The sequence below is a fragment of the Dendrobates tinctorius genome, unplaced genomic scaffold (assembly GCF_039654945.1).
Source record: "Dendrobates tinctorius isolate UK_male_01 unplaced genomic scaffold, ASM3965494v1 ptg000022l, whole genome shotgun sequence".
NCBI lineage: Eukaryota > Metazoa > Chordata > Amphibia > Anura > Dendrobatidae > Dendrobates > Dendrobates tinctorius.
Genome location: NW_027361690.1, coordinates 14,070,411 through 14,142,499, shown reverse-complemented (window position 1 = coordinate 14,142,499; position 72,089 = coordinate 14,070,411). Strand labels below are relative to the sequence as shown.

Genomic DNA, 72,089 nt, shown 5'->3' with positions numbered 1-72,089 from the left:
TTTTTTTTAGTAAAATCAAACGGGGCATGGCAGAACACCTTAGTCCTGAGCAACAGCTGAGTGTGTTGCAGGCCTGCAACACTGCTTACTTACAGGCTATGCAGCAGAATCAGTACATGCAGCAGTCAGTGGTGTCATTCCCACCTGTGCCACCGCTGACTCGCTTCACCACAGTACCGACTTCTGCTGCATGCCACTGCATGGCCACCTCTATGCAAAGCCTTGATAGCCACCATTACAGCACCACAAGTCTGAGTGTTGCTGGTCACTTCACGGCCACCACCATGGCAAGCGCTGCTCCTGTTTGGAGCACCGCCACCAGCCACACGCCTGCTTGGAACACTGGTACTGTGTCCACTACTCCGAAGTGGAACAGTCCTGCCGCCAACACTCCGACATGTTGTAGCCCTGCCTCCACCACCCCACAAGCATGGACAAGCACTGCCACCACCAGTCCTCTTGTAAGGATGAGCACTGCCACCGCCACCACTGAGCAGCTTCCGCCTCAGCAGCAGCACCCACAACAGCAGCCGCAGCAGCAGCAGTCACAGCCACGGCAACAGCATCAAAAACAGCCGCAGCAACAGCAGACACAACTGCAGCAAACGGGGGACCCCATTCAATATTTTCTCCAACTTTGATGCCTGCACAGGACTCATGTCGGGCATTGGGCACAAGGAGGGTTAGGCAGTCCAAGAGACCAAAAAAAGATCCAAAAACTGTCAGTGTTCTGCCCCCCTCTCCTCATAGTTTGTCTACCTCATAAGTGACTTCCCTTCCCCCACCACTTTTGTAGCCCCTTCACCGACAACACCTGCGTCCACTGTCAGTTTGTCGTTGGTACAAGCGTGATACCTAGTTCCCCCAAACGAGGGAAAAAAATAATTGTTTTAATTTGTTTTTTTTCTCTTTAAAATAAAAGTTAAAATATGATTTACCATAATAATGTTTCATTAATGTCTTTATCACCGACTACACACTGGGCCGTACACACACAGCACCATACACTTTGTTTCTTTGGCCACTCATATCTCCACTACACATGTTTCTTGTGTGGTTCAAGGACATATGTGTTGTCAACAAAACAAATATGACTTGTATGTTCACCACCATTCTCTGCAGTTTGACAAACTTGCACAGACTAAATAGAGGATGGTGTTGAGTGCAAGGCATATCTATTGTTACCTTGGCAGGTATGATAAAAAATGACTTGATGATGGTCTGTTCTTCCATCCTCCTTTTTGTGATACCAGCCCAGAAATTTGTAGATATACCTTGTCATTAACTACACCCTCTATTCAGTGTGTGTTGAATAAACTGAGGAAATGATGGGTAAAATACATGTCAAATGTACAATACCCAGGCCTAGTATAATCAATATATATCAAAACTGAGCTGCTGAATACACATATGATTTGTAACCTGCAGCATCGCTTCAGTGTGAATATATTTCATGCAGACTGTAGCAATGATGCAGTTTAAAACTCATATATGTATTTACCTTGCCAGATGTGATAACATTCACAAGTCAGAATGCTTGTTTTTAGGCATCCTCACTTCACCACGACACTAGGTCTGGGGATTGTAGAAGTTGTATAAACGCTATTATCTGTACAGTCTCAGTTGGAACTCAAGCCACAGTGCTGATACTACAAATAATATTTATATTCACATGGTCAGGCGTCCCATAAAAGATTTTGTATGCTATTGAATAGCCAACTCACAATTTTTAACTTCAGTTCATGGGACCCAAATATTATTTGTATTATACACTGTCGCTACAAATGAACACACACTTTTTGACTTGATAAAGGACATACAAACAGGGTGAGTTTAGTCACCTACTCAGGAGTTATAGTAAATTCATGATGCACAAAACACAGCATCATGAATTCACAAGAATACTTGTGAACAGTTGTATATTGTATTGCAGTGTAAAAAGAACTAGTGCACTTGGTACAGGTATCAATCAAGACAGGTTTATTTACAGCAAACACAATAAAAGTTTTTTACACCATTTGCTCTTGCCATTCCACTCGGCAAACATCTGAGATGAAGTAGGCCGCAAATTAGTCCCTCATTTGGCCAACTTCGGCGGATGACCTGAGAGGGTGTTGAGTGAATTCAGGCAATGGGCTTGAAGCTGGTTCATCTAGTTCAAAGTTAGTGTTCTCTTTAGACATCACAAAATTGTGGAGAACCACACAGGCCTTCACCACCTCATCAACAGTTTCCAGTTTAAGATTAATGGCTGTGGCGAGAATGCGCCATCTGGAGACAAGTATACCAAAGGCACACTCTACAGTTCTTCAGGCCCTGGTCAGCCTGTAATTAAATATTTTTTTGGCGTGGTCCAAGTCCCGGCTGGAGTAGGGTTTCAGCAGGTTTTGGCACATCTGGAATGCTCATCCCCAACCATTACAAAGGGCTGTGGTGGAGCTTCGCTGTGGGGAAGAGGATGTGGCATGGGGAAATTAAATCGGTTTCCATACAACCTGCAGCCCATGTCCGAGTTCTTAAAAGCCTGGGAGTCATTCCCACAGCCAAATGCACCAATGTCCACTGCTACAAACTTACTGTTTGCATCAGAAATGGCCATGAGTACTGTAGATAAGTACTTTTTGCAATTATAGTACTCCAAGCCTGTTCTTTTGGGTGTGATAATACGGATGTGTTTCCCATCAACAGCTCCCAAACAGTTGGAGAAATTGCAGACTGTCCAGAATTTCTCAGCAATTTCTATCCACTTTTCCACAGTGGAAAGGGTCATATATTCTGGACAAAGAACATTCCACATAGCCCGGCAGGTGTCCAAAACAATTCCCGACAATATGGAGATTCCAATCCGGAACTGAAAGTGTAGTGAAGATAGGGTCTCTCCAGTTGCAAGGAATCTGATAAACAGACAAATAAACATAATTATATTAATGGTGTAAATGGTTATTTTAAACCATAAAAGAAAACAATTATTACATTGCTGACCCAGAAATATGCATGCTATGGAATATTACATGGCAGAACAAAAAAAATTATGCAGGCATTGTTTTGTAAATATCATTACATACCGTAAAGTCACCAGGAGCCATTCCTCAGGAGAAATCGCATGACGGAGCTGTGTGTCCTGTCTCCGGATGGCATCTTGGACATGACCAAGCAAATACGTGAAGGTTTTTTGGGACATCCGTGTATAGTCCATAAATTTCTCCGGGTTTGCCTTGAGCTCGCTGTAGAGGGTGTGGTACGCTCCACGGCTCTCACCGAGTTCAACAATTGGATGTATCCACAAACGCCGCCGCTGCTGTCTTCTCTGTCTCTCTCTCTCCCTTTGTTCATGGCAAGCTACTGCAGAAGCTTGGGCCATCCTGATGTCCAGATCCAAGTTGAAGTAAAAACTCTTCCAGCGCAGATCCATGTCGTCAAGATAAAAGCAAGCTATGTTAATACTTTAGCTGTAAACAGGGTCTATATAAAGAATTCCCATAACACACGCCCACGCAGCGCAGAAAAACGCTGGTGTGAAACTAGCCTCAGTGTGCACAGAGCACAAAGTACTAAGCTCTGTTATACAGTTGTGGCCAAAAGTATTGACACCCCTGCAATTCTGTCAGATAATACTCAGTTTCTTCCTGAAAATGATTGCAAACACAAATTCTTTGGTATTATTATCTTCATTTAATTTGTCTTAAATTAAAAAACACAAAAAGAATTGTCCTAAAGCCAAATTGGATATAATTCCACCCCAAACATAAAAAAGAGGGTGGACAAAAGTATTGGCACTGTTCGAAAAATAATGTGATGCTTCTCTAATTTGTGTAATTAACAGCACCTGTAACTTACCTGTGGCACCTAACAGGTGATGGCAATAACTAAATCACACTTGCAGCCAGTTGACTTGCCAGTTCATTTTCAGGTCTCTCCAGAGACGCTCAATTGTGTTTAGGTAAGGCCTTTAGTTGGGCCTGTCAAGAATAGTCACCAGGTCATGGTCCTCTCATCCGCGTACACTGGCTTTGAACACCTGCATTGCCAAACTGATCTCTTTAGACATGATGCCCTTCCGTTTGGTTGAAAGCGCAGCGCTCCGAGAGCTCATGGCCTATGCTGTCCCACACTGTGACCTACCCAGTCGGCACTTCTTTTCTAGAAAAGCCATTCGTGCCCTCCACCTGCATGTGAAAGACCGCATTGTCCATGCACTCAAACAATCAGTGAGTGGAAAGGTGCACCTCACAACAGATGCATGGGCCAGTTGCATAGCCAGGGCCGTTACGTGTCCACCACTGCGCACTGGGTTAATGTGGTGGATGCAGGCTCCACAGGGAACAGCGGCAGTGGGACAGTGCTGCCTAGCCCACGGTATAGGAAACAGTTAGCTGTAGGCGTTCGACCCTCCTCCTCCTCCAGAAGTGAAAGCTCGTCGACAGAGTGCAGTCGCACGAGCACTCCATCCGCAGCTGCCAGTGTTGCACACGAGGTGCAACACATGGTTGAGAGGCTGTGCGAACAGAGGCAGGCTGTAATGCATTTGTGGGAGGATACATGGGCAGGCAGTTTGAGGGCAGACATGGAGTTGTCAGGTATGCAGTTGTCAAAGCTGAAAGACCTCTGTAAAGTCCTTCAGTGCTTTGAGGAATGCACATGGCTGGTAAGCGCAGACGACACCATCATAAGCATGAGCATCCAACTTATGTGTCTGCTCATGCAAACTTTGACGCACATTAAGGATTAGGCATTTGCAGCAGAGGAGGAAGAGGAGGAGGAGGGAAGCCTTGATGACAGTCAGCCATTGTCTGCTCAGGGAACTGTTCTGGACGAGGTGGAGGAAGAAGAGGAAGAGGATGAGGAGGAGGATACGGGGGATGATTATTTTGGGGAGGAGGATGCTTCTCGGGGGGCAAAAGAAAATGCTGGCTTGCAGGTACAGGGTTTGTGCGGGACTGGAGGGATGTGGACTTGGCAGAAAGTGCTCCTCCACCCACCACTGTCAGTGCATCATTGACACCTGGAACATTGGCCCACATTTGTGATTATCTCTTGCAGATCCTAAAAAGGGACCCCCGCATTGTCAGAATTATGAAGGATGACGGCTACTGGTTGGCCAGCATTCTCGATCCACGATATAAAGGCAAATTACAGAACATCATGCCACAAGAGAACCTAGAGCTAATATTGGCGAACAAACAAGCAACTCTGGTAAACCGTTTGTTAGAGGCATTCCCCGCACACAGCAGCGGTGCAGGTTCTACCACGAGCCGTACTGGGCCAAATGGAAGAGGTGTTCGTGGTGCACACAGCCGAACAGGCGTTGGAGACAGGGCTTTCATGACCATGTTGTGGACTGATTTCTTGAGGACCACGCGCATGACTGAATCGATTGCAACAGATAGGAGACAGCAGTTGTCAACTATGGTTCAAAATTACCTCTCCTACCCTATCGATGTTCTCCCTCACAGTTCATTCCCCTTTTTCTACTGGGCCTGTAAACTGGACACCTGGCCTGAATTGGCACAATATGCCTTACAGGAGCTCACTTGCCCTGATGGTAGTGTGCTATCAGAAATAGTCTTCAGTGCTGCTGGATCAATCCTGACAGAAAGAAGGACCCGGCTGTCGACCGAAACTGTTGATGAACTCACCTTCATTAAAATGAACCATGCATGGGTTTCAAAGAATTTTGTCCCACCTTCCCCTGATGACACATAGGTTGCCAGCAAAATGGCTCGCTTTGTCCTCCTCTTACTCCGACTTCTCCAATTCCTCCATTTGCATCTGCTGAATGCCCAGACTACACCTCAACATATTCCAGTTTTTCCACCTCCCTACCTTGGCTGTCCCTCCCACCCCAGGGCCGGCGTCAGCACCTGGCACACCTGGGTAAGTGGCGGTGCCCTGAGCAGATGGGGGGCCCACTCGTGGGCGATGGCACTGGCACAGGGTCCCTCACAGTAGGACAGTGTCTCTGACGGTGGGGAGCCCACTCGCCATTACAGACACTGTTGTACTATGAGGGGCCCTGTGACTGTGCCGTCACCCACAAGTGGGCCCCCCTGCTTGCTCAGGGGCACCAGCATTTGCAATACTTACCTCTCCCTGCTCCACCGCTGTGACCTCTTCCAAGTTTCCTGACAGTGACATTCAGATCAGAGAGCGTGATGATGTCATGTCTGTACGCCCTCTGCCTGAACAGTCCAAGTGCACAGAGCTGGAAGATGGCGATGCTGAGGAGTCTAAAGTAGAGCAGTGCCCAGTGAGGAGAGGTATTTCATTTTTCTTAATGTTTGGAGAAATATATGGGGAGCATTATACACTGGAGAATTATATATAGTGTCCATCATACACTTGAGCATCATAGATAGGGCCCATTATACACTGGAGCATCATATGTGGCCCATTACATTTGGAGCATTATATTGTCCCATCATACACTGGAGCATCATCCATGGGGCCCATCATACACTGGAGCATCATATACAGGGCCCATTATACACTTGAGCATTATAAATGGGGCCCATTATATATGGAGCATTATACACTGTTTGCATAATTATTATTAGGCAAGTTGTATTTGAGAGGATTCTTTTTATTATTGAACAACAACTATGTTGTCAATCAACCGAAAAGACTCATAAATATCAAAGCTTAATATTTTTGGAAGTTGGAGTGGGTTTTTTTTAAGATTTGGCTATCTTTGGAGGATATCTGTTTGTGCAGGTAACTATCACTATGCATAATTATTAGGCAACTTAATAAAAAGCAAATATATACCCATCTCACTTGTTTTTTTTCACCAGGTAAACCAATATAACAACACAAAATTTAGAAATAAACATTTCTAACATTCAAAACCAAAAAAAAGGACCAACATAGCCAGCTTTCTTTACGATGACACTCAAAAGCCTTCCATCCATAGATTCTGTCAGTTGCTTGATCTGTTTACGATCAGCATTACGTGCAGCAGCCACCAAAGCCTCCCTGACACTGTTCTGAGAGGTGTTATGTTTTCACTCCCTGTATATCTCACGTTTTATGAGGTACCACAGGTTCTCTATGGGGTTCAGATCAGGTGAACAAGGGGGCCATGTCATTATTTTTTCTTCTTTTAGACCTTTACTGGCCAGCCACGCTGTGGAGTATTTGGATGCATGTGATGGAGCATTGTCCTGCATGAAAATCATATTTTCCTTGAACGATAACGACTTCTTCCTGTACCACTGCTTGAAGAAGGTATCTTCCAGAAACTGGCAGTAGGTCTGGCAGTTGAGCTTCACTCCATCCTCAACCCGAAAAGGTCCCACAAGTTCATCTTTGCTGATATCAGCCCATACCAGTACCCCACCTCCACCTTGCTGGCGTCTGAGTCAGAGTGGAGCTCTCTGGCCTTTACTGATCCAGCCTCGGGCCCATCCATCTGGCCCATCAAGAGTCACTCTCATTTCATCAGTCTATAAAACCTTACAAAAATCTGTCTTAACAATTTTTCTTGGCCCAGTCTTGACATTTTATCGTATGTTTCTTGTTCAAAGGTGGTCGTTTTCCAGCCTTCCTTACCTTGACCATGTCCCTGAGTACGGCACACCTTGTGCTTTTTGATACTCAAGTAACATTGCAGCTCTGAAATATGGCAAAACTGGCGTCAAATGGCATCTTGGCTGCTTCACGCTTGATTTTCCTCAATTCATGGACAGCTATTTTGAGCCTTTTTTTTTCAACATGCTTCTTGCGACCCTGTTGGCTATTTGCCATGAAACGCTTGATTATTCAGTGATCATGTTTCAAAAGTTTGGCAATTTCAAGACTGCTGCATCCCTCTGCAAGACATCTCACAATTTTTGACTTTTCAGAGTCCATCAAATCTCTCTTCTGACCCATTTTGCCAAAGGAAGGGAAGTTACCTAATAATTAAGCACACCTTATATAGGATGTTGATGTCATTAGACCACACCCCTCCTCATTACAGAGATGCAAATAACCTGATTTACATAGTTGGCAGTTGGTTCTCAAGCCTTTACAGCTTGGAGTAGGACAACATGTATAAAAAGGATGATGTGATCAAAATACTCATTTGCCTTATAATTCTGCACACAGTGTATAGGCCCATCATACACTGGAGCATCTTCCATGGGGCCCATCATATACTGCAGCATCATATGGGGCACATTATATATGGAGCATTATATAGGCCCATCATACAATGGAACATCATCCATGGGGCCCATCATATACTGGAGCATCATATGGGGCCCATTATATATGGAGCATTATATAGGCCCATCATACGACGGAGCATCATCCATGGGGCCCATCACTTACTGGAGCATCATATGGGGTTCATTATTTATGGGGCATCATATAGGGTGTGGAGCATTATATGGAGCACATATGGGGCCTATTCGGTATGGAGCAATATATGGAGCCCATTCTGTATGGAGCAATATATGGGGCCCATCATATACTGTATGGAGCTTTATATGTGACTCATTATACTGTATGGAGCAATATGTGTGCCTCATTCTACTCTATGGAGACGGTCCTATACTGTATGGCACATTATATGGGGACCATCATATACTGTAGCATTATGAGGAGCTCATCATATACTGTATGGAACATTATATGGGACCAATTATTCTGTATGGAGCAATATATGGGGCTCATTATTCTGTATGACGCACTATGTGGTGGCCATAATACTGTATGGAGGAATATTCTGTCCGGTTTTTGAGCTATTGTAGAATTTAAAATAGATATCAGTCATGTAATGTAAGAAGTGAAGTATTTGTCATTGCACTATACCAATATTTCTCTGCCGTATCGGAGCATCATGAATTGTGGTATGTGTTAAAGGGGCCCACTGACACTCTTTCGCCCGGGGCACACGAAAACTTGGAGCCAGCCCTACCCCCCACAACTTTAGCCAATAACCCCCAGTTTTCAATGCGTAACTAATATTGTAAAGTAAATTAAAGCTGACAAGCTTAAGTAATAAGAATTGATGTCGTTGGCATTGAAATGAGCACTGTAGGTGTGTTTACTGTCCTCCACTCCCTGCTGACTTTGCTTTCTCATTGACTTGCATTCGGTTTCGTGTTTCAGTCGGACCTCCGACTTTTCCCGATAGTCGTCCGATTTCGTTTGACTCGACTTTTGAGAAAGTCGGGTTTCATGAAACCCGACTCGACCCTAAAAAAGGCAAAGTCGCTCATTCCTAATGGTAAGTATTGACAGTTTTGTTTCAACTGCTGACTTGTAAAGCTATGCGTAATGTGTTTGTGATATATAAATAAAGTTTATTATTAGTAGATTGAAGATGGTGAAATTCAAACTGTTTACTGTGCCATGTGTAGGAGTGAATAATATTTTATGTGAGCACAACTGCACAAACGTGAGTTTGCTGCTGTGCCGACACAGGGTGGAGTAGGGTGAACATGACAAGCTGCTGGACTGTGAGGTGCAGGTGGGGATGTTACTGTGAATTGAGAAAGATGGGGTGTGTTAGGCATGTAAGATCAGTTAAAAACAGCAGACATATCAAATTCCATATCATCTGACAGTCTATCAATCACCCCAACAGTAGGAGGTAAACAAGTGGAGGTTCTTCGGCCAGAGACCAGTGTGACAACACTTGCCATGGTGAGGGAGGAGGAAGAATCAGGAAATGCGATTGATGGGGTGGATGGTGCTTGGCGAGAGCCGTTAGTCTGCATTTTAGCACAATGACATTCACAGATTAATACATGTTGAACACGCATGTGGCAGGTCATGCATGTAGTACTGAAATGATTTCATTTTTTTACTCTACTAGGTTTTTAAAAAGTTAACAGATAACATGATTTTTTAGATTTTTGTAGTATGAAAAAAAGACCCAAGCTAGGCAACTGCAGAACCACGAACGCTGCTGTCCACTGCCAGAGATGTGCCTCAGAATGCATTGGTTGTCATAGTTGCATAACTTTGCCTTTACGTAACCTCCTCATCGTCTTAATCTTCCTCTGCTGAGCTACTCAGCAGCATGCCTCTGGGTTTACACCAAGTGTGGTGTTCTACCTCATTGTCATCCTCTCAGTTCTCCCACTCCTAAAAAGGGACCCCCGCATTGTCAGAAGTTTTTTCTAATATCTAATCTGTGTCTCCTCCCATTCAGTTTCATCCCATTGCTTCTAGTCTTTCCTTGTGCAAATGAGAATAAAGATGATCGTTCTGCAATGTGACAGCTCTTGAGATATTTGTAGACAGTTATTAAGTCTCCTCTCAGTCTTCTCTTTTGCAAGCTAAACATTCCCAAATCCTGCAACCTTTGCTCATAAGACAGGGTTTGCAGACCGGTCACAATTCTGGTCGCTCATTTCTGAACTTGCTCCAGTTTGTTGATGCCTTTTTTAAAATGTGGCACCCAAAACTGGACACAGTATTCCAGATGAGGTCTGACCAGAGAGGAGTAGAGGGCAATAATGACTTCACGTGATCTAGACTGTATGCTTCTGTTAGTACATGCTAGAATTGCATTTGCCTTTTTTTGCTGTTGCATCACACTGTTCACTCAAATTCAGTCTGTGATCTATTAGTATACCCAAGTCTTTTTCACATGTGCTGTTGTTTAGCCCTATTCCTCCCAATCTGTATATACTTTTTTCATTTTTATTGCCCAGATGTAGTACTTTGCATTTTTCCCTGTTAAAAACCATTCTGTTAGTTGCTGCCCACTGCTCCAGTTTATTTATATCTTTTTGAATCTTCTCTCTCTCTTCTCTAGTTTTAGCTATCCCTCCTAGCTTTGTGTCATCAGCAAATTTAATCAGTTTACCCTCAATTCCTTCATCTAAATCGTTGATAAAGATGTTGAACAATACAGGGCCCAGGACAGAGCCCTGTGGTACCCCACTTGAGACATTCTTCCAACTGGATGTGCAGCCATTTACGACAACTTTTTGAGTCCGATCACTAAGCCAGTTATGAATCCACCTAACAGTTGCCTTGTCCATTTCATACTTAGTCATTTTTTCAATAAGGATTGTGTGAGATACTTTGTCAAATGCTTTGCTGAAGTCAAGATATACTATATCTACAGCATTTCCCTGATCCAACCAATCAGTGATTCTGTCATAGAAGGAAATTAAGTTAGTCTGACATGACTTATTAGCAACAAACCCATGCTGACTCTATTTAATCATTCTTATCCAGGTACTGACGTACATTATTAAACAGCATGTATGTCAGTACCTGGATAAGAATGAAGTGACACAGGTCTGCAACTAAAAAGCTGTTTGATTATTTTCATCTAATTTCCATGTATTTTGGTGTGCTGAAAATGGAAAAATTATTGGGCCCAATACCATTATAATGTATGTCAGTACCTGGATAAGAATGAAGTATTGTTAGTTTACCTTGCATGCTGGCTAGTTATCAGATTCCCCACATCCGTCTGTCTCCTTGTCTACCCTGTACCCGTCTGCTCTTACCTGTCTGTGCCCATCTGCTTGTATCTGTCTGCACTCTTCTATCCAGCAGCCGGTACAAATCACACCTGCCAGCACCCATCTGTCTAACACCCGGTCCAGCTCGCACCTGCCAGTGCTTTTCTGTTCCTCAGGTAGTCCCATCTGCATGCGTGGTTCCAAAGACCCTACAGCGCCTGCCTGTATTTTTCATCCCTTCTTTGGGCCTTAGCAGTTTGCCCACTATAGGGGGTCAGCTGCCACATTCTGTAAGTCAGCCATGGAGTAGCACCTGGTGCCACCTCTTTATACCTCCTTGTTTCGCAGTTTTCACCAGCTGCCACTTGTCTGAGCAGGGATTTGGTTGGCCACCCAGTTACCCCTTTCCAGGTTTTCAGAGGGATACGGAACAGTGATTCAACCACCTTGCCCATCACAGTCTCCATCTGCTGGGTTGGCTGTAGTAGAAGAGGTGTCGGTCCTCGAAATACTAATTCTACTTTATTGCAATTGATGCCACTTTGTTAATGTCTGCCATTAATTTTTACAAATGTGTAGCCTCCTGGTTGGGACTCCTTCATGCATGGTGCTTGTAGCAGTAGGCCTCCGAGAACATCAGGCCTCCACTTCCTTGGACTCAACTACTCGTGTTACTATCCTTAAATTGTTCTGACAATGGTTGTCTAGAAAACTGATATTTGTGCCACCTGAGTATGGCTCAGCATGAAAGCAGGTAGAGGTGCATGTGGTATCAGGGCTCCCTGCAAAGGGACCCTACATCGATCCCTCACCTACCTGGTCTTACTCTGATGTTCAATTGAAAGCTGTAAATGCTGTCCCAGAGTCCAATACCTCTTTCCTGGCTTATTGCTTCAGTGCCATGCTAAAATCTGTACTATGGGTGAATTGAGGCCACTTTCCTGTTGTCTGTCCCTCACTTGATGTGTTTTGGCAGTATTTGGGGCCATTCTAAGGTGTTGTGCATGCTTTGTTTTTGCAAATTCTGCAAATGTAATTCGAACCGAACACTGAAATATTCGCTCATCTCTAATTATAAGAAATATACTGTATATATATAAAAAAAATCATAATTTTCTATTAGCTTAATAAATAGCATATCTTTATATAGCAGTTGTGCGACAGGTGCCAAGCCTGCAGAGATATGCAAACATGACTATTTACCTGTATGCAATCGATAGGGAGTACAAGTTTCACCATTGCACAATGTGCCGAGTTTTCACAAAGTGCAAAACATTAGCCACATGTGGTATACATATATGACCACTAAGTACTTGTTGCAGAAGCAGGATAAGGAGGAGGTAATTTCTTTAACAAAGTGGGTTTGGATGGCAAGGGATGGATGTTAAGACGATTTCCCAAAAAAAACCATTTGGACTGCTCTTACATTACATTGCTGTCATCCATAGGGCTTACATAGTTGGAGGAAATCCAGCTCTTGTTCAATTTTAGAAGATTCAGCCTGTCTGCATTTTCCATTGACAGGCACAAGTGCCTGTCCATTGTGATTGCACCAGCCGAACTAAAAACCCACTCAGACAGCACACTTGCGGCAGGGCATGGCAGCACCTCAAAGGCATACAAGGAGAGGTTGGGCCAAATGTAGAGCTTGGACAACTAATATTTAAAGGGCACTAAAGAATCATGAAGGATGCTGGTATGGTCACTTAAGTAGTTCTTCACCATCTTGGTCAAAGTCTTACTCCTCATCATAGTTACACCCACAGATAGCCCTTGCTGATGTGACAGTCTCTTAAAATGACTCAGTTGGTGGACACTCCCCTCTTCTTGAGTTGTACCTGGTGTGCATGGCCCTCCCCTATAATTCTTGTGAGTGAAAAGAGCTGGTACCTCTGCCAGCAATGCTGTCTGAGAATTATCTTTTTAGCAAGTTTTACACAATGGCCCTCTGGCATGTATTCACTGAAAATGACTTGTCTGCCTCAGACATGAAAGAAAGAAATTTATCATTGTACCATGGGTCAAGAAATGTGCATAGCCAGTATTTCAAGTTGGACAAAATGTATTTCACATGAGGGTCTTGGGAAATGCATCTGGACATGAAATCTGCCATGTATGGCAGACTACAAAGAGTCAAACGTTCAGTGTTCTCACAAGGAAGAACACTTACCATCCTCTCTTCCTCACATCGCTTAGCCTTCTCCTCCTCTTCAGGTCATCCATGTGGGAAAGGCATGAAGCTTGGATTGAGAGTCTCCTTTGTAGTGCAGACCAAAAACTCCTGTTCCTCCTCCTCCTGTTCTTTATCATCACCCAATGTAGCTTCAGAATATTGTGTAAGGCTGGGCTGTGTAGTATCAGTCTCTGTAAAATCTTGCTCCATAGCCACCTGCTCGGCATTCAGAGCTTCCTCTTTGAGTTTCTACAGCAAATGTTTTAATAGACAGAGCAGTGGGATGGTTACACTGACAATAGCATCATCAGCGTTCACCATCTTGGTGAAGTACTCAAAGTTTTGAAGAACCTCGCATATGTCATAGATCCACACCCACTCAGCACTTGTTATGTGTGGGGGCTGAGTGTTACTCTGATGTGTATTGAGCAGCTGGAATTCAGACACTGCTCTCTGCTGCTCACTAAGCCTTGGCAACATAAGAACTGCCTACCGCCTCAACAGATATGTCTAACTATCCCTGTGTTGCCCATTTACATTTTTCTTCATAACCAGGATCCTTGTATCATATTCTCACATACTTTATGCATTTAATAGCTTTCTGTGTCTATACCTTTACACACACTGGTTGGTAACTGGTTCATGCAGCATTTCATGAATACCTGATTTATTACACTATGGCTGGTCAAAACAATGAAAGCAAATGTTACTATCCATCTTTCATGTCTACCCTATTTCCTCATAGATTGTAGGCTTGCGAGCAGGTCCCTCATTCCTCTTGGTATCTGTTGTTTATGTGAATATTGTTATTCTGTAATGTCTTTTATTGTTTGTACAAGTCCTGTTTAAAATGTAAAGTGCTGCGGAATATTTTGGCGCATTAAAAATAAAATTATTATTATTTATTATTAATATGCATGGTCAAATTACAGCGTGTGGGCAGGTCACAAATCAATCTGTGACAAGACAAATTAAAGCGATGCTGCAGCAAAGCTAGTCTGGCGAAAACTGAGATGACTTTTGGAAATGTGCACTGACACACCGTACCTTGGCAATTATGTCTGGCAAGTCAGGGTATGTTTTAAAAAATCCTGCACAACTAAGTTCAGCATATGGGTCACGCATGGAACCTGTTTACCAGCTTACGAGCTTTAAAGCCAGCAGCAAGTTACACCCATTGTCGCACACGACCAGACCAGGTTGGAGTTTCAGCGTGGAGAGCCACTGATCGGTCTTTTTTTATCCCCTTCAACAGCTTGTGAGCTTTATCACCTAAACAGATGAGCTTCAGCAGAGCATGCTGCTGCTTTGACAAGGCAGTGCTGCAGACCTCCCAGCTGGGGAATGATGGGGAGGCTAGTTTCGGTGAGGAGGAGGAGAGACAGGGACTGTAATACGAGGAGACTGAAACCATGATGGAAGTTGGGACCGCTCTTCTTGGTGTGGGTAAGATGTGTGATGTCCCAGCCTCTGATTCTGTCCCAGACTCCATCAGGTTCAGCCAATGTGCCATAAGGGAAATGTAGAGTCCCTATCTACAAGAAATTGTACACGTGTCTGTGGTAAAGTAGCCTTTCACTGTGGCTGCGTTGGCTAGAGCAAGCCTGACATTGTGTAACACGTGCTTATGTAACTCATTGACGACATATCAGGAAAAATAGTGTCGGATGGAAATCGAGTCATGTGGGGCTGCCATCTCCAAAAGGTTGCTGAAAGACAGTTCCCAAAAGCTGAAACTGCAACATTTCCAGGGCTATCAATCTGGCAACATGTGTGTTTAGCATTTTGGCCTGTGGGTGGATATTTCTGCTTTCTGTTAAACATTTGGTGCAGGGACAAGTGAGCGCTGCGCTGGAACAACAAACTGGGCGTGGTTGCTGACTGTTGTGTCTGTGCAACGGCAGTTTGTGGGCAGGATGCATCAGCACCTGCTTCTTCGACAGCATATTGGGAAGGGGCAGAGGAAGGGGCAGTGGTTTCACCATCAGACAAAGATTTTGTTCCCAGGCATTCTGCCAAACCTACTGGGGTGCTTGGCTGCCATGTGCTTTTGCATGCTGATGGTGCTCAAGTTGGTAGTGTTCTTGCCTATTTTTAGCTTGGTTTGACAGATGATGCAAATTACAGTTGTTTTGTCTGAAGGAATTTCAGAAAAAAACTGCCATACTGGGGAACAGCACCCTCTTGGCCTGTTATCTAACTGAGTTAGGAGGCTCTGTGGAACAGTTGACCGAGCTCTCCCCCTGGTCAAACCACTATCTCTTCCTACCTATTTTTGTGATACAGATTCATCCCTGTCGGCACTGCTGTGCTTGCTAAGCGTGCCACCATGCCAGGTTAGATCAGTGGCCTCATCATTGACCACGTCATCTTCCAATTTCTCAATCTGATCCTCCTTCTGCGTTGCTATTTTAGGCTGACATGATGTCAACTGTACAGCATGATTATCCTCCACCTCTTCAGACATTAATTGACCTTCCCTAACTTGGCTTTCTCCTGACCGTGGGGGCTCAAATGTTTGGGCATCACTGCACTCCATCTCCTCATGTCCCTCTTTTATGGTGCACGTTAAGAGGCCTGACAAATTTCAAGGGAACGTAAACAGTTCGTCAGAGTGGCCAGCACTGGGGTCATATGTCTCCTGGGACTCTTGATGGGAGGAAGGAGGGCCAGATTGAGGATTCAGAGGTCCAGCCTCTTGGCTGCTAAGACTGGACCGTGTGGAAGACTTTGTGGTGCTGCTTGTCAACACACTGGAGCCTTTGTCTGCCATTCAACCTACAACATCCTCACACTTGACTGGGTTCATCAGTGGTGTAGAGTACTAACTACATTTTGACAGGAAGCTAGAAGGAGATCCAGTCACCTTCTGATCTGCAACACTGCCTTGGCAGACACCAACACATCCATGTCCCTTAAAGTCACCCTTTCTCATAATAAATGCTTTGTGCTTATGAAAAAAAATTCCTGTCTTTATTTTTGACAAGTACCCTCACAGTGTTAGGGCTGGAGGAACTCATTACTGAGCAAAGGGTCTGAATACTTATGACCATGTGATATTTTAGTTTATCTTTAAAAAAATTAATTGCAAAAATTTCTACATTTCTGTTTTTTTCTATCAAGATGGGGTGCAGAGTGTACATTAATGAGAAAAAAATGAACTTTTTTGAATTTACCAAATGGCTGCAATGAAGCAAAGAGTGAAAAATTTAAAGAAGGTCAGAATACTTTCTATAACCACTGTATGCTATTTTTAAACCAATAGAAAATTATCTTTTTCAGATTGCCTTGCTGACACACTCCAAATGTGGAGTAATGAAAATTATTGCCACTGCTAAATTGTGACGTAAGGTTATCTCTACCCGGATTGTGCCAGTCACTCAACTGCTAGATAAAGAAACACTATCGTTTAAAAAAATAGAAAATCATGATTTTTTTTTCTAGATCACCTTGCTGATAGACACACTCCAAATGTGAAGTAATGTAGATTATTGCCCCTGCTAAATTGTCACTTAAGATTATCTCTACCCAAATTTTCCAGTCGCACAACTACTAGATAAAGATACACTATTTTTTTACAAATATATTTTTTTCGGGATTTTTTTTACATCGCGTTTATGAGACACGCCAACAGCAGACTCTGAGAAATTTATGGTAGTGACATTTTCATAGCTCAAGAGGTTTTGCGCCAGTCACACAACTTCTAGACAAATATTAGGTATTTAAGCAATAGATGGGAAATATTATTTAGGAATTTGATTTTAAAATTGATATTACTATATGCTGCCACTGAGGAATATTATTCTATGTTAAAAAAAAGTACAGGCTGCTACACAGGAATATTTTATAGCTCCCCAAAAAATTGTTTTATTTATGCTGGTACTACCTAATATTAATTCCTTTTACAAATAGCTGATTTTTATATATTGGTAGTGGATTAAACTATCCCTATTTCACCCTAATCCCACAGACTGTTCCTAATACTAACTACTATACAATACAGTGGAAAATGTTAGAGATCTGCAACATGTACTTGCAATGATGAGAACACACCCAGGTGCCTGCCTTTCACTCTCCCTCCTATTAAATCTCTCCCTACTAAATCCCCACCTAGCAAACAACTAATCTTGTCAATCTTTAGCTCTTAAAATAGCTTTTTGGAATGAATAACACTCATTCCACTCTCCCTACACTCATACTCCGCTCTCCCTATGCTGTTTTAATGCCCCTGCCCATGTTTGCTCATCCTGATGTCAGTGGTGAAATGCAACCTGGAAGACATAGATTTTTCAGAGAATGGGTGATGTTGTGTGCAACATGCTGGTGTAGCACAATCACAGCTTTCTTAGAGAAGTAATCTCGACTGGGCAACTGTACTGGGGTACTGCGACCGCAATCAATTTTCTGAAACAGCCTGTATCCACTAGGTGGACAGGTAGCATTTCTGTGGCCAACAGATTGGAGATGGTGGAGTTCAAGTGTTTAGCTTTGTCATATGTAGGAGGAAACATTCTTTTATGCGACCACAACTGCAGGATCAAGGCCAGGCTGCTGTGCTAAGAGTGGGTGGAGTACAGAGAACAGGACAAACTGCTGGACTGTGAGTGAGGTGCAGGCGGAAATGTTATGGTGGATTGAGAAAGATGTGTTGTGCTAAGTGACACAAAAACATTGGTCATGTCCACTTCCATAACATCTGACAGGCTCTCAGTCATCCCAGCTGTAGGGGGTAAACAAGTGGAATTTCTTCTGCCAGAGACCTGTGTGAGAAGACTTAGCATGGTGATGGAGGAGGAAGAACAGCAGATGTGGTTAATGGGATGGCTAATGGTTTGCGAGGCCCACTAGTCCACTTTTTAGCGCAGTGAGATTCTCATGTTGATCATGCATGTAGTTGCAACTTTTGCCTCTACTGTGTTTTATCTACAAATTTGGCAGATATCGTGAGTTAGGTCATCCTTTGCAGTCTCAAAAAAGGCCCTGGCAGGGCAACCCTTGCCCCCTTTGCAAACTGCACACTCAGGACTGATGAAATCAACAGAAAACATACCGGGCTAGCATAATACCAATTGCCGGAATAATGAAGAGACCCAGAAAAAAATAATATATAAAAATAATCATTTATTATTAATACACAACAAACATAACAATTAAACAAATGCCCAAAAGAAGGCGCAAATAGCCCTAAACAAATAAGATGTTAACAGGCATAATAATGATTTACATATAAAGATGGAAAATGAGCACTTAAAAAATAAAAAGTGCAAAAAAAGCCTCCAAAATACACTGCTGTATGTAAATGGTTAAATATCTAAATATATCAAAAATATCCTGAACAGCATAATGAATCTGAAGGACAAATCTATTGGCAACATGACATGATTGTCTAAGTCCGCAAGTAGATCAGCCTAGGAAAAACCACTAAAAAAGACCCAAAAGGATCTACTATAGGTGTCTAATTACATAACATAATACATGTGGCAGTAAAATGTGGAACAGCAAGATGCTAACATCTAAGTCCTCATACAAATCTATCTAAGCTGACCACTCAACAATACGTAATGAGGCCAGAACAAAAATAGCTTTTTCCGGGGGCGTGTTCAGGTAACGGGCGGGCTCAGTTAAATAGCACCAAAAACCAATCACCAAGCACCAAGTGAATGTGAAGTGACAGACATATCATCTCCTTCTGATGTAAGCGGCGCATGCGTGGTCAGACACCACCGTATGAAACTCATTTCCAGGGATGTTGAGTCTCTTTGCACGTCCATTAGACATCAAGATGGATTGGCTGTGGTCAAACTTTTTCTAAGCTCCAGTAATATTGATCACTCCATTGCTGATTTAATCCTGGTGTTTTTGGAATTCCTCCTTTATCATAATGTTTTTACATTTAATGGAGGTATTTTTTTTACAGTTACAGGGTACAGCAATGGGGGCTTCCTGCGCCCCGGCTTATGCTAATCTGTTTCTAGGGGCATGGGAACGGAGCATTTTCCAGGGTGATCTCATTCCAGGTATGGACAATGTCCATAACAGGATGAGGTATATTGACGATATCCTATTCATATGGGACGGATCCAGTGATGATCTGTGTGCTCTCATTGACAAGCTCAATCAAAATGACATCAATGTGAAACTCACATTCAAATATGGACGTAGTTTGGAATTCTTGGATATTTTCATATCTGCTTCTCCGGATGGTCACCTTTCTACAGATATATTCCGTAAGCCCACGGCTACTAATGCCTTTCTGTTGGCGCAGTCATCACATCCAAGATCTATGATCAATGGAATACCTATTGGTCAGTTTCTTCGTATTAAAAGAATCTGTTCTGATACTCAAACCTTTGAGAAACAAGCTGTGGACCTCTCCAGGAGATTTATTGAGAGAGGTTATAGTAAAAAATCCATCAGACGTGGATATTTGAGAGCTTCCAAATCCAATAGAAACCAATCACTCTATGGCTCTTTGAAGAAACAGGAGGAATCCACCAAATCAAATACCGTACGGTTTATATCCACGTTTAATAATCAATGGCAAAATCTTACTGATATTGTACGGAAATATTGGAATGTACTTTTGGTTGATCCAACTTTGAAGAAGATACTTCCAACTGTCCCCACATTTGTGGCTAAATAATCAAAAAATTTGAAAGACATTTTGGTGCATAGTCACTATGTATCTAGTGACAATAAGAGGAGAATGATCAAAAATTCAGGTAAACCCGGCTTTTTTCCATATGGCATGTGCAAAGGTTGTCTTAATTTGATTAAAAGCAATTCATTTTCTAGTCAGGATGGGACCAGGATTTTTGAAATTAGAAAACATATCACTTGTTCGTCGCATGGTGTCATTTATTATGCCCAATGTCCGTGTGATAAGATATACATTGGTCTTACCACGCGTGAACTTAAAATTAGAGTTCGTGAACATGTGAGAGACATTGAGAAAGCCATCAATGTAGAGGATGATTCTAGTCTTAAAACTTTACCTAGACACTTCAAACGTCATCATCAGTGCAATGCCAGGGGACTAGCTATTAGGGGGATAGATTTGGTTTCCCTTGACATCAGGGGTGGGGATCTGAGTAGGATTCTTGCTCAAAAGGAGAGTCAATGGATTTACCGTTTGGGCACCAAGAGCCCTTTTGGTCTCAATGAGAGCTTTGGGTTTGTTTCTTTTTTATAATTGCTGGTTGGTCATTTATTTGGTCTATTCTGTGGCTTTTTTAGGGGTGGGTTGGTGTTTTTAATTTTTATTTACTTGTTTCCTTTTTTTTGCAATTTCTTCAGATTGTGCCGTTTGATGATCTATGGCCTTCTAATCGTGGGATCCATTCTGCACCTGTGTGGACCATCTTTCTGAAATTCGTGCAAGATATTTCTTGATTGAATGGACTTCTGTCTTTATTAAATAAAAATACATGGATATGTTCATTGGTTTCCCTTTGGACACCTATAATATTTTTTCTTTATTTGGTATTAGTTTATGTACCTTTGTGACTATATATATGAGACTGGAGGTTCCAATTGGATCTTTGGTATGATGGAATGGATCTCTTAGATAAAAATAGCGCCTTTTTGTATCTGATTTATATTAGTACACATTGCACATTTGAACTTTAACCTGTCAGTTCTTGGAATTTTTATATTTCTAAGATAAACTAATTATCTTTTTTAGATATATTATAATATCATTCACTGTTTTCTATTCATTAGTGGATTATTGGTTTTTTTCATTTTGTTTATATATAATTTTATATATAATCTATTCACTTTTTTGTATAGTATTTATATGTGGATTATTGGATAATTTATTATTCACTTTATAAATATATTTGTATATGTCATCCACTAATATTTGTTATTGTTGATTTGATCTCTCTTCTGATTGTGCGCTTGTGAGATCTGTTAACTGCCGTTCAGTTCCAATAGTGCTCTGGCATTTGGACCACGGGCTTAATCAGCCGGCGGTCTGATGAGCGCGTCCCTGGAAGTGAGTTTCTTACGGTGGTGTCTGACCACGCATGCGCCGTTTACATCAGAAGGAGATGATATGTCAGTCACTTCACATTCACTTGGCGCTTGGTGATTGGTTCTTGGTGCTATTTAACTGAGCCCGCCCGTTACCTGAACACGCCCCTGGAAGAAGCTTACTGTGAAACGCGCATTGGGGTGGAGGAGGCTGCGATGCCCATGTGTTATTGAGTCCACTGAAATCAGGTATATTTATGTATTTTTGTTCTGGCCTCATTACGTATTGTTGAGTGGTCAGCTTAGATAGATTTGTATGAGGACTTAGATGTTAGCATCTTGCTGTTCCACATTTTACTGCCACATGTATTATGTTATGTAATTAGACACCTATAGTAGATCCTTTTGGGTATTTTTTAGTGGTTTTTCCTAGGCTGATCTACTTGCGGACTTAGACAATCATGTCATGTTGCCGGTAGATTTGTCCTTCAGATTCATTATGCTGTTCAGGATATTTTTGATATATTTAGATATTTAACCATTTACATACAGCAGTGTATTTTGGAGGCTTTTTTTGCACTTTTTACTTTTTAAGTGCTCATTTTCCATCTTTATATGTAAATAATTATTATGCCTGTTAACATCTTATTTGTTTAGGGCTATTTGCGCCTTCTTTTGGGCATTTTTTTAATTGTTATGTTTGTTGTGTATTAATAATAAATGATTATTTTTATATATTATTTTTTTCTGGATCTCTTCATTATTCCGGCAATTGGTAATATGCTAGCCCGGTATGTTTTTTGTTGATTTCATATGTCTTTGAAGTGCCAGTTTAACATTGTGTCTGGACAATATTAGTATAAACACTCAGGACTGATGTTTGCCACAGCCAGAATTCGGGATGAGGATGCAGTGCTTGTTTTGGTTGTATCACGTTGTGTCTGAGAGGGAAGTCGCAACGTAACCTCCTCAATTTCCTCCTCATCCATCTCCTCTGTTGAGCTACTCAGCTGCACACCTCTGGGTTCACACAAAGTGGGATCTAAAACCTCATCATCAACCTCTCTACTCTTACACTTCTCACCCTGAGAGTCAACCTCCTCCTTTTCCTGACTTGACACCACAGCATAGTCTGCAAGCACCTCTGGTATCGGAGTCTCAGCAGGATCACCTCCTTCCCCCAGTGGCTGAAGTCTGGTGAGAAGTGTCTGAATTCTGCTTGGACCTTACTTCGTCTGTCTCCGGACCACACGTGAAAAGAATTTGGACATCTGTGTTGTTGCTTTCCTCCTCTGGATTTCGTGAATCTTCGGAGCACACCTCTGATTCTCATAGAATAGAATGTGTGAAGAGCTCTGCAGAATGGCCCATCTGTTTGCCCCACAGTCAATTGATCATTTGTAAATTTGTGATGCAGGGTCAAAGGGTGATTGGGGTGCCACCTCTGAAGATTGCACTGTGTGTGATGTTAAAGTGGAGGAGGAGGAGGAGGAGAGGCCCAGTAACAGATGTTGTCAGTTGCCTTTCGACAGGATGAAACTGTGTTTGTTCAGTTGAACTTTCAATAACATTAACAACTAACCCATGTACCTGTTGAACACCAAGCCTATTGTCACAATCCATTTTTGGATCTGTGTCAGAGTCTGGACTCTCTTACATAAACCTTTTCCTTCCTGGCCCTCGGGGATTAATATGGGTTTTTGCCGCCGCTGGTGTTATTACAACTGTAATTGGTCGGCTGCTGGGTTCCCCCCCCGGTGGCCGCTGGTGTTACTACATGTTTAGTTAGTCAGCAGGTGGTGACTACTCCCACTTCCCTTTATAAGGCCACCTGGTGCTGCAGATCACTCTTGGTAATACTGGTCATTTGCTAACCAACCTTGGTGAAGACTGGAACTACCTGGTGCAGAGGGGGTTCAGCTTATCTGGAGCAGTGGTGATGTTGCTAGATGCTGATCGGATGCCTTACTCTGCTGCTGGGAGCATTGGCAGCAGATAAAGCTAAGTTTTGGTTTTTAGTTGCTTTAACCCCATGGTGTCTGTTTTATTTTTCCTTTCATGTTATTGGTGCAGTTCACTTTATTCCCTGTCTCACCTCCTGGGGAGGGGGTTGGGTGTTTAGCTCAGGGCTGAACAGGAGATAGGGACAGGTGGGGGACTTGGGCCTCACTACCATCAAGTGTACCCCCAAGTTAAGGAGCGTTAGGGCACCCCTTTAGCCTGAGGGACAGTTCAGGGGCCCTGGTTCCATGTCTCCTGTTTCCACACAACTGCCCCGTGACACCTATTCTACCTCCCACAACAACTTCTCTTTTTCCCACTCATGTTCTATGTAACTTTTCCGTCTTGTCACCTGATGTTTCCCAACCTTAGGCCCATAGCTGTCAGTCACCTATCACTACATCTATGACTAATCTACCTCTTACTGATCATTTTGTAAGACAGAAATGCTGGGCCAGGCCCTGTCCTATTCATCTATGCTGCACCATTATAAAATTTCTATTGTTAGTCAATTGACACTTTTCCTGGTGTCTAATTTTTGGAAATGTTTGGACTACAAGTTGGGTGTCCTTCATGTGTGTTGCCTATAGCAGTAGAGTCCCAGACTGGCAGGCCTATACTTACTTTCAGTCAACTACCTGTGTTACTATCCTTAAATGTTTCTAACAATAATAGTCAAAAAAGCTGATATTTGTGCCACCTGAGTGGGGCTGAGCAGAAAAGCAGTTTGAGCTGTTTCATGAGATATCAGAGCTCACAGCACAGCAGGCCTGCACCTTTCCCTCACCCACCACTTAATTTCAACTTAATTTCAAAGCTGTAAATGGTGTCTCAGACGCTGTCTCATGCATGACCCATGCCTGACTGCTGTACCATTATAAAATGTCTACTGTGGGTCAATTGATGCCACTTTTTCTGGTGTCTGACCCTGACTTTTTGGAAATGTTTGGACTCCAAGTTCAGTCTCTTTCATGTGTTTTACCTGTAGCAGACTCTCAGACCTGCAGACGTGAACTTACTTTCAGTCAAATACCTGTGTTACTATCCTTAAATGTCTCTAACAATAGTAGTCTACGCAGCTGATATTTGTGCCACCTGTGTGTGGCTGAACAGAAAAGCAGTTTGAACTGTAGCATGAGGTATCAGGGCTCCCAGCACATCAGGCCTACTCCTGTCTCTTGCCCACTTCGTAATTTTAACTTTTTAACTTAATTTCAAAGCTAAAAATGCTGGCCCAGATCCTGGCTCATTTGAGGTCCATTCCTGACTGCTGCACCATTATTATCTTTTCATTGTTTGTCACTTGATGCCACTTTTCCTGGTGTCTAACCCAAAATTTTTGGAAATATTTGAACTTCAAGTTGGGTCTCCTTCATGTGTGTTGCCTGAATTTGGCAGGGGTATCGGAACACCAGGCCTACACCGGCCATTCATCCACCTGTTACTGATCAATGTTTACCCCCAAGGGTGGTTTGCACATTAATGACCAGGACAATTTTTACAATTATGACCACTGTCCCTTTATGAGCTAATAACTCTGGAATGCTTCCATGTATCCCGGTGATTCTGATATTGTTTTCTCGTGACATATTAGTGGTAAAATTTCATAGATATATCTTGCGTTTATTTGTGAAAAAAATGGAAATTTGACAAAAATTTCACAATTTTCCAACTTTGAATTTTTATGCCCTTAAATCACATATGAGATATGGCACACAAAAAGCTTAATAAATAACATTTCCCAAATGTTAACTTTACATCAGTACAATTTTGGAACCAATTTTTTTTTGTTAAGAAGTTATAAGGGTTAAAAGTTGACCAGCAATTTCTCATTTTTTACAACACCATTTCATTTTTAAGGCCCACATCACATTTGAAGTCACTATAAGGGGTCTATATGATAGAAAATACCCAAAAGTGACACCGTTCTAAAAACTGCACCCCTCAAGGTGCTCAAAACCACATTCAATAAGTTTATTAACCCTTCAGGTGCTTCACAGGAATTTTTTGAATGTTTAAAAAAAATGAACATTTAACTTTTTTTCACAAAAAAATTACTTCAGGTCCAATATTTTTATTTTACCAAGGGTAACAGAAGAAATTGGACTGCAAAAGTTATTGTGCAATTTGTCCTGAGTACGCTGATAAATGATATGTGGGGGGAACACTGTTTCGGTGCATGGCAGAGCTCAGAAGGGAAGGAGCGCCGTTTGACTTTTCAATGCAAAATTGGCTGGAATTCAGATCGGATGCCATGTCTCGTTTGGAGAGCCCCTGATGTGCCTAAACAGTGTAAAACCCCCACAAGTGACCCCATTTTGAAAACTAGAACTCCCAAGGAACTTATCTAGATATGTGGTGAGAACTTTGAACCCCCAAGGGCTTCACAGAAGTTTATAATGTAAAGCTGTACAATTAAAAATCATATTTTTTCCACAAAAATTATCTTTTCACCCCCAATTTTTAGTTTCCCAAGTGTAACAGGACCCCAAAAGTTATTGTGCAATTTGTACTGAGTATGCTGATACCCTATATGTGAGGGTAAATGACTATTTGGTGGCATGGCAGAGCTCGGAAGGGAAGTAGCGCCATTTGACTTTTTTTTAATGGAATTGAGATCGGATGCCATGCCGCGTTTGGAAAGCCCCTGCTGTGCCTAAACAGTAGTGGAAACTCCCCACAAATGACACAATTTGGGAAACTAGACCCCCCCAAGAAACTCATCTAGATGTGTGGTGAGCACTTTGAACTCCCAAGGGCTTCACAGAAGTGATAATTTGCTGACACCCGGCCGCGATTAGCGGCGCTCCCCCCCGATGGCGCCACTGATCACTATGATGTACTATCCCATCCATGGGAATTAAATCCCAGGTCACATGGACGGGATGACCACACAGCCCCCTGATGAGGCCCTATCTGGCGAAATGTGTCGAGCATTGGTGCAGCACACTGGGCTCCCACATGGGTATGATTTTTTGTGTTTGAAGTTTGCACTATCAATAGCACTTTATCTCAGCACCTAATGGGTAGCGGGGGTGGGGAATTCATTGCATTAGCATATTTATACTCTCTTGAGACTATGAACAAGCCCCCTATTGTTTGACTGCATTGGTAGTCATTCTATTGTTACTAGTTGGCAAATATATATGTACTTACCTTCCGCATACCTTAATGACGTCTGGACACTATAATGTGGCTATTTTTTGTGCTATTCTGTGCTCTTTTTAAACATTAAGTAAGCCTGGTGATTTGTTTTTGTCCTTTCACAGATATTCATACTCATTCTTGGATAAAAGAAAGTTTTTAAATATATGTGTGTGTCAATATATAAATCACTTTTTGCACTTGATATGTGAGAAGTTTTCCATTGTGGCACTACATAGAGTTGCTCCCTTTGGGCATTTGACTCATATAATCATTGTAGGTCACATGGACGGGATAGTACGTCCAATGGCAGAAAGCGGTTAAGCTAGAAATGCTCTTCCAATTACTGTCCCAGACCCTGTTACATGCATTCGTGCTTCACAATTACACTATTTGTACTCTGGTCAGTTGATGCCACTTTTCCTGGTGTCTGTCCCTAATTTGAACTGTTTTGGCAGCTTCCGTGCCCCCCTGAAGGTGTTGTTTTTGTGTTTGGTTTCAACTCCCATTAATTTCAATAAGGTTTAAATACGTTCGGCGAACTTTTAGGCAAACATCGGTAAGTACAATCCTAACCGAACCGAACCTTAAAAGGTTCGCTTATCTATAGTTATAACAGCCAAGGTATTATAAATAAATACTAAATATGTTAGCCATGAAGGGTTGAAGGTCGAATAATTCTGAGACTACAGTCATTATTAAAAATTAATATTTTGTATTGAATTAGGAGAAACCACACATTATGTATAATTCTATCTGCTTAAAAGACAACTCTAAGTTAAATTTTATTTAATTTAGAATTCTGAGCATAAAAGTATAGTGTGGAATTGAAAGAATATACTTTTGAAACACAACAAATGTTTACTCCAGAAATCCAACATGATCTGAAAAGTAAATTTCCCTTAATTGTTATTTTCATACTGACTTGCCTCAGGGAGGAATATAATTTGCAATACTATGCTGTCTTCATATTATAATATAATAAAATCACTTGCTCTGGGTTTTTTTTTATATTTCCCAAGCATAATAAAATGCTCTTGTCATCTTTGACCTTGGGAAAGATTTTCTTCATTGTGAATTTCAAGTTTTTGAGAACCTTTGGTGGGATTGCATAGGTTTCTTTAATTACAGTTTGGCTTTTGGCCCTACCATTTCAATTTACTCCCACATACAGCCAGTAAGCAACTAAATCACTATTAAATGAATTGTTGCTTTTCTGAAACACAGACACATCTAAATCCTGTAATAACACTCTTAGATTGCATTTTCTACAAATGATAGCTTTACATCTGACATTGGAATAGCATTTTTGGCCTTCGCATGGTCTTAGAACCTCATTTATTCCAATTGGGACATTTTTTCCAATACAAAATGGACATTTTTCATTACAATTTCACCTGGTTTCACCAATGTATTAGGAAGAAAGTGTGAGAAGAGCTCCATGTTACTCCCCATGCTGAAAATTAAGATGTCTCTGTAAGCATTTTGTTCAAAGAACATGAAAGATATAAATGACAAGATTTTTAACAGGTCATCCAAAACACAACCTTGTGATGCTGATCGGGCTAGGCAGTATTTTTACCTTATAAAGATAAATCTATCACTTTACTGCTTGAGCTTCCATATATTTTTCAAAGACTGGCTTTAATTACATTAATTTAATTGGTGTCATCAAGATTTATGGACACACGGCTGCAGATCATTTTCCAGGACCGAAGCATTGCTTTTCTGAAATATATGCAATATACAAATGTGTATTTTTGCTTTTTTTCTTGCTAAATGACTGTCGACAGCACCGAAAGGGAACACAGTAAAATTAATAATAGTTATGGCGTGATATGCATAGCTGAAGGTTTTATTGCAATATAATGATTTTATGTGTAGCTGTAAACAAGTAATTAGAATAGCGTTTCCGTCATTAATTAATAATTGTATGTGGCTATGTAAAATGTCACATCTGCTTAGTTTTTTAAAGACTTGCGACTGTTACTTATTACGTTTGGTTTGTGATCATTTTGGCTGCAAGCAGTTTTATGCATAAAATCTGTAAAAGAAATTATACTAGTTATTTTAGTTAATCAATTTTTATATATATTTGAAAACTATGAAACATTTTAAAATGAAACAGGCCAAAATCGTAGAACTTAGCTACAAGAAGTCCTGGTGCACTGTACATCAAGTAAATTAATTGACTAAAACAAGATAACACAGTTAGCAGTAGATTATTGAAATAACATCACCATCCAAAATACAGTGCTTCATAAAAGTATTTATCCATCTGAAGTTTTTCCAGTTTTTTGAATTTCTATCTGAACTTGAAATGGATTTGTGGTGAGCAACAGTGAAGACATCAGATGTTGTAGAAAGGCCAGCTGAGATATGTACTTACATTGGCAGTAAATGGTAATGATATTGTAGCTGAAGTGAGCTGCTGGACCCGCACGTTGTTCGAGACCACAACAATTGGATCAATAGACGGAGGTGGCACTTATGGAGATGGTATAGGATCTCCCAGGGGTGTTCTTATAGAGGTGATTTATGGGTCCTGGTGCTGGAATGCCAATAGTGTTAATGAGTTTGAATGAATCCAGACACGTGTGAACTTGCACAAATGACACTTCTTTGCTGAAGGAAATAGCAGGTTACAGTCTCATTAAAGGCACATTGGATGTAGTTCACAGCCTTGGGTTCCCCTAGTATTTTGTGTATGAGTGGATGTTACATGTCCTTGCGAATTAGCAGATTTAGGCCTCTTGAGCGGCTGGTGTGAAGTTCACTTCACTTGTTATGGAGGAGTTGTTATAGGAATGCAAATTCCATGTAATGCTTCATTGATGGAAGGACCTTCACTAGTTGGCTCACCATGGTGACACACTATGAGTACAGAGATACTCACGGTTTTAGGAGCTACCATTCCCTTCTGCAGGATGTAGCACAGACAAGTTTGTGGCATGAAATTTATGTAGTACTGTTATAAAGATCATTTTGGAAGGAGAACACTTCTTCAACATTATCTCTCCTTACTATGGAAAGCTTCACTATTTTGTGAAGGCAACTATATAAAGAAAGATGTCCCCTCAGCATGGAATAGGTTTTAGGAGGAATAGTGCTTTCTTCTCCACGAACTTGGCTGGACTGAACTGATTTATGCCAGCTTACAGGAAACGCATTGTTAGGCGTCGAGTTTCCACCACTGCACTGGGGGAATCTCAAGCCATGTCCTCTGCGGTCTTCCATTCCTCTGCGGCCGCAGAGATTCCTGCTCAGCAAAGACGTCGGTCCAGGCATCTTGCCCAGGCTAATGCTCGGCATCTGGTTGCTCCCTCAGGCTCTGCTGTAACACCATGCTTGAGTCAGCAGCAAACAGACGCTCCAGGGACTAAGTCCTGTATTTTGCCGACTGAGCATGCCCGTGGGACGACGTCTCATTGGAGGTCGGGGGTCATATGCGCAGGTTCCGTTCCTGCTCTGATTGGTCCACTACTGGGAAGGGCCCGGAAGGATGCTGCTATAAAAGAGCCGCATGGCCACACGGCCATGCGCTAGTATAGACTCTTAAGGTATTGTGTGTGAATGATGATGGATGCATGTATCTGGTGACTGACTCATTAAGACTCCCCTCCCTTGAATCCGTATGGTTTAGGATTTTAGAGTCAGAGTCACCGCCTCGTAGTGGCTGAGTCTAGAGCCACAGTGCTCCCAGTTCACAACACCTCTCTGAGCACCATATTGTGTCATCCAGCTAGACACATAAGTACTGCATCTACTGCGGACCCGAGTGCTGGTGAGTCTAGAGGGACTCCGACCCTGTGTCTTGTGGCAGAGTCCTGTGGCTTTATACCAGTGCTCACTGGGCTGAGCTATGTGAGCTTACCAGGCTTCGGCATTTGTATCTGGCGGTGGTGCGGCTCTGTGAGGCAACAGAGTCTGCCTCACACACACCGGGTGACGTTAACCTGTATGTGTTCACTTATTATACCGCCATATAGTGTCTGCCATTACTTAGCAGCACCTCATTATTATTTTATTATTTGGTGCATTCTGTCAGCCTAAAAGTATACTAGCGCCAGGGTCTGGCTAGTAATGGCGGACGAGCAGCGACTCCATAGGTACATCCAGCAGCTGGAGGGCAGGTTGGCGACTCTCGAGCGCTCAACCTCAGCTGTGGATCTTACCGCGGTCACTGTTCAGTGAGTCACGGAGGCTGTCTCTCGTGTGCCCACTGCCATTCCTGCCCCAACTTTATCCCGCCTCCCATTGCCCGAGAAGTTCTTGGGCGAAAATGCCTCTTGTAGGGGTTTTGTGAGCCAGTGCACTATACTGCTGGAGCTCCTGGCTACACGATTCCCCTCCTAGCGGCTAAGGTTGGATTTATTTTTTCCCTCTTGTCGGGCAGGGCTTTGGAGTGGGCCACACCACTGTGGGAGCGTAGTAATCATGTGGTACAGAGTGCCTCGCAGTTCTTGGGCACAGGTCTTCCTGGGACCGCGAGTCATCCATGATGCCGCGCTCAGGCTGCTGGCATTGTCACAGGGTTCGTCCATGGTCATCCACTTTGCCATCCAGTTCCGGACACTGGCCTCTGAGTTGGAGTGGCCAGATAAGGTCCTCATTCCGGCATTCTGGAGAGGTTTGACTGACCATGTGAAGGACGCCCTGGCCATCAGGGAGATTCCCGCCACACTGGAGGAGCTTATCACCGTCTCCACCCGTATTGATTTTTGCTTTGCCGAGCGAAGGTTGGAGCGGTCCCAGTGTAGGCAGAAGTTTAGGTTGGCACCCAGTTTAGTTAAATCTCTGGAATCTCCCGATCGGGCGTCCGAGTGTCAGGGGGCTACTCATGAGGGATCCAGGCCCTGGTCCGCTAAAACTCCTGTGATCTGTCATGTTTTCCGGCAGTCCAGTCACCTTGCCAACCAGTGCCCACAGCGGCTAGGAAAACGCTCGCACCTAGTGGCCGTAGGAGGCGGCTCACTGAAATCAGCAGTGTTTTCCTCCAAGCTGTCCTTTAAGGGGACATTTGAGTTTGGTTCTTCCATTCTGGTGGTGGAGGTTTGCGTGGATTCCGGAGCAGAGGGTAATTTTATGATGTCCGCTTTCGCTCAACGGCACACAATACCCCTGGTTATGATATCTAAACCAGGAACTGTCTGAGTGGTGAATGGCGCAACTCTACCCTCACAGATAACCCACCAGACTGCCCCCTTGTTACTCTCGGTGTCTCCATCTCATCAGGAGATGATATCCCTCCTCATCATGCCCGAGGGTATTGACCAGGTTCTTCTAGGGGTCCCCTGGTTGCTCTATCACTCTCCCCATATAGAGTGGTCCTCATGGAGGATTCTTGGATGGAGTAAATCATGTGAGGGTAAATGTAAGAGGGAGTGCATTCAGGTTGCCTCCACCGAGGTCCCCGCAGATCTCTCCTCGCTCCCCAAACACTATCGTCAGTATGCAGACATGTTCTCCAAAAAGGCGGTGGAGATCCTTCCACCACATCGCCCCTATGACTGTCCTTTTGAGCTCTTGCTGGGTGCTGAGCCACCCCGGGGTCGAGTCTACCCCTTGTCTCTCCCGCAGACAGAGGCCATGTCTCAATACATCAGGGAGAATCTGGCAAGAGAATTCATTAGGAAGTCAGTGTCACCAGTGGGGGCGGGAATCTTCTTCGTCCAGAAGAAGAATGGAGAACTGCGCCCCTGCATCGATTACAGGGGTCTTAACGCCATCACCGTTAAGAACAAATATCCTCTGCCCCTGATATCGGAACTGTTCAATAGATTACGGGGAGCAAGAGTTTTCACCAAATTAGATCTGCGGGGGGCCTATAACCTGATACGCATCCGTGAGGGGGACGAATGGAAGACTGCATTTAACACCAGGGATGGGCACTATGAAAACCTGGTGATGCCCTTCGGGCTCTGTAATGCCCCGGATGTCTTCCAAGACTTTGTGAACGATATCTTCAGGGATATGCTTACCACCTCGGTAGTAGTCTATCTGGATGATATACTCATCTACTCTCCAGATATTGACTCCCACCAGAGAGATGTTTGCAAAGTCTTCAACCTCCTGTGGGCAAACTCCCTCTATGCAAAATTAGAGAAGTGTGTGTTTGAGCAGGAGTCCTTGCCTTTCCTGGGCTATATCATCTCCACCCAGGGACTGGCCATGGATCCTGCCAAACTACAGGTGGTGATAGATTGGCAGGAGCCCCATTCTCTTAAAGTGGTGCAGCGCTTTATGGGGTTCATAAATTACTATCGACAATTTATCCCCCACTTCTCGACTTTGGTAGCTCCCTTGGTTGCCCTTACTAAGAAGGGAGCGAATCCCAAGTTATGGGCAGAACCTGTGGCCAAGGCCTTCTCCTCCATTAAGTCCCATTTCGTTAGCGCTCCCATTCTACATCACCCTGATGTAGATAAACCCTTTATTCTGGAGGTGGATGCCTCTTCCGTCGGTGCTGGAGCGGTCCTGTTCCAGAAGGACATGCAAGGTCGGAAGCACCCATGCTTCTTTTTCTCCAAGACCTTCACACTGGCAGAGAGGAATTATTCCATCAGGGACAGGGAGATGCTAGCTATGAAGTTGGCCTTTTTGGAGTGGAGACACCTCCTGGAGGGGCTCACCACACTTTCCAGGTGTTCACTGACCATAAGAACTTGGTTTATTTGCAGACAGCCCAGAGGCTGAACTCTCGTCAGGCTAGATCGTCCCTGTTCTTCTCCCCGTTCCACCGTACCTTTCATTTTCTCTCTGGGGAGAAGAACGTCCAAGCCAATGCTCTGTCCCACTCTGTGGTGTCATCGGAGGAGGAGCCGCGGGTGATTTTCCCTTCCGAGAGCCTGAAGACCGTTGCTCCGGTTGCTGTTGAGTATGTACCTCCGGGCAAGACATTTGCCCCTGCCCGTCTGCGACCAGAGGTCCTCTCTTTGTCTCACTCGTACAGGGTGGGTGGACATTTTGGAACAAAACGGACCTCTGAGCTTCTGGCGAGGACGTTCTGGTGGCCGCATATGGCCCATGACATCAGGGACTATATTCAGGCGTGTGTCTCCTGTGCCTAGAACATGTCCCCTTGGCAAGGGCCCGCTGGGCTACTTCACCCCCTGCTGGTGGCTGACAGGCCCTGAGAGATGGTCGGCATGGACTTTGTGGTGGGTCTGCCCAAGTCCAGGGGTAGCACGGCTATCTGGGTTGTCACCGACCATTTCTCCAAAATGGGTCATCTGGTGCCTCTCACGAGGTTACCTTCTGCATGGGGTCTGGCAGCGCTGTTCATTAGACATATCTTTCACCTTTATGGTATGCCAGATAAGGTAGTCAATGACTGGGGCCCCCAGTTTGCGTCTCGGTTCTGGAGAGAACTCTGTAGTCTCCTCAGCATTGAGCTGAATCTCTCCTCGGCCTATCATCCCGAGATGAACGGGTTGGTAGAGAGGGACAACCAGACCTTGGTCACATATTTACGACACTTTGTCTTGGCAAGGCAGGATGGCTGGGTGTTGTGAGTTCATTTTCCCCATCGTCACTGAGGTCTGGTGAACTCCCTATTCTGGTAAAGGAAGGTAATGAGCTTGATTATCAGGCACCTGAGCCTAATGATGATGACTGGCTGAGTGGAGTCACGGACTGGATATAAGGCTGCCGACGCCCTTCTGCCCTGCGGGTGATTTCTCTGTGGACTTCTAGGAGACCAGTCTGATTCCTGCTCCTCTAAAGCTAAGTTTTCTGCTTTGCCTTTTAGCATTTGTGTTTTGTTTTTGTTTGCCTTGCTTTTCTGTATTCTGCCATTCCCTGCTGGGGTGAGCTGAATCTCCTTTTGCTGGTTGCTCTGTCTTCAGAATATTCCTGAGTACTGACATAGTCTTTCTGAAGCCTAGCGTCTTCAGGGCCTTTTTCACTGTCAATCTGTTGGCTCTTTTTTCATAGGGTTTTTCACGGATTGCAGACAGGAGCCTTCCTGTCCTTTCCTATCTAGTTAGCTTGGGCCCCGTCTTTGCTCAGTCTATCTTTCTGTCTGTGTTGTGTTCTTTCTTCTTGCTTCACTGTCATTATATGTGGGGGGCTGCCTTTTGCTTTGGGGTCTGCTCTGGGGCAGTTTAGTTTTCCCTTTCTGTCTTTAGGCTATTTAGTCCTCCGGCTGTGATCGAGGGGTCTAGGGCATCGTAGGAACCCCCCACGGCTACTGCTAGTTGTGTTGATAGGTTCAGGGGTCTGCAATCAGATAGCTGCCAACCTCTCTGGTTTTCTGGACTTAGCTAGCATTTCTGTTTTTGCCTCCTACGGTGACTCAATCATAACAGCTGGGCATCCCTGCTACCATGAGCGTAGTTTGCGTTGAACAAACCTCGCTACATTGGTCTTTTCAAGGTCCTCGAACAGGTCAACCCTGTAGTCTACCGGCTGGCCCTTCCCCCACGCCTGGGTATCACTAATACCTTCCACGTTTCTCTCCTTAAGCCTGTTCACATGTCCTGGTTCTCCGAGTCATCTGCCGGGGCATCAAACTTGTCCTCGGATGAGTTTGAGGTGAACGCCATTGTGGGCTGCAAGGTAGTACGTGGAAAAAAGTATTATCTGGTGGATTGGAGTGGTCATGGCCCAGAGGATCGGACCTGGGAGCCAGTGGAAAACATCCGTGCTGCACCACTCATTGCGGCCTTTGAGCATAGCGAGGCTCAGGAGGGAGGGGGGGCAATGTTAGGCGTCAAGTTTCCCCCACTGCGCAGGGGGGATCTCAAGCCATGTCCTCTGCAGTATCCCATTCCTCTGCGGCTGCAGAGATTCCTGCTCAGCAAAGACGTCAGTCCAGGCATCTTGCCTAGGCTAATGCTAGCCATCTGGTTGCTCCCTCAGGCTCTGATGTAACACCATGCTTGAGTCAGCAGCAAACAGACGCTCCAGGGACTAAGTCCTGTATTTTGCCTACTGAGCATGCCCGTGGGACGACGTCTCATTGGAGGTCGGGGTCACATGCGCAGGTCCCATTCCTGCTCTGATTGGACCACTAATGAGAAGGTCCCAGAAGGACACAGCTATAAAAGAGCTGCATGGCCACACGGTCATGCGCTAGTATAGACTCTTATGGTATTGTGTGTAAGTGATGATGGATGCATGTTTCTGGTGACTGACTCATTAAGACTCCCCTCCCTTGGATATGTATGGTTTAGGGTTTTAAAGTTAGAGTCAGAGTCAGCGCCTTGTAGTGGCTTAGTCTAGTGCCATAGTGCTCCAGTTCACAGCACCTCTCTGAACGCCATATTGTGCCATCCAGCTAGGCACATAAGTACTGCATCTACTGCGGCTCTGAGTGCTGGTTAGTCTAGAAAGACTCCGACCCTGTGTCTTGTGGCAGAGTCCTGTGGCTTTACACCAGCGCTCACTTGGCCGAGCTCTGTGAGCTTAGCAGGCTTCGGCATTTGTATTTGGCGGTGGTGCGGCTTTGTGAGGCAACAGAGTCCGCCTCGTACTCACCGGGTGATGTTAACACGCGTGTGCTCACTTATTATACCGCCATATAGTGTCTGCCATTACTTAGCAGCAGTATTCCATCTCTGCACGGTGGACCCCAGGCTGCGAACGCACCTCATTATTATTTTATTATTTGGTGCGTTCTGCCAACCTAACACGCATCACCTCACCACTGAGCTAAGAAGCTTCTCCCAACTGTTTCTATGATCACTTATGCTGAGGAGATTGAATACCTAACGTTTTATATGCATACATCAGCAAGTAGATAGTAGTAAAGTATAAAGCACAGTGCACACTGTGTAAGCAACATTCAATGTATTATACATTTGCTAACTCAGTGATCAGTGTAATTTTGGCACACTGGAACAAATCTACTGCCACATGACAATCGTTTCACTCAGCAGCAGTAAATGGGTAGCAGGATCGTACTGTTTAGCTTGAACAAAATGGCTATCATTTTAAAAGAGAAAATGTTTTTTTACTGTGACACAAATAATGATTAAGAAAAAAAATAGAGAGTTTTAATAAGCGTTAGTATTTAACAGCAAGAGGAAAGAAATTCCAACATCCTCAAAAGGTAAAGATATTATATTACGGTTTGCTGATCACACTAAATATAAATTATAATAAAGTGCAATCGCATCTCGGGGTACACCATGCAGTGATGTTAAACCGCAGCTAGTGAACAATGGCAGAGCGAAGCTGTGAGAAAGCACTTCGATCACAGAGAGTCACTCATCGTGAACAGAGTGCACAGTACCTAACGCTGTTACTCCACATAAAGGTAGTGAACAACAGAGCTCCTAGAGCTTTACCCTGTTAGACGACACAGGAGTAGAGCAATAATGAAGCTAGTTGGGGTCCCTATCGCTTAACCCCCCTCTGGGAAGTCTAGGCTGGTGGTTGTGCCTGTTCAAGTCATGCCACGGATTCTCATGGTTGATTGAGGTCTGGGCTTTTTAATTTATTTTTTAAAATTAAAATTAGAACTCTTGTAGTATTCACAATGGTCAATGGCGCTTTTTAGACTCTAACTAATCGTTTCAGGAAACAACACATGTACACAGCCACAATAGTTAGATTCAAACCCTTTCTTATGTATTCAAGTATTTATTGAGCCTGTGCAAATGTCATTGTGAAGGGAGGGGACCAGGATCAGGTGTGAAATCACCCATTGTAATTGGTGAATACTTTATTATCACCTGTGTATAGAGGTGTTACCTGTCATTGTAATCTTGCCTCTGAAAAGATGGAGCCTTTGCTATAAACTCTTCCTGAAAGGATAGTAAGTATTAGTCTAAATGGTGAGTGTGAAATTTTACTCTTTTTTTTCTCTTTTAATAAAGATTGTGTTTAGTCCCATGACTTGGGAATCATGCAGTATTGTAATGTATAATTTTGTTGCATTGCTATGCAGTAATGTTTGCCTTTTAGAAAATTGTCCTCCTTCTCTATCCGTCTGCCTCCCTAGCTCTGATGTCAGTAACCCCTCTCTTATTCCTCCTCATTCTATGAATGTCCACCATCTTAGAACCTTATGTCTTCATCTCTGGTTCAGAATAGTTTTTTTTACCTACTGTCATTTTGCATAACTTCAAAAATTCAGTTTAAAAATAAATCTTCTTTCGAAATACTCATACATGACTCTACAGTTCAGTCAAGCTATCTGAATAAATCTCTTTGTGTGAGAAATGGTACATAACAGCCATAGAAACGGTGTCTCCAGCTCCCCACACTCGCAGCCTAGTTATGAATTCAAAATAGATTGTAATATGAAAAAAAAATGCCACTTTTTAACCCCTTCATGACCGGGGGTATTTTTGTTTTTTGCTCCTCTTTTCCTATAGCCATAGCTTTTTTATTTTTCAGCCAATATGCCCATATGAGGGCTTGTTGTTTGTGGGACAAGTTGTACTTTTGAACGACACCATTGATTTTAACATATCATGTACTGGAAAACAGGAAAAAAATTCCAAGTGCAGTGAAAGTGCAAAAAAAGTGCAACTCTACAGGTTTTTTTTTTTACCATGTTAATTAAATGCTGAAACTAACCTGCCATTATGATTCTTCAGGCCATTATGAGTTCACTGACACCAAACATGTCTAGGTTCTTTTTTATTTAAGTTATGAAAAAAAATCCAAAGTTTGGTAAAAAGAAAAAGTGAGCGCCATTTTCCGAGACCCACAGCGTCTCCATTTTTGTGATCTGGGGCTCAGTGAGGGCTTATTGTTTGCACACTGAGCTGATGTTTTGGTGTAGATGTGATCTTTTGATCGCCCGTTATTGCATTTTGTTGTAATGTAGAGGCGACCAAAAAAAACATAATTCTGACATTTTGATTTTTTTCTCGTTACACCATTTAGTGATTGGGTAATTATTTTTATTTTTTTATATTGTTAGATTGGGCGAATTTGAAAGTGGTTGTACCAAATATGTGTATATTAGATTTTTTTACTTTTTTATTTTGAATGAGGCAAAAGGGGGGTGATTTGAACTTTTTATATTTTTTTAATGTTTTTAAAAACTTTTTTTACTTTTTGCATGCTTCAATAGTCTCGATGGGAGACAGGAAGCTGCAGTTGTCTGATCACCTCTGCTACACAAAGGCGATGCTCATAGCAATCTAGCTATGACAACAATATAGGTCTGCTGGAGACCTCAGGCTGTCATGCCAGCCCATCGGTGACCCAAAATCATATGACGGGGTCACGGATGGACGGGAATAGTTATGCGCTTCCAGGAAGCATGAATTAAATGCCACTGTGAGAGATTGTTAACAGCCGTGGGTGGAATGCGATTTCACCGGCAGCAGTTGCGGGCACATGTCAGCTGTATATATCAGCTGACATGTGCCTGGAAAGGTGAGGGCTCATCGCCGGAGGCTGCATCAAACAAGGGGAGTCCAACATCGGCGCATTAATACACCCTATGTCAGAAAGGGGTTAAACATACATGTAGCATAAAAACCTGATTAAAATTATAGTTCTTTTTATAATGATACTTTCTCTTTAAACCACTCTGATGTAGCTTTAGCAGAATGTTTAGGGTTATTGTCCTTCTGAAAAAAACAGCAGGCTTTGCTATTAGTTTAGTGATAGGACTCACAAGCATGGGGACCCTTGATGTGAGTTGCGAGCTTGCATATTTTGGCCAAAATATCCACCAATACCTCACAATTTTTATATATTTTGTGCACTATATTTTTCAGGGTGCAACCAAGCCCAGCACGTTTGGTCTTGTATACAGGGGTATTTACACTGGGGATGCATAAAGAGATTACTGGCCGGCACGCCTAATCGAATAGTAGTGGCATGACTAATAGGCTGAGAACCAGACACTATACATTACCTTTATGTGAACAGCGCCCTATACAAGCTTTTATTGTGCAAATGTACACTAAGCAGTCACACCTCTTCCATGAATGAGTAGGTCGTGAGTGGCTGTCCATTCTGACAGGTTCGCGGCCGACGGCATCTCTGCATGCAATGCGCATGCGCCCTAGGCCACGGCCGCGCCTCCCTTCTGTCACTTGTGCTCTGGCGGTGACCTGACCCGAAAGCACTGTCGGACCAATGGCAGACCAGGCAGGGGTATGTCAGGCCATCCTCCTTTGAGGGATGCGCCTGATCATTGTGTTTGCTAGCACACAGGGTCCTGCTTCCTCGTGTACTCTCTGCAGTCCCGCAGTCCTGTCTTCCGTGGTTCCTGCTGCAGTCCCACAGTCCTGTATTCTGTGGGTCCTGCTATCTATGCTCCAGTCATGCAGTCCTACTCCAGTCTTGCTTCCCGAGTTCCTGCTCCGTCCTGCTGTCTACGCTCCACTCCCACAGTCGTACCCAGTCCTGCCTCCCGTGTTCCTGCTCCATCCTGCTGTCTATGCTCCAGTTTCGCAGTCCTACTCCAGTCCTGCCTCCCATGTTCCTGCTCTGTCCTGCTGTCTATGCTCCAGTCCCGCAGTCCTACTCCGGTCCTGTCTCCAGTGATGCCGCTTCGTCCTGCTATCCCTGGTCCGGCCCTGCAATCCTACTCTGGTCCTACCTCCTACAGTCTCGTGCTCCTATTCCCGTCCATTCTGAGCCGCCCCTCTTGGTACCGGCTATCATGGTACCCGAACCCCTGGGCCTGCTCCTAACGATCCCTGTATAGGGGTCGGCTCCACCTGGCAGCTCGACCGGGGCCCCTCAGTGCCACGATCCAGAGGGTCCACTCCTGGAGATTTTCCTCACCTGACCAGCTGTGGTAACAGTACGATCAGGCCAAGGATCCTGTACTTCTGCTGCTACCCAAAAGGAGTTGCTCTTTTTACGGGAGAATCAGGGACGCATCATGTCTGTCAAGAAGTCTATGGACACCTGTTTGTCGGCCCTGAAGGTGGCTGATCCTGGAAATGCCCCTCAACTAGCCAGTCTTCAACAGGAGCTGGGTCAGCAACAGGATACTCAAGCCCATATTTTGAGTTATATGGCCTCTGTGGATAGCTGTTTGTCGGTCCTTCAGTCTGCCGCTGCGATCGCGACTCTGCCTCCCGTGTTTACAGCTCTCCCGAAACCCCGCCTCGCCAAGCCACCTCGGTTTAGTGGTGATCCCAAGCTCTGCTGGGGGTACTTAAATCAGTGTAGCTTCCATTTTGAATGGTTGCCTCAGCGGTATCCCTCTGACTGAGTCAAAGTGGCCTTCATTATGTCCCAACTGGAGGGAGAGGCCCTGTCCTGGCTGAACCCTCTCTGGGAACGGGACGACTCCATTGTCTTGAGTCTTCTGGTCTTCTTGGATACTTTTCGCAGGGTTTTTGATGAGCCGGGTTGGTTAGCCTCTCTTACCAAGTCCTTTTTTAACCTTCATCATGGTTTTCTCACAGTTGGGTAGTATGCGATCCACTTTTGCACTCTCTCCTCTAAGCTTGGTTGCAATAACGCAGCATTGGTAGGGGCATTCTGGTGCAGTCTGTCGAGCAGAATAAAGGATCAACTCGCGGGTCGGGATACCCAGACTTCTCTTTCCAACCGGTCCGCATGTCCCCGCCCTGCCGGGTACTCTTCTCCCTCCTTGGTTGAACCCATGCAGGTGGATAGCCTTAAGTTGGCTGAGTTGGTCGGAGGGAGAGACGGGCATAAGGCCTATGCCTCTATTGCGGGGGTTCGTCGCATTTTGTCCGCACCTCTCCTGAGAGACCGGGAAACGCCACCACCTAGGTCAGGTAAAAGAGGCCTCCCTAGGTGCTAATGATTCCTCTCAACCTCTTACTATATCTGTTATTGTGGTTTCAGGGCAGAGACGTGGGTCCGAGGTGGCCTACGTGGATTCGGGCTCGGCAGGTAACTTCATCCAGCGTGAAGAAGTGGACAGGTACCAAATTTCCGTGGTTACCCTATGTAATCCTTGCCTGATTGCCATAGTGGATGGCAAACCGCTACAGGAGACCATCACGTTGGTCACTGAGGAAGTGGAGTAGCAAGTCGGAGCCTTACATCGAGAGAAGATAGCCTTTTACGTTTTGCCCAAGCTCTCCCATGCGATTCTACTCGGTCTCCCTTGGTTAAGGACTTATCAGCCTGTCCTCGACTGGTTGTCAGAGGAGGTACTCCACTGGGGCCACCCTTGCCAAGCTCACTGCCTGACTCCTGTCCATCTTGCGGTCGCTCCTCAGCCACCTCCTGATCTTGCGGGCCTTCCTTCAGCCTACAGTTCCTACGCTGATGTCTTTGATAAGAAGGAAGCGGAGGTTCTTCCTCCACACAGGCCTTTTGACTGCCCAATTGAACTAATCCCTGGTTTGACCCCTCCAAGGAACAGAATCTACCCCCTGTCTCCCGCAGAGACCTTAGCTATGTCCGAGTACATCTGGGAGAACCTCGCCAAAGGCTTTATACCGAAGTCCTCTTCGCCCGCTGGAGCCGGATTTTTCTTTGTCAAGAAAAAGGACGGGTTTCTATGACCGTGCATTGACTATAGGGGCTTGAATGAGATCACCATCATGAACAGGTATCCTCTTCCACTCATTCCAGAGCTGTTTGACCATATCAGAGGGGCTTGGGTCTTCTTAGAGGAGCCTATAATCTGATCCGTATCCGTGCAGGTGATGAGTGAAAGACGGCTTTCAACACTCGAGACGGCCATTATGAGTCCCTTGTCATGCCCTTTGGTCTCTGCAATGCTCCTGCAGTGTTTCAAGAGTTCGTCAACGAGATCTTCCGGGACCTCTTGTACTCCTGTGTGGTCGTGTACTTGGATGACATCCTCGTCTTCTCTCCGGATCTCTCATCCCACAGAAAGAGCGTTCGCCTGGTGTTACAGCGTCTTCGGGAGAATCGCTTGTACTCTAAGATAGAGAAATGTCTCTTCGAACAAACCTCTCTGCCGTTTCTGGGATACATTATCTCTGACACTGGATTAAGGATGGATCCCGAGAAACTGACTGCCATTCTCAAATGGCCTCGCCCCTTTGGAGTAAGAGTGATACAACGGTTTCTCGGATTTGCCAATTATTACAGGCAATTCATTTCTCACTTTTCCGCAATAACCAAACCTATTTCCGCTCTCACCTGAAAGGGGACAGCTCCCAATTCTTGGACTACGGAGGCAGAGGAGGCCTTTCAGACCCTAAAATGGGCTTTCTCCACGGCCCAGATGTTGCACCATCCTGAAAGCAACCAACGCTTTGTACACGAGGTGGACGCTTCTTCAACAGGTGCCAGGGCGGTACTGTCCCAGAGATCAGCCTCCGGTCATCTGCATCCCTGTGGCTTCTTTTCAAAGGCCTTCTCTCCATCCGAGTCCAACTACTCAATCGGCGACCGTGAACTGTTGGCCATAAAATTGGCACTGGAAGAATGGCGTCATCTCCTGGAGGGGGCTGTCCATCCCTTTGTAATCTTCTCTGACCACAAGAACTTGGCCTATCTCCAGTCTGCCCAGAGACTCAATCCTCATCAGGCCAGATGGTCCTTATTTTTCGCCCGATTTGACTTCGAGCTCCGCTTTCGCCCCGGCAACAAGAACACCTATCCAGGGTCTTCCAGCCAATCGAAACAGGGGAGGAACCTTTGCACATTATTGAGCCCACTAAAATCATCACGGTGGCTACGGTGAACTGGCTTTCTCCACCTCCCGGCAAGACCCTTGTGCCTGAAAATCTCAAGCGAAAGGTCCTTCTATGAGGACTCTCTTCCAGATTGGCCGGCCATGCCGGAACCAAGAAGATGCTTGCCCTTATCACGCGTCACTACTGGTGGCCTACGCTTCGCCAAGATGTGCTTGATTTCGTGGCCTCTTGTCCCTCCTGTGCTAAAAACAAAGTGCCGTGATGACTTTCATCCGGCTTATTACTCCGGTTGCCTGTCCCTGCGGTTCCTTGGGAACACATTGCCATAGATTCATCACCGACCTACCTCGTTCTTCTGGCTGTACAGTCATCCTGGTGGTGGTGGACCGTTTCTCCAAGATGGCCAACTTCATCCCTCTTTCCGGTCTCCCCTCGGCTCCTGAGTTGGCCAAAGTCTTCATCCATCAGATCTTCAGACTCCATGGACTACCGCAACGTATTGTGTCTGACGGGGGAGTTCAGTTCACCTCCAAGTTCTGGCGGGCACTTGGTAAGCTCATGAATGTTTCCCTCGACTTCTCCTCTGCCTACCATCCACACTCCAATGGGCAGGAGGAGCGTACCAACCAGACATTGACTGGGTACCTACGCTATTTCTCCAATGCCCACCAGAATGAATGGGTTGACCTACTTCCCTGGGCAGAGTTTGCTAACGATCACTGTATAGGTGTCGGCTCAACCTGGCAGCTCGCCTGGGGCCCCTCGGTGCCACGATCCAGAGGGTCCACTCCTGGAGATTTTCCTCACCTGACCAGCCGTGGTAACATCCAGTCACTACTAAGCATCCAGATACCATGGTGCTGATACCATTATGCTTCACTGTAGGAATCGTGTTCTTGGGGTTATGAGAAGTTAAAAAAATGTATTTCATTACTTGCACCTTATTTACAGTGACATATACAATAATGATACAGGGAAGATGTATATCTTTGTACCGTGTTAGCCAGTAGATAGAAAAATATTCAGGATTGAGAGTCCTCAGTAGTTGATACCTTTTAATGGCTAACTGAAAAGATGGTAACACATTGCAAGCTTTCGAGACTACTCAGGTCTCTTCATCAGGCTAGACTAATACAAAATCTGAAGAGTCACATATTTATGCACAATACAGCCTAGAAAAAATGCAATAGATAAGACAAGTGACGTGAAGCAGAACTATCAATATGGGAGAGGGAGAAACATAAATATAAACATTGGACCAGTTCATAGATAAGGAGTCCGGATGTTTTATGGTCCTCTGATTGGGGTCTAGTTCTGTGTTGTGATGCCCCCACACGGTTTTAAAAGGAAATTCCTTAATTGATGTAAAAAGACATAAATCCATGCGACACATTCATTCCAGCACTGAGAGTGTCAAAGTTCGTCATAAATTTGTACTCCCAAACTCGTCTCTCTCTCTGAGAATTGAAGTTACCTGTCAATACCAGTAATTTCATATCCACGCTGCTGTGATCAGGGATACAGAAATGTTTTGCCACAGGTAGATCCATTCTTTTTTCTCTTATTGTGTGACGATGAGCATTCATCCTTGTTCTAAGCTTTTGCCCTGTCTCCCCCACATACATACCCCCAGTTGGACATTTAGTGCAAAAGCTTAGGGTGCTCCTTCCCTTCCAAGCTCTGCCATGTGCCCAAACAGTGTTTTACCCCCACATGTAGGGTATCAGCCTACTCAGGACAAATTACAAAACAACTTTTGGGGTCCAATTTCTCCTGTTACCCTTAGGAAAATAAAAAATTGGGGGCAAAAATATAATTTTGCGGAAAAAAATGTTTTTTTTATTTTCACGCCCAGGCGTTATAAACTTCTGTGAAGCACTTGGGGGTTCAAAGTGCTCTCCACACATCTAGATAAGCTCCGTGGGGGGTCTAGTTTCCAAAATGGGGTCACTTGTGGGGAGTTTCAATAGTTTAGGTACATCAGGGGCTCTCCAAACGCACATGACACCCGCATACCAATCCATCAAAGTCTGCATTCCAAAATGTCACTACTTCCCTTCCGAGCCCCGACGTGTGCCCATACAGTAGTTTTCTCCCACATATGAGGTATCAGCGTACTCAGGACAAATTGGACAACAACTTTTGGGGTCCAATTTCTCCTGTTACCCTTGGGAAAATAAAAAAAATGGGGACTAAAAGATGATGTTTGTTGAAAAAATACGATATTTTTATTTTCACGCCCGGTCGTTATAAACTTCTGTGAAGCACTGGGGGGTTCAAAGTGCTCACCACACATCTAGATAAGTTCATTAGGGGGTCTAGTTTCCAAAATGGGGTCACTTGTGGGGGGTTTCCACTGTTTAGGTACATCAGGGGCTCTCCAAACGCACATGACACCCGCAGACCAATCCATCAAAGTCTGCATTCCAAAACATCACTACTTCCCTTCCGAGCCCCAACGTGTGCCCATACAGTAGTTTTCTCCCACATATGAGGTATCAGCGTACTCAGGACAAATTGGACAATAATTTTGGGGTCCAATTTCTCCTGTTACCCTTGGGAAAATAAAAAAAATGGGGACTAAAAGATCATGTTTGTGGAAAAAATACGATTTTTTTATTTTCACGCCCGGACGTTATAAACTTCTGTGAAGCACTTGGGGGTTCAAAGTGCTCTCCACACATCTAGATAAGCTCCGTGGGGGGTCTAGTTTCCAAAATGGGGTCACTTGTGGGGAGTTTCAATAGTTTAGGTACATCAGGGGCTCTCCAAACGCACATGACACCCGCATACCCATCCATCAAAGTCTGCATTCCAAAACGTCACTACTTCCCTTCCGAGCCCCGACGTGTGCCCATACAGTAGTTTTCTCCCACATATGAGGTATCAGCGTACTCAGGACAAATTGGACAACAACTTTTGGGGTTCAATTTCTCCTGTTACCCTTGGGAAAATAAAAAAATGGGGACTAAAAGATGATGTTTGTGGAAAAAATACGATTTTTTTATTTTCACACCCGGACGTTATAAACTTCAGTGAAGCACTGGGGGGTTCAAAGTGCTCACCACACATCTAGATAAGTTCCTTGGGGGGTCTAGTTTCCAAAATGGTGTCATTTGTGGGGGGTTTCTACTGTTTTGGTACATCAGGGGCTTTCCTAACGCGACATGGTGTCCGATCTCAATTCCAGCCAAAAACGTCAAATGGCACTGCTTCCCTTCCGAGCTCTGCCATGCGCCCAAATAGTGGTTTACACCCACATGTGGGGTATCAGCGTACTCAGGATAAATTGCACAATATCTTTTATGGTCCTGTTACTTTTGGAAAAATAAGAATTGAGGGTGAAAAGATCATTTTTGTGGAAAAAATATGATTTTTTAATTGTACTGCTGTACGTTATAAACTTCTGTGAAGCCCTTGGGGGTTCAAAGTTCTCACCACACATCTAGATAAGTTCCTTGGGGGGTCTAGATTCCAAAATGGTGTCATTTGTGGGGGGTTTCCACTGTTTAGGTACATCAGGGGCTCTCCAAACGCGACATGGCGTCCGATCTGAATTCCAGCCAATTTTGCATTGAAAAAGTCAAACAGCGCTCCTTCCCTACTGAGGTCTGCCATGCGCCGAAACAGTGGTTCCCCCCCACATATCAGGTATCAGCGTACTCAGGACAAATTGCACAATAACTTTTGCAGTCCAATTTCTCCTGTTACCCTTGGTAAAATAAAGAAAATTGAACCTGAAGTATTTTTTTTGTGAAAAAAAGCTAAATGTTCATTTTTTTTTTAATATTCAAAAAATTCCTGTGACGCACCTAAAGGGTTAATAAACTTCTTGAATGTGGTTTTAAGCACCTTAAGGGGTGCAGTTTTTAGAATGGTGTCACTTTTGGGTATTTTCTATCATATAGACCCCTCAAAGTGGCTTCAAATGTGAAGTGGTCCCTAAAAATAAAATGGTGTTGCAAAAATGAGAAATCGCTGGTCAATTTTTAACCCTTATAACTTCCTAACAAAAAAAAATTTTGGATCCAAAATTGTGCTGATGTAAAGTAAACATGTGGGAAATGTTATGTATTAAGTTTTTTGTGGCCGTATTGCTGTGATTTAAGGGCATAAAAATTCAAAGTTGGAAAATTGCGAAATTTTCAAAATTTTCGCCAAATTTCTGTTTTTTTCACAAATAAACGCAAGTTATTTGAATGCAATTTTACCACTACCATGAAGTACAATATGTCACGAGAAAACAATGTCAGAATCACCGGGATCCATGAAAGCGTTCAAGAGTTATGACCTCATAAAGGTACAGTGGTCAGAATTGTAAAAATTGGCCCGGGAGTTAACGTGCAAACCACCCTTGGTAGTGAAGGGGTTAAAGTATATGACTCATGGCATTCCTAAGGACAGATATGGGGCAAATACATTTGTGCAAATCTCAAAACTGGACAGCTTGCCATTGCTCAGAAAATACACATAGGACAGTAGAGAGCCAAAGAGAAGCCAGATGATCATAAGAGCTTACTCTGTGTAGAAGTGAGAGAATCATGATGATCACAAAAGTTTACACTCTAGAAAAGAGAGAGAGACAGCCCCCTGTGACTCTCTAGATGGAAAATGACTCTGACGTACAAATTCTGATTTACTGGGAACTGCTAATCTGCAATGGCTTAGGTAGTGACCACCAATTTATAATGAACTAGCTGAAGAGCCCGGTGATGCCCGGGCATAGTAACTAACTGTGCTGTGGTTAGTTATAGCAAATTATAATTATCCTCCATCCCTTAGTCCCGTGCACATATACCCATCATACATATCACGATCCCATAGGCCCGTGCCCATATACCCATCACACATCCTCCATCCCATAGTCGAGTGCCCATATACCCATCACACATCCTTCATCCCATAGTCCCATGCCCATATACCCATCACATCCTCCATCCCATAGTCCCATTACAATATACCCATCATACATATTCGCCATCCCATAGTTGAGTGCCCATATACCCATCACAATCCTTCATCTCATAGTCCCATGCCCATATACCCATCAGAAAGTTCATTGGCCCGCCCACCATTCCAGGAGTAAGCAGCACTGAACATGAGCTCCTGAATTTTCATCACTTTATACCTTGTAATGAGGAAACTTTAGGACACAACCTGGAAAAATTCATCCCCGTGGAATACAGAAGTGAGCAGGACGGAGCCGGACTAAAGATTTTATGAAAAAGGAGGAAAAAATAAGTTCCAAAGGACAAAACAAGAATCCCCTGGAGGACAGACAGCAACCACCAGGCAGCACCAGGTCTGACATCCAGAGGACAGCACCCGCAGGTAGGACCATCCTCAGCCTCACCACACTCAGAATCTTGCTAGAACTTAAAATTATCAGAAATAAGAATTAGAATTAGAATTATAAAAATGGAAAATGTTAATTTGGAACAAGGGAAACTGAACAAAGTAAATGTTGATAGAGAGCCGGAGACACAAGGCAGCAGGGGGTCTAAGATCGTGGAGATAACACACTCTGAAGGGCAGAAGAACAGTCATGCAAAGAAAGCCATAAAAACTGCCACAATTAGAGAAAACCCAGAGACCCTGTATGCAGACTTCACATCTAGTGAGGAAGAGAAAAGGAAAACCAATGTGTTATTCTTCACAGAGCATCTCCGAGCCTGGCACACCACCCTGTGCAAGCAATATCAACACACAACCAAGTCTGATACCAATAATAGCCAGCAGATCAGAGTCAGAAACCATGAAGACGACGAATGCAGCTCACTCACCATCACTCTGTACAACAGTGGCACCGTCCTGGTGCAAGGGACTGAGGACAATCTGGGGCAATTTGAAGACAGGTTCCCTCATATTAAACTCCAGGCCCAATCCCACAAAGAACAACAAACCCCAGCCACCTCTGATATCCACACCATTACAGCCACCTCTGATGTCCACAGGCCTACAGAGACCTCCAGAGACACCACTGCCCCCAATGCTTCACACCCCTCACCCCAGACCCTCAGAGACTGTTTATCTCAATTAGAAAGAGAATTTGTACAATTTAAGGAAGAACATCTGAGAAACACTGGTGACAGAAATGCGAATGACCACATAGTTACTGAGATAAGCAAACTGAAATGTGAATACAGGTCATCCCTACAGCAAATACGAGCCGCAATGTGTGAACTGCAGGAAGAAAATGCCATGCTGAGACAGGAGATAGAAAAGCTGAAAGCACCAACAACTGGACATCTGAGCCAGGAGGGGGCCATGGAAACGAGGAGTGGAGAGGACATGACCTCCACTGGCCAGGAGGCTGAGAGGCCAAACAACCCCAATATGGAGGAACCGGAGTCTAATCAAAGTGAGCCAGAAACAAGACCCATAGAGGAGAGAAGAGAACCTGCTACCAGCATAATCTCCAGCACAGACCCCCATCAGCAGCCACATCCCCCACCAACAACATCACAAAGTCCTGACACCGTCCTCATAATGGACTCAAATGGGAAATACCTGAATACAAGGCGGCTATTCCCAGGAAAAAGGGTAAAAAAAATCCGCTGTGCAACTATTGAGCAGGTGACAGCGGTCATCAATAATCCACGGTTTTCCAACCCAAACCATATCATTATACACACCGGCACAAACAATCTGCCAGACCAGCACCAGCAGATCTCAGGAGAACTGGCCCAACTAGCAAAGAAGGCACAACTAAGATTCCCAGACAGCAAAATCATCCTGTCATCTCTGCTCCCAAGAAAGGACATATCCAACCACACCATCCAGAACATCAATATGGACCTAACAGAAAGAATGAAATCTGTGCCAGGAGTGATTCTGGCCCAACACCCCTCCATAAATCACCATCACCTCTATGACAGTAAGCACCTGAACAAATCAGGGGTCAGCCTTCTGGCCAAAGAGCTGAAGGACATTGTACTAAACAGAGACCACCCTAGGCCTGGAGCCAACACCAACCAGAATCCCATGAAAAGACCCCCGACAATAAGAAGGAAAGAAACAACAATTATATCAAAGGAAGCTGAAAACATACACCCTCACCCAAAATTGGACCATCAGAGGAGGAGACCACCATGGAGGAGTTCACCGACCTCACACAGAGACATGCGAAACAGAGGCATACAGAGCAGAGATATACAGAGCAGAGATATGGAGGAGATAAAGACTCTACTCAACACAGTGTGCAGGAAACTAATGTGACTGGACGGAAACAACACCATTAATAAACCAGTCAGAGATCCGGTGTGTCCTACACAGCCATACTCATTACAAGGTATATACCCCAAGATATGTAGAAAAAAAAAATGACCTCACTTACAATCAGCAGCTGGAATATTCAGGGTCTCAACACCTCGGCCTTTGGATGTAAAACAAATGACCCTGACTTTATACAAAGACTGAGAAATATAGACATTCAGATCCTCCTGGAAACATGGACCAGAGCCGAAGACGAATCTCTGGTGCCCATCGGATACAGGGAAATCTCTGTCCCTGCCCTGAAAAATAAAAACATCAAACAGGGTCGGAGCTCAGGAGGAATACTGATCTGGCATAAAGAGGAGCTCCACCAGTACATCAAACCGGTAAAGAGAGGAGGCAGCCACATATGGATCAGGATCAGCAGCTCCATCCTCACCTCTCAGTCTGATGTCTATCTCTGCGCCACCTATATACCACCGCCAGAGTCACCCTACTTCAATCCAGACTGCTTCGAGATCTTACAAAGAGAAGCCGCCCACTATCAGGGCCTGGGCAAAGTTCTCATCTTTGGAGACCTCAATGCAAGAACAGGGAGAGAAAACGACTTCCTGACCACGGATGGGAACATCTACATATTTGGAGCAGAGAATAACGGCCAAGACTCAGTAGTCACAGAGAGAAACAGCTATGACAGTACAGTCAACAAAAGTGGTAAAAAGCTCCTGAACGTATGCAGAAGTTTAGGACTTCATATCCTTAATGGACGAACCAAAGGAGACTCCTTAGGGAGGTGCACACTAAACTCCCATGTAGGGAGGAGTGTAGTAGATTATGCCATTACAGATATGAACCTGGCAAATATCAGCGCCTTCATAGTCTCCCCACAAACGCACCTGTCAGACCACAACCAACTTCTTCTGTACCTGAAATCTACAGAGAAACCATCCACTCAAAAGCCACAGCAGAGCGGCCTCTTCACCCGGCCTCCATCCTATAAATGGCACAAAACGTCGGCATTAAAGTATAAAGAGGTTCCCAGCAGACCTGAAATACAGCGGATGCTCCACCACTTCTACAACTACGAGTACCAGCCTAACCCAAAGGGAGTGAGTCAAGCTGCAAAAGACCTCAACAATATATTCTATGCAATGGCCAGACTGTCCGACCTTAAAAAAGTCAACTACAAGAGACCAAAAGAAAAACAGATCAATGGATGGTTTGACAGAGAATGTAAAGCCGTACGGAAGACCCTGAGAACAGCCTCAAACAAGAAACACAGAGACCCCAACCACCCGGGTCTGAGGGAAGCCTATGAAACCATACAAAGGCAGTACAAAACCATCCTCAGGAGGAAGAAGCAGAGTTACATCTCCACCAAACTTAACCAACTCCAAGACGCCTTCCAAGACAACTCCTTCTGGGAACTATGGAACCACATGGGCACAAAAGACAAGAAAAACAACATCCATATCCAAAATGGCAACATCTGGCTCCAGTACTTCAGAGACCTCTATAAAGACATTCCAAAGGAAGAACTAAGCCAAGAACAGGAAAACATAATGGCAAAACTAAAAGCAATGGAGGAAAAAGTAAAAAATTTCCAAAACCCCGTGGATGCACCTATTACATTACAGGAAGTAGCAGAGAGAATCTCTTCCATAAGATGTAGAAAAGCCGGTGGCCTGGATGGAATCCTACCAGAAATGCTGAAGTACAGCCCACCAGAAATACAGGCCGCAATGGTTAAACTCTTCAATATTGTGCTAAGTGCCGGCTACTTCCCTCCTACCTGGAATCAAGGCCTCATCACACCCATCCACAAGAATGGGGACAGGTATGACCCAGCCAACTACAGAGGAATATGTGTCAGCAGCAACCTGGGAAAACTGTTCAACAGCATCCTGAACAAGAGGATCCTCAGTTTCCTCACCGAGCACAACGTCCTCAGCAAGAGCCAAGCAGGGTTCATGCCAAACCACCGCACTACTGACCACATCTACACCCTGCACAGCCTCATTCAGAGCCACGTCCACAATACAAAGAACGGGAAGATATACGCCTGTTTCGTGGACTTTAAAAAGGCCTTTGATTCGGTGTGGCACCCAGGCTTATTCCTGAAACTGCTGGAGAGCGGAATAGGAGGAAAGACCTATGATGTTATCAAAAGCTCCTACACCGAGAACCTCTGCAGTGTGAGTGTGAACGGCAGAAGAACGGCTTATTTCCAGCAGAGCCGGGGAGTCAGACAAGGCTGCAGCCTAAGCCCAACGCTCTTCAACATTTACATCAATGAGCTGGCTACCGCTCTGGAATCTTCCACAGCACCAGGTCTCACCCTCCACGACGTGCAGGTGAAATTCCTGCTGTATGCAGATGACTTGCTGCTTCTGTCACCAACCGAGAAAGGCCTCCAAGACAACCTGAAAATCTTAGAGAAATTCAGCTCCACCTGGGCTCTACCGGTCAACCTAAAGAAAACCAACATCTTGGTGTTCCAGAAGAGAAAGAGAAAATCAGACCAGCACCCTTCATTTATCCTCAACAACTGCGCCCTTACAGGGACGGACAAATATACCTATCTGGGCCTAGAGATTCACCAATCAGGGAGCTTCAAACAAGCCATAGAGACCCTGAAAGACAAGGCATGCAAAACCTTCTATGCCATCCGAAGGAAACTCTACCATCTAAAGCCACCAGTGAGGGTCTGGTTAAAAATCTTCGATTCTATCATCGCCCCAATCCTCCTGTATGGCAGCGAAGTCTGGGGTCCTCACACCTACCCAGACTGGTCAAGGTGAGATTCAAGCCCAACAGAAATATTCCACCTGGAATTCTGCAAGCACCTTCTCCAAGTCCATCGGAACACCTCCAACAGTGCTTGCCGGGCCGAGCTGGGCAGATTCCCTCTACACCTAACGGTTCTAAAGAGGGCACTGTCATTCCGGGCTCACCTACGTAGGAGCAATCCAAGCTCCCATCACCATAAAGCCCTGACACATGTAGGGGAAACAGAAAAACCAGGACCCTCGGAACAGCTCACCCAAACCCAACCTGACCAGAAAACCAATCACAACAACCTGACAAAAGCCGGAATCAGGAAGATGGTAGACGAAGGCCAGGAGAGGTACGTAAGTGACTGGAAGAACGACATCATCAGCTCACAGAAACTGACCATGTACCAGAGTCTACAGAGAGACTACAGACTGGCTCCATACCTGGAGAAACTCCAGGACCCCAAAGACCGCAAGATCCTGAGCCGGTATAGACTCAGTGCCCACAGTCTGGCCATCGAATCCGGCCGACACAGGCAGAGCTACAAGCCCAGGGAGGAAAGACTGTGCCAACACTGTGACCAGGAGGCCCTGGAGGATGAGACCCACTTCCTGCTACACTGCTCCAAGTACTCAGCAGTGAGGGACACTCACTTCAGGAGACTCTCACATCTCTTCCCGGATTTCACCACCATGAAGGAGGAAGAGAAAACATACATCCTGCTGGGGGAAGAAGAGAGAGCAGTGGAGATAGCAGCGCAATATGTGAACGAATGCCATAGACTGCGAAAAGAGAACTCTGATATGCCATGGACTTCTATGGCACCCACCCTGGATATGCCCCAATCCCCCATCCACCTTCCCTATGCCATGGACTTCTATAGCCTCATCCTGGATCTGCCCCCATGCCGCCATCCACCTTCCCTATGCCATGGACTTCTATAGCCCCAACCTGGATCTGCCCCATCCACCTTTCCTACAGCCCCTTCCCAACATCCCTACAGTCCCTATCCCTATTCCCTTCTGTACACCTGCTTTGGCAAAACTAATGTGTATTTAGTCCTGCCAATAAAGCTTCTTTGAATCTTGAATCTTGAATCCTGGAAGCAGCTGCTATTCTCATGTGTGTCAGCCTTGTTTCTCGGTCTTCACATTTTTCATTGGCCCGTAATGCAGCTTTTCTTTTTGCATCAGCTGACCTTCGTGCCATGGACTTCCTTTTCTGATGAGGCATTATTGTTTTAAAAATAATCTATTATACCCACAGCCCATATACCCATCACACATCCTCCATTCCATAGTCAACCATTATGACATCATAATGAGCGGCAGGGCTTGCAACCTATAATGACATCAGCGTCGCCATGGCAACCATTGTGACATCATAATGAGGGGCGGGGCTTGAGGCACACACACTTTTTCCCCAGTATGTAGATAGGGGCAAAATTGTTTGGTGAATTGGAACGTGCGGGGTTAAAATTTTGCCTCACAACATAGCTTAGGACGCTCTCGGGGTCCAGACGTGTGACTGTGCCAAATTTTGTGGCTGTAGCTGCGACGGTGCGGATGCCTATCCCAGACATACACACATACACACATACATACACACATACATACATTCATACATACACACTTTGAGCTTTATATATTAGATGATCTCATAGTTATTACATTACATGAAATACAGTTGGTACGAAAGTATTCAGACCCCTTTAAATTTTTCACTCTTTGTTTCATTGCAGCCATTTGGTATATTCAAAAAAGTTCATTTTTTTCTCATTAATGTACACTCTGCACCCCATGTTGACAGAAAAAAAACAGAAATGTAGAAATTTTTGCAAATTTATTAAAAAAGAAAAACTGAAATATCACATGGTCATAAGGATTCAGATCCTTTGCTCAGTATTGAGTAGAAGCACCCTTTTGAGCTATTACAGCCATGATTCTTCTTGGGAATGATGCAACAAGCTTTTCACACCTGGATTTGGGGATCCTCTGCTATTCTTCCTTGCAGATCCTCTCCAGTTCCGTCAGGTTGGATGGTGAATGTTGGTGGACAGCCATTTTCAGGTATCTCCAGAGATGCTCAATTGGGTTTAGGTCAGGGCTTTAGTTGGGCCAGTCAAGAATAGTCACAAAGTTGTTCTGAAGCCACTCCTTTGTTATTTTAGCTGTGTGCTTAGGGTCATTGTCTTGCTGGAAGGTGAACCTTCCACCAAGTCTGAGCTCCAGAGAACTCTGGAAGAGGTTTTCATCCAGGATATCTCTGTACTTGGCTTCATTTATGTTTCCTTCAATTGCAACCAGTTGTCCTGTCCCTGCAGCTAAAAAACACCCCCATAGCATGATGCTGTCACCACCATGTTTCACTGTTGGGATTGTATTGGGCAGGTGATGAGCAGTGCCTGGTTTTCTCCACACATACTGCTTAGAATTCTCAAAAAAAGTTCTATTCTCATTTCATCATACCAGAGAATCTTATTTCTGATATTCTGGAAGTCCTTCATGTGTTTTTTAGCAATCTCTGTGCAGACTTTCATATGTCTTGCACTGAGGAGAGGCTTCCGACGAGCCACTCCACCATAAAGGCTAGACTGGTGGAGGGCTGCAGTGATAGTTGACTTTGTGGAACTTTCTTCAATCTCCCTACTGCATCTGTGGAGCTCAGCCACAGTGATCTTGGGGTTCTTCTTTATCTCTCTCAACAAGGCTCTTCTCCCACAATTGCTCAGTTTGGCTGGACGGCCTGGTCTAGGAAGACTTCTGGTGGTCCCAAACTTCTTCCATTTAAGGATTATGGAGGCCATTGTGCTCTTAGGAACCTTGAGTACTGCAGAAATTCTTTTGTAACCTTGGCAAGATCTGTGCCATGCCATTGTTTTGTCTCTGAGCTCCTTGGCCAGTTCCTTTGACCTCATAATTCTCATTTGGTCTGACATGCACTGTGAGATGTGAGGTCTTATATAGACAGGTATGTGCCTTTACAAATCAAGTCCCATCGGTTTAATTAAACAAAGCTGGACTCCAATGAAGGAGTAGAAGCATCTCAAGGAGGATCACAAGTAAATGGACAGCATGTGATTTAAATTTGAGTGTCTGAGTAAAGGGTCTGAATACTTATGACCATGTGATATTTCAGTTTTTCTTTTTTAATACATTTGCAAAAATTTCTACATTTCTGTTTTTTTTTCAGTCAAGAGGAGGTGCAGTTTACATTAATGAGAAAAAGATGAACTTTTTTGCATTTAACAAATGACTGCAATGAAACAAAGAGTGAAAAATTTAAAGGGGTCTCAATACTTTCCGTACCCACTGTAGCTCAGATGATTAGGATTAGGATAAGACTATCATATACTGCATAAAAGACTAAGCTGGGAATGTAGCAGTCAATTTAGAGTGATTATAGGATATTTGGAGTTCAACAGAGCTCACAGTTCAGCAATAGAGACAGAAAGAGACGTCCCTAAAACACTGGACAAACAATACAGACAGTCACATTGAATTGATTCAGTTGATATGAGACAGAGAGATAGGGCAGGTACCTGCAGCATTGCCAGTATGATTGAGCAGTGATATTGTGTAGATACTAGATAGCATCTTTCTTGCTGATTACACTTTTTTTTATTTTATTCCTAGTGCACTAAAAAGCAGACGCAAGATAGCAGCGAGTTTTTGTAAATCTTGTGCAATTGATTTTGTAAAGGGGAATAATTGTTTTTTGGGTTTTTTTTTAATTACAAATGAAAAATTGCCAAAATTCAGACATTTAGCTGTGTCTGTGTACCTGACAAAGTGTACATATCAAAAACCATTTTATTTACTTTGCTCATCTCTTTTTTGCATTAAAATTTTACAAGACACATTGATATGTTAGGGTCCCACTAAAGTTTTGTGATCATCTTAAATGTTTCCTGCCAAATTATGCATCAAACAGATATACATGTACTTGGAGAAACGCTGCTCGTGGTTGTCCAGTACAGTCACTAGCAGATATCTGGTTTATTGCAAAAAAACACATACTTATGTAGAATATCACTTATCATATTGAGCAATACAAAAAGCTATAATTTCTCCTCCCTCAGGAGGGGCTTAATCGATACTCATTGCCTTTTATTATTCTATTTTGGTACCTAAGTATTACTCATACTTTATTATCAAGAAGGACATGCTGGAACATTCATGACAAAGTCCATAGAAGTGTTCTACCTCAATAAGAGACATGACTTAGCACATAATCAATTCATATAAGTGTCCATTTTGTAAATCTTCAGTGATATCTTTATATCCTTAACAGAAAGCGTGCACTCTGCTGGTGTCCAGATGTACTCAGTTATTGAAATGCACAGCTCCACCAACAATATGGTGGCCGCGGCCAGGAACTGCATATATAGTAACATAGTAACATAGTAACATAGTTATTAAGGTTGAAGGGAGACTTTAAGTCCATCTAGTTCAACCCATATCCTATCCTAACTTGCCCTAACATGTTGATCCAGTGTCTCAGTGTCTCAGTTGTCTCTTATTCAAATCAAAACAGATATGCAGAACTCAGCCGTGGCCACAACTGAGCGCTTTCGGCTGCCATCATTGAAATCAACTAATCGGTGGGGATGCTGGGTGCTGCACCCTAAGAAATCAGTTGTTGATTACCTGTCCTTAGGTCATCAACCATTTTAAGGACTTGCCCACTTTGGGTTTTTAGGACTGAACATTTTCTTTTGTTTTAATTTGGCTTATTCATTGTAACACAAATTTCAATATGTTTTGCAGAAAAAGTTGTATTTTGTAACTAGTGGCATTTTTGTGTGCATGCAACTTTTGATCACTTTTTTTATTTATTTTTTGTGAGTATGTATGAGCAAAAAAAACAAATTCTAGTACTGTTCTTTGCCTTTTTTGTTATGGCTTTCAGCGTGTGGGAAAAATTATAAAATAGTTTATAGTAAGGATTGATATGATTACAGTGATACTAAATGTATAACATCTTTTTCCACCTTACTACTTTTGTATAAGAAAATAACCTTTTAATGAAAACTGTTTTGCATCATCTTCTTAGAGGCATCTTCTGTAGCTTTTGAAGTTAAAGTTTTGATCACTATATTTCATTATTTGGGTAGCAATATGAATAAAACCACCACTTTTGGCATTGTTTTCTTAAATTTCTTTTAGTGGCATTCACCATGTGAGACAAATAATGATATGGTGTTATAGTACATAAGGATTCACAATACCAAAATGTTTTTTTTCAATACAGCGCTTAAATAATTTTTAGTATTTTTGCAGAAAAGAAAATTATGCAGGTTTTTTCAATAACAAGTACTGCTCAGTAATTTCTTACAAATATGAAGACCCCAACATTTTCCGAAGCCACCCAGCCTACTTTTGTCCCCTCTAGTACAATGTCCTAACTTAATAAAAGAATGAAGGTCTCTCTCATCAGAACATTATTGCACTCTTAAATCACATCAGGTTTCCCTGTAACTCCTCCAATAGATGCCATTCTGTATTCACAAATGAAAAAAACACTTGCTTTACTTCTGATAGAGCAATTATTAAGTAGAATAAAATTCCTCCATTTTTCAGTAAAATCATTGTTTGTTTATCTTGATTCTGTTCCACTTTCGATTTTTTCCAAAGAAAGTAATGATTTAAGCTGGTTTATTTGGCCTTTCGAAGGCATTGACATTGACAACCAGTTTCTCAATATACATCGTTTCAAGATCATGAAAATACTATGAAAAAGAGTCAGTATATAAAATTTCACATTACCCTTACCATCCTACTTTTTTATCTGTAATAAAATTTCCACAGCATATGGTCTGACTTAATTTCCCCCCCAGATATTTGTTATAAGTGTTTGAATCCTTGTATTGAAAGGTAACTTCACATCTCAGAGAGACGTGTTTGGGAGTATAAATTTATGACAACCTTTGACACGCTCAGTGCTGGAATGAATGTGTCGCATGGATTTATGTCTTTTTACATCAATTAAGGAATTTGCTTTCAAGACCTGGTGGGGGCATCACAACACATTAGGAGACCTCAATCAGAGGACTATAAAACATCCGGACTCCTTATCTATGTACTGGTCCAATATTTATATTTCTCCCTCTCCCATATTGATAGTTCTGCTTCACGTCACTTGTCTTATCCATTGCATTTTTTCTGTGTTGTATTGTGCATAAATATGTGACTCTTCAGATTTTGTATTAGTCTAGCCTGAAGAAGAGACCTGAGTAGTCTCGAAAGCTTGCAATGTGTTACCATCTTTTCAGTTAGCCATTTAAAGGTATCAACCACTGAGGACTCTCAATTCTGAATATTTTTCTGTCTACTGGCTAACACGGTACAAAGATATACATCTTTCCTGAATCCTTGTCCAAAATTCTTGTGTCTTACTGCATTGCCACAACCTATGATACATATCGGTTTTGCACTCTTTACATTTGGGACAGTTTAAAACTCTATTTGAGGGTTGATTATTGTATGCTATGTTAAAACCATAAATAGTGCTATGTATTATACAATATTGTGTAACTCTCCAAATTCTCATTAATCTAATGTTTCCTCATAACTTCCAGACCATACAAAATTTAACCCTCTGTCTCTAGGCTTCTCATTTGTTTAGTCCATGATCCAAATTCTAACCCTGGAGAAACCGGTGTCAGCACTTCTCTCATTTTTTCATAAAGTTTTGAGATCTTCACCATATGTTTGTCCATCTTTATAATATTTTCTAGCTCATTTTCTATCGCCTCTTTTGAGACATCTTGCAATTGCTCAATAATATATTTCTGTACTTGGGCACACTGTATGATTTGGAAGAGAGTCAGCCCATATTTATTTATAGTCTCTGCATAGTTTAACCATCTCGCATTACATCATAAAGCAGATTTGCTACTAAAATTCCTTTTTTTCACCATCCTATAAAGAGGATGATGGAAATTGCTCAAGGGATGTGTGAATAATTGCGCTCTGGCTCCAAGGTTTACAAAATTCTTTTTCTAATGCAAACTCGTTATAATGACTAGAGTATTATATTATATCCTCTAATGCTGGTCATATTTATACCACCCCTTTCCAGGTGTAGCATCATTTTCTTGGCACTGATACAAGGTCCCTTATTACTCTATAGAACAAAGGTAAATGCCTTATTCAGCCTATTTATGTCTATATATTTTAGCAGTAGTGGCATAGTTTGTAATGGGTAAAGTAACTTTGGGAAACTCATCAATTTTATCAGATGATTTCTACCCAACATGGATAATGGCAAACCAGACAAATGTCTCAGTTCACTCTACATTTTCACAATCAAAGGATTATAATTAAGACTATAAATCGAATCAGTCGTTCAGTCTAGTTGTATTCCCAAATATTTAATGGATGATTTCATATCTGGTGTCCCAAACATGTTGTTTCTATTCCTTATATTAGTTTTTAGATTCTTTCCCTTTAGTATTAGTATTTCACATTTTTATTTGTTTAACTTGAAGCCTGTAAAAGAACCATAAGTATTTATTTGTTTAAGAATATTGGGCAAATCTTTCTGGGGTCTATTCATAAATAAAATAATGCTGTTTGAAAATAATGAAGACTATCATTTTTTTCCCCCTATACTAATTCCTTCAAAGGTATTGCTCTTATTTAGCTATCTTGACAATGGCTCAATTTCCAGATTAAAGAGGTGCCGAGAAAGCGGGCAACTCTGCCTTGTGCCTTGTCTCAAGGGGAAAGACTCTGATAGAAAGCCAGGGCAGCACGGTGGCTCAGTAATTAGCACTGCAGCCTTGCAGCTTTGGGGTCCTAGGTTCAATTTCCACCAAGGACAACATCTGCAAGGAGCTTGTATTTTCTCCCCATGTTTGCGTGGGTTTCCTCTGGGTACTCCGGTTTCCTCACACAATTCGGGGACAGTTCCAATAATGTCTGTAAACCACTGTGGAATTAATGGCGTTCTATAAATGAGTAAAATAAATAAATAAATATACTCTCACCTGTGATAATAATGTTTGGATAAAATTCCAAAAGATCCTTTTCAAACCAATATTTTCTAGGACCAATTCCAGCCAGAGCCATCTAACGTTGTCAAAAGCTTTCGGTGTAACTATGGCTGGCATCTCTCTCTTCTTATTCTTAACATTTATTATTACTGCCAACATTCCCTTAACAAAACCAGACTGTGATAAGGTACTATTCTAGGTAGTGTTTTGGCTAAACAATTAATCATTAGTTTGGATAATAATTTAAGGTCTTGATTCGTAATGAAATTGGTCTATAAATGGAGGGGTTAGCTAAGTTCTTGTCTCCCTTTGGTATTCATTTTATATATGCTGTATATATGCTAGAATTGGTGATATTTGTTCATTTAGTACTTTATAGAATTCTCCATTGTAGCTATCTGGTCCCGGAGCTTTAATTAGTGTTTAATTCTCCTATGTTTTTTCTTGTTTCCTCAACTGTTATTTCCGCATTTAAAGCTAGGTAGTTTAACTTCTTGAAACAATTCCCACCCAAAACTGCTAACTATCCCTATTTTGTTATATAGATCCTTATAGTATACTCCTAATATATTGTTAATTTTTTTTTTTTGGGTCTGTTGTTTTTGTGCCATTTACCCTTACTATGTTAGCAATGCTAGCAAAAAACAACTCAGTTACATGTTACTTGTGAGACAAAACATTGAATCCATGTAGGTAGACACAAGAAGAAAAAACCCTCCATGCAATCACTAAGAAACAGGAGATTGTGTAGTAAAAATGGTTCAAAAGTAGTGCATTTTATTTAATAGAAAATATATAAACAGGTGTTAAAAAGAATAGAAAAGACAATGAAACAGATGACATCTATAAGTACATAGAGAGTTTACATTGGACAAATGTCATATAAATATACAAGTGGGTAAGGGGAACACTTTAGATATATATCATGTAGTATCTCAAATGAAGTCAGCATAATTTGCTCGGTAGTCAGTAGTTATAAGGAAATATCTTAAACATACATAAAAGACACTCAGGTAGTTATCAAAATGGATAATAGGGAAATTTCTTGCCCACACATAGAAGACACTAAGGTAGTCATCAAAAACAGATAGCAAAAAATCCCTGCCGTGTATTTTACATGTTTAAGTATTGCTCTCTCAAGGCTAAGATATGCTGGTATTACCTGCCAGGATCTTTTTATCTTCATAGTCATGGATCACGTGGGAAGTCACATGATCAGCAACTCACCAGTGGAGCTGAAATGTAATGGCGCATGCGCGTCATGCCGGCCGTATCATGTCAACAACACCCAGCCATCAAGTCCAAAGAGTGGAGGGAAACGAGCATGGTGGTTAACCAGGGCACGTGGTCATGCACAATGGACATTAAGATCCCGAGTGGAGCGGCACAAACAACAACATCTAGGGGCTCCAAATCTCCAAATAATAAGATTTTATGTCTATGCAATATTAAGGATTGTCATCTTCCTCTGAACGCTTGAAGTACTGTAGGTCCTCTATGTCATTGTAATCCAGGCATTTTACTATCACTTGGCGTGCTCTTGCCATATTTAAAATTTAATTTTCCTCCTGAGCTTTCTGGGTGGACTGATTTTTGCTTATTGGCCAACTCTGTGCTCTTTTCACTTTTCCTCTGCCTTTCAGACCCAATTCTCATGGTACATCTGTCTCACATAACCCTTTCAGATGTCGCACAGCAATTCTTGGAGAAGAAGAAAAGGAGAAGAAGGAAAAGATAAGAAGACGAAAACATGGAATATGTATAACACAGGGGAGATATATATGAAAAACGAACTCTTGACATCTGAAAATAAAAATGGCACAGTGGGTATCTTAGATCACTGAACCACGGTCAGGTCGTACCTGACAAGAAAGAAGAAAAGGACTTAAGACTTAAGTACGACCTGACCGTGGTTCAATGATCTAAGATACCCACTGTGCCATTTTTATTGTCAAGAGTTCGTTTTTCATATATATCTCCCCTGTTTTATACATATTCCATGTTTTCGTCTTCTTATCTTTTCCTTCTTCTCCTTTTTCTTTTTATCTATGAAATAATAAAAATAATATGTTTTTAATGAATTTAGATTAACTAATACATTAGTTGAACTGTGGTAATTTGAACTCTGACATTTGCACCAGATGACATGTGACCCTTTGGCGCCGTTTTTTTAATTCCTGTTGTATATAATCTGTGACAGTTCTGTTTGATCATATATGTCATCCCCTGAAGAAGAAATGGTACACATTTCGAAACGCGTTGGGAAATAAATGGATTAATCTTTCTCCTAAATACTGGATTGGTGAATTTATCTGGTAGCGCACAAAAGTCCAAGAATTTATTCCGAAATCTGATGTTTTAAGCGGTCGCAGAGTTGACCTTTGGGCGTGCAGCAAGCAGATTACTGATCCCACATGCCTGAACCTCTCCTAAAAAGGGTGAGTAAATTCTAATCTATTTCTCCAGCAATAACCCGGATAAGACCCTATTGCGCTTTTTTGTTCCTTTAGTTTGGATACACAAACATAATGTGAACATAGTCTAAACCTAATGAGTCTTACAAATGACAAATACATCTGCCCTTTATCAACCAATTAGTGTCAAGTTTAAAAAAAATATGGTTTGCAAACTTAAAAATAAACTCTGAACCAAGCGAGCTTTTCCTGAAATAGCTTCAATATACTGTATAAGTCACAATGTATTTTGCACAAAACATTACACATATTTATGTTTATCATGAAAAATAGAATTTATATGCACAATCTGATGAGTAATACAAACAAATGTGTGGAATTTATGCTTTACAAATAGATTAAGATGAACGGCTGTGACCAGTATTTTCTTGGGTTATGTATGAGCAGGTAACATTGGCAAAAATTGTACAAATTCATCAATTGGGTAAAGTGACATAAAAATTAACTATAAATATTTATGTCAGTTTGTCTACTATGATGAATTTGGACAATTTTTCTTGAGTGATCAAAAATTGTCTTGGGATTGATTTTTACCTTATTGCTCACATGTCCAAAAAAAGTCTAAAAATAATCAATCCTTTTCCAAGATATACAGTAATAAAAAATATTTTTTAGATGTCAAAGGCGGTCACAGTGAATATAGAAATTTTCTTGCATAAATGGCTGAGAGATATTTTCAAGGAGCCTTACAAGAGTTTTTTTGATCAGGAGTCTTAGATTAGTTGAGAATAAAAAGTTGAATGTGTGGGTTTTAACTTTTTCTTGAAATGTAAGAATATATTGGCTGTTTACTCATCTTAAAAATAAGAATTTTTACACACAATTCAATATACAGTATGCAGTAAAGCTGACTTGCAGACATAAGCATAAAGTGTTATTCAGAAAGTCACCACACTGAATATTTCCCATTGCCTAAAATAACAATATGCCAGTTTTAAATCTGATCTGTCACCACTAAAATGTCTCATTACATTGTGTTCCTGTTCTTTCTATCTGATACTATTGATGTTACAAAGGATTTATTAACACAAGATTTAAGAGGATGTCTATAGTTTCTCTGAAAATTACAGTTTTCAAGTGTTACTCAGAAAATATATGTTTCATAATAACGTCTTGTCTTTGGTAACCAAGCTTTGCTCTAGTGATAAAAGCCTCGCTAACCGTATTTTAATTGAAACTTTTAATCTAGATATTGTCTAAGCCTCTGTTAAATGTTGCCTTCTTACTTCAATTCAAATTTTCTTAATCATCATTTTCATGTTGAATACTGGTACACTGTCTGGCTCATTATGCTAGAGAAAGATGAAAGTAGGCTATTAGCATGCTGAACATCCTACGAGATGTTCTGATACAGAATGTCATTCATTTTTATGAGTTGGCCGTCATTGTGTGCTGCAATAAAGTTATAATTTCTCACTGACAGTGTGTGATGGCTACTGTCACTGCACAATCCTTATTAAAATTTTAATAATTGTAAATCAAAAGAAAGCAAATATGACGTTTATAAAATGGCTGCAGGAAAAAGTCAAGAACATGAAAGTGAAGAAGAAAACACGACTTTTTGTTTACCCCTCCCTTCCAATTCGTTGAAATATAAAAAGTAATATGGTACATTGAAATAATATCCTAGGAGTGAACTTCGAATTTATGAATCAAACAGAAAGCTACCTGAGTGATATCAAATTCCTTTTAATCCCATAACGAGTGCTGAAAAGCATTAAAACTGGCTGTTAAGGGGCCTTATTCCCTCATTGCTGTTTTAAAACTGTGATTTGGAATAAAAAAAAGCAACACCTTGGAGTCAAAATTCCCTCTAAGTGGTTAAAAGTTGTTTAATGACCCCCTTTAACAGGATCAACCACCCATGACTGTCATTTTGGGTGCCGATTGTTTCGGTGGTACCCTGAGATCATCAGATGACCCCAGGGTACAATAACCTGTAAGATCCAGCTGTAAGTTGGATCTCACAGGCTGTGTCAGTGAGACACTGACAGATTCCATGCACTGCAGGACATGAGTGCTACAATGCATGAAACCGACAATCAAGGTAAAAAAAAATACATGCCCTTCAGTGGAACTAAGTGAAAAAGTCAAAACAATAAAATAAAATATGTAAAAAAAAGTGTACATAATTGGTATTCTGCGTCCAGAACTACCAAATTTATAAAACTGTCATTTTTTATTCCATAGAGTAAATACCAAAAACAATAAAAATAAAAAACAAGCCAAAATGCCACTTTTTCTTCATACTGACACAAAAAGAATTAATGAAAAGCAGTCAAAAGTCATATGTTAAAAAATATAACATAAATAAAAACACCAAATCATCTCTCAAAAACAAGCCCTAATATGGTTCATTCTTTAAAAAGATTTTTGTTAAATATTGTTTTTAGTTTGTAAAAGCAGCATGGCATAAAAAACAATATAAATCTGGCATCGATGTAATTGTACCGACCCAACGAACAAATTGGTCTTATTATTATCACACGGTGAATGACGTCAAAACAATAGATAAATTCAATAAATGGATTGGTGTTTTTGGTTTCATTCTATGTCTGAAAAATCTGAATAAAAAGTGTTATGTGCCCCAAAATAGTACAAAAAAACTCCAGCTCTTCACACAAAAAATAAGCTCTCATAGATAGTGATTGGCGAACCTGAACAGTAAACTTCGTGGTCCGTACCGAACACAGTGTCCGTGCATGGACCCCAAGCATGGATTTCTCCAGGAAGTCCGAGTTACTGTTCGGATTCGGCACCCCAACCATCAGCTGTTTCCCACTCTGTCATCTGTGTGACAGCGCGAGAAACACCGGCGGCTCTGATCGGCTGTAAGTTAGCTACTGACGGTCAGAGAGCTTACAGCATGTAAGCCAGCAGCTGTGATCGGCAGTATAATGGATTTTGATCGGCTGATAAGAGATCTACTCTCATCAGCGCACGCATGTTGTCGATGATAGCAGCGAGAACAGGTGAGGTCAAGGAGAGTACTCATCATCTCGTGCATGTGCAATAGCTAAGTAAATAAAATAAGAAAATGACTTTGGGTCTCTTCTATTTTCAATAACCAGAAAATGCTGCAACCCTCAGCTGTCATAAATAATTTAAAAAAACAGCGTGGAGTCCCCCCATTTTTGACAACCAGCCAAGCTAAAGAAGGCAATTGGGGGCCAGTATTCTCAGTCTAGTAAGGGCCATGGATATTGGCCCTACCCTTTCTAAAAATAGCATACCACAGCTGCCCCAGACAAGGTGCATCTATTAGCTATTCAGATACTGTTGATTGCTATTTGTAAATTTCGGAAGCTCTACTTCTGTTAGGGCTTGCGGAATGCACCAAATAATAAAATGATAGTAAGGTGCGTTTGCAGCCCGGGGTCCACCGTGCAGAGATGGTAAACTGCTGCTTAGTAATGGCGGATGTATATAGTGTTATACAAAAGGTCACACGCGGGTTAACGTCACCCGGTGTGAACAGAAGCGGACTCTGTTACGTCAAAGAGCTGCGGTACAATACTCACTCCACATGGTCTAATCTTTGTCTATATTAACGCATGGCCAAGCGGCCATGCAAACCTTTTATAGCAGCGTCCTTCTGGGACCTTCCTGACCTTCCTGATGGTCCAATCCGAGCAGGAGAAGGACCTGAACATGTGACCTCTGATCTCCAATAAGAGATCGTCCCACGGGCATGCTCAGCGGACCGAAAGGAGGACATAGTCCCTGGAGTAGATCGCTGCTGACTAGCATGCGTTGCTATAGCTGGACCAGAGGTGGCAGCAGCAACCAAACCCACAGAGCTGGTCTGAGCAGAGTGCCAGGATCGACGAATCTGCTGAGCAACCTTCTCTGCGGCCGGAGAGGAATGGGAGACTGCCGAATGCAAGGCTCGGGATTCCTGCATCCATTTATGATAGGATTTGATATTTATTAAATTTCAGCTTAGATTAGTATAGATCTTGGAAGAACTCTAAAAAGATTTTTCTGCATCTGCTTAGTTTGACTAAGTATTACTCCCTTTTTATCCCTTATAGCGCCTATGAAAAAAGTATCTTACTGGACATTGGCAATTACAGGTAAGAGTTGCCCTGCTTTATGTCACCCTTCAAAGAATTTATGCTGATTAAGCAAAAGTTTATTTTTGGATTTTTTTTTGTTGAGGTGTTCTCCCTCTGTTCCAAAAAGAATGAATCGCTCCTCACTGAATTTCTCTCAAATTGCTTTGCTTTAGTGTTAGATCTACTGATAGCTTGTATGAGAACTCCCCTGAGATATTCCTTCATGGCAACTAAAAAAAACCTTAGGAGACACAGAATCAATGCTATTCGGAAAACAATGTTGGAGAGTGTTTGCCACTTATCACTTACAATTGGGATCCAAAAACGATTTACTGTCCATAGTGTGACGTCTGGCTCTGGTCTAGGTAATAAGTATTAATGTAAAAGTAAGGTTGAGTGATTACATAAGGCTCTAGGGAGATACTGTACACATTTTATAAGAGATAGAGTATGTTCTGATCCAAGGGCTATATTAATGCGTGACAGTGCTTGATGTGATTTTGAGTAGCAGGAGAACTGTCGGGTAGTAGGATGTTTGACTTGCCAGAGATTGGATAATTACATTTCCTGTACGTACCCTACCAAACATGGATATAGAGGCTTCTTTTGTGGCATGATTTGTCTTATATCTATCCCAATATGAATGTATAATATTATTGAAATCTCCCATAACAATTGCAGGAACTCCCAAAGTTTTATCTGTAAGTATTGCTATCCATTTCCTCACTTTATTGTTATATGGAGAAGGGATATAGACCGCTATCAACAGGACTTCCTTCAAAAATATTCTACAATAAATAGTAACAAATCTATCATCCTCATCAATTTTAGAAGAAATAATATCAAATGGGATAGATTTATGAATCAGGATACTAACTCCTCTAGAATAGCTTGAAAATGTGGAATGGAAGCTATGACTGATCAATGAGCAATTCATAGATGTGGTTTTTTCTTTTTCTAAATACGTATTTTGTAGGCATTCAACTGCAGGTTTTTAAACCTACAAAGAATGCTAGAGTCAAAATGCCCCAAAGAGAGACTAATTTGTAAAAGAAAATCTCGCATTTTTATCCATAAAAACGGTTATTTTATTGAAAATTACACAAAACACAATACAAAATCAATCAGAATGAGTGTATATCCAAGGTGGAAAGACACATGGGAAATGCATCAGGTATAGATTTTATACATATATAGCACACACAAGTGTAAGGAAATCTTATACAATCAGTTATAGTTAGGTACATGAAGGGTTTGGGAATTTAAGAGGTTAAAACAGGAAAACCGTCCCACATGCCCCTGGTAACGATTGCTGAAAGTCATCCGTACATCAAAATCTAATGAAAAATGCAATCAAATTATCAGGGGAATCCTCACTGTAGCTAGGAAGGGGAAAGAAAGTCTATATCAAAAGTATATATCCAGGTTTCCATACGCAAGTGCTTGTCCCCAAACATCCACTAACGAAAAATCCAGTAAAGTGCCATTTATAGTGCCATAATATGAATATCCTCACCCATGTGGGGTCCCGATACACCTCACCAATGCCCGACACATTTTGCCCAGCATGGCTTCCTCGGGGGGCTGTGTTGTAGCTGTCTATAGCACCTGCATCCTTTATATAGGGTGTAGGGATGTGACTCGCTTAGGTGCAGCGGGGGACAATCTTGAGACAGGTTCTTCCCAAAGTTCATGTGGTTTATTCACTTCATAAACCCACAAGGCAGCACATTACCAAAATAGCCTCTAGCTTAGGCCAAAGAACACAAATGTCCATGGTTGGAGACTCCGACCGAGAGTCTCAGCACATGCTGGGAGCTGTAGTCCTCCCCATATACAACTTTCTGTAGTGTCCCACCTGGACACATGGAAGTCTGTCCACACTCTGACAGACTCTCTCACATGTGCCAAACACCTCAATTACATAGCCCTGTAACCACACCCACAGGTGATCACATGGCTATGACATCACTAAAGGTTGTCTTGCACATAGACACACACAGGCTTCCCTGACACAGTGTAACAGAAAGATCAGCAGTACCTCTGCTGATCAATACACCCTGGAGCCTGCATCCCAAGGCCACCCACCTTGAGACCCATAATGGTCATTTAGGACCCTGCTCCTGTTACCACACTGAATGTGCCTGTACACCCCTCCTGGGACACCCACACAGCGCCCCCTAGCTGACATAGTGGTCACTACACCACAAGGGATATGAAATAGGAAAATGTGGCGCACGCCATCTTTAAAAAACCGCGCATGTGCAGAAAGTCTCCATAGTCGCATCACTTCCGGTCATCTTAGAGTCCAATGCATGTCAGCACAGCGACCGTTGCCATGGCTGCACAGACACACAACGGGGCCGTGCAGATGCCTTCAGGGACGCGGCAGACAGGGAACCACTGTGCATGTGCAGTGCAATAGCAAATAAGATACAATATCATAGAAAGATAAGATGTAAATGAGGGCTCCACAAATTGCATTAGAAGCAGGTTGTTTTCATGGCTGCATCCACATCTTCCAAAGCTCTTTTTCACTTCCCAATATATGTGCAGTCATAAGACCATAATTCAACGTGTTAGGAGATGATTGTATCTTATTTGCTATTGTTCAATTTATAGATGTCAGTATGGAGTTAAATCTATCTCCATATGCTTGTCGGACCCCTGAATGCTTTTGTACCCCCCATGCGTTGGTGTAACTATAGTAATGACTGTGAGGTTTTTATGCATTGCCTTTGTGTGTGATGTTTACGTATTATTGTATAATTTATAGGTATCAGTATGGGGTTAAATCTATCTCTATACATCTATCAGGCTCTTGAATGCATTTGTACCCCGTCATGCATTGGTTAAATATGGTAATGATTGCAAGGTTATTGTTTAATCCATAGACCTCAATATGGGGTTAAATGTATTGTTGGGCTCCCGAGTACATCTACACAGCCTGGCCTTGCGTTGGTGTAACCATGGTAATGACCGCAGGGTTAATTCACTCTTATTAATTACTCTGGCCTTTTCGCACATGCGCAGTGGTTCCCTGCCTGTATCGTCCCTGAAGGCATCTACACAGCCCCATTGTGTGCCTGTGCAGCCATGGCAACGGCCGCTGTGCTGACACGCATCGGGCTCCGAGATGGCTGAAAGTGACGCGACGGGACTATGGAGACCTTCTGCGCATGCGCGTTTTATTAAAGATGGCGCGTGCCACATATTCCGATTTCATATCCCTATATAAAGGATGCAGCTGCTATAGACAGCTACCACACAGCCCCCAGAGGAAGCCCAGCTGGGCGAAACGCGTTGGTCATTGGTGAGGTAAATCGGGACCCCACATGGGTGAGGATATTCATATTATGGCAATATAAACGGCACTTTACTGGATTTTTGTTTAGTGGATGTTTGGGGACAAGCACTTTCGTATGGAAACCTGGATATATACTTTTTATATAGACTTTCTTTCCCCTTCCTAGCTGCAGTGAGGATAAACCCCTGATAATTTGATTTGCATATAGCTTTTTCATTAGATTTTGATGTACGGATGACTTTCAGCAATCGCTACCAGTGGCATGTGGGACGGTTTTCCTGTTTTAACCTCTTAAATTCCCAAACCCTTCATTTACCTAACTATAACTGATTGTATAAGAATGCCTTACACTTGTGTGTGCTATGTATGTATAAAATCTATACCTGATGCATTTCCGATGAGTCTTTCCACCTTGGATATACACTCATTCTGACTGATTTTGTATTGTGTTTTGTGTAATTTTCAATAAAATAACCATTTTTCTGGATAAAAAAGCAAGATTTTCTTTTACAAATTAGTCTCTCTTTGGGGCATTTTGACTCTAGCATTCTTTGTAGGTTTAATTTCATGGGGAATTATATCTTTTGTTACTCAACTGCAGGTGAATGATTCTGAATATATTCCATAATGGCAAACCTCTGACATTCCATGTAAGGAAATTAACAGCCGTGGCTGCTGTATATCCACTGATGGAAGAACATATCTGAGAGAGATATAATTAAATTCAATGTGAAACCGAGCCAGAACTTCATAATGTCTCTGTCCGGCCCTAAAGGGATAGCTGAAACCAGTGTGTACTGAATCATGTAGCATTTTTTGAACATACAATTACCCCAAAAACATGTACAAACTAGAGTTGAGCGAAACGGGTCGGTCATATTCAAAAGTCGCTGACTTTCACTGAAGTTGGGTTTCATGAAACGAAACCCGACCATAGCGTGAGGTCGGCCACGAGGTCGGCAACCAGAGTGCCAAAGTCGCGTTTCAAAATATGCTTCCAGCGCCCTTTTTCAGCCAATGATGGAGGACGCACAC

The 72,089-nt window shown here is 42.8% G+C and overlaps 1 long non-coding RNA gene across 1 annotated transcript; it reads left to right on the top strand.

Moving 5' to 3' along the window:
- The first annotated feature begins 37,431 nt into the window (after nt 1-37,431).
- LOC141083946 (uncharacterized) lies at nt 37,432-62,900 on the top strand. Its single transcript, XR_012230860.1, has 3 exons — nt 37,432-37,468; nt 60,300-60,357; nt 62,404-62,900. It is a non-coding gene; the product is annotated as an uncharacterized lncRNA (long non-coding RNA).
- The last annotated feature ends 9,189 nt before the right edge of the window (nt 62,901-72,089 follow it).